Source organism: Ciconia boyciana, chromosome 11 (genome assembly GCF_034638445.1).
Source record: "Ciconia boyciana chromosome 11, ASM3463844v1, whole genome shotgun sequence".
Taxonomy (NCBI): Eukaryota; Metazoa; Chordata; class Aves; order Ciconiiformes; family Ciconiidae; genus Ciconia; species Ciconia boyciana.
Window position 1 is genome coordinate 10,669,987 of NC_132944.1, and position 72,089 is coordinate 10,742,075.

A 72,089-nucleotide genomic window follows, 5' to 3' on the forward strand; every position below is an offset into this window, starting at 1 on the left:
AACTTCTTTTTCTGTCTCATCTTCCCTCTTCCTTTGCTGCATGTCACTGATGGGGAAAAAAAATGAGGGAAGAGCACCCTCCAGGAGATCTGTGATTATCCCAGTGTCGTCTGGTGCTGAGTTTTGCAGCCTGTTCCAGAAGAAACAGATTTGTGGTCTTATAAGCTTCAGCCTTGAAGCTCATAGCTATGTATTTGTGAGGAGAGGTGTTTCGAAAGCAGACTGGGCCATGTAAGGCTGCTGTCTTTAAAACAATAGAAAAAAGGAAAGGGAGAGGCTGCTGCGCATGCACAGATCAGTGTGAATTTGCTAGGTAGGTCTAATGTGTCTGGGACCCATCCAGTAAAATTATCCAGGCTGTTTGCTGGGTGATTTCCAACCCTGATATCATGCTGTTGGAGGTTCTTTGGTGTGCCCGGGGTCTGTCCTTTTGCAGAATAAGCTTCCAACCCTTGAGTTTCTTGCAGCGTTCTGCAAGAAACTAGTTCAGTGATTAGAGCACCAAGTGATACATGATCTGCAGATGCTGCTGCTGGGCGTGTTAATGTAAGTTGTTTTATTTGATTGGACTATGCTTCAGTTGTCAGTAACTGGCTTTTTCTTCCCAATAAATTAGAAACTGTGCAATATTAAATATATTGATTGCATCTCCTGCTATATCAAAGTTCCCTTCTTACTAAAAAAGAGGTTGTATTTAAATTTAAAACTTCATTTATTTGGGCTTTAAAATAACTATTGTATACTTTGGTTATGATCATTTAAATGAATTTTGTATATAGAATAAGATTCTTACAAAAAGATACTTCTTAAAAAGAATTGATGCATGTGCCAGGCTTAACTTGGGTGAATGGGAGGGTGGATGGTAACCCGAGTTCAGGAGGTATAAAGTTGTTCTTCAACTTTATTGGCACACCAGAGAGAAGAATTTACCTTGCGTTCGGAAGTGCTGCATCGCTAAAGTTAGCAATGTCTCCTTAGATACTCAAGTAATGCATTTTATCTTACAGCTGATTATTATAACCCCTTGTATTTTTTTATACCTTGAAGAGTGCTTCTGACAGTTGCAGTTACGTGGGATACCCCAGAGAGCAGTGCAGACAGCTCATCTCTGCCCCTGCCTTGCACGCAGCCTTCGCAGCTCTTGCCCACCGCCTCCGCTTGTGGCAGTTGTGCGAGAGGGTGAGCTCTGCATCCTCCTGCTCCTCACCGCTCTTGCTGATCACAGGACCCCATTCCTGACTCCATCCTGAGTGAGAAAGTGTTTGCCCCACACATACATGTCCCAGTTACAGTCTCTCAACACTTGGTTCATTTCTGTAGCAGTCACATAGGCTCCAGAATACGGGGCCAGTAAACCAGCATATCTTGTCCAAAGTCTTGCTACTCTGTTATGAAGCTTTTTAATATTTTTTTTCCTTACCTTAAACCTACAAAGACTCATTAAATGTAAAATAACCTTTAGAGGCAGCAAGGGAGTATATCAGGCATCCAAAAACTGTACAATTATTCAGTTGGAGGCCAAATTTTCCAAATTATTACAGTCCATGCTAGTCAGTTTTATTCCCAATTACTGCCAAAAAAATATATTTATAGGATGGTTGCTCCCAATCAAGGAAGAGATGAAACGTCAGAGAATGTAGAGTGGAGGAGAACAGTCGAGATACACTGATAATTAATGCCTGAAGGGAAAGCTATTCACTTTGCATGGTATTCTCATTCAGTCAACTGCATTTCAACAAATTTAACAAATGTGTGCGCTATATACTGATTGCAACTACAAAGCAGAAGCAAATGTCATTTTGCAGTTACTTTTTTTAAAGCGAGATTGTACAAAGATTGTCCCACATAAATTCAGGCTGTTACTACAATATATGTCTTGTGAAAATACCATAAAAGATTTGGTATCATAGAGACTGCCTAACTAGTTGGCATAAGCTTTAAGGTATTATTAACTGTGAAAAAGAGAACACTAGGTTTCTACAGATAAAAGCACACGAAATAAGGAAATGCAATTGCTTATACACCAAAAGCAATATTGACTTGGCGGTGCTGAACACAGTGTGTATTTTATATTATGCACAACTTACGATGTAAGCTGCAGTATACTGAGAGAAAAATGGAAAAATAGTACTGGTGATTGTGCCTCCACGTTTATGCTTTCTGCCCTTCCGTGGTTTTATCTTAGCATCAGTAAGTTTCCTGACTCTATCTGTTTGCTTATTTACAAGAAATGAGGAAGATCTGTGCCATTTGCTCACACTTCTCTTATCCTGGTTAGATTCACTCTCTTTCATTTGAAGCTAATTAGTAATTTGAATTTCTTGAAGTCTGGAGATAGTTTTGCAGAACCGCAATTTGCAGGATACCACCTTATCTGTTCGTATTGTCCTGAAAACATTTTTCCCATACCAACTCCCACCCCCAAGATTAAATAAAAATACATATTTGAGCTAAGCAAGTACTATTTCCCATTTATATTCAATATAAAGTTTCATTTAGATGTTCAAAAATTATTCAGGGGAGATGGAAAATGTGTCAGCTTGACTGCAGAGAGCAGCAGGATTTTATTGTATTGTCCCAAGAGCAGCTCAGTGAAAGAGCCGTAAATTGCACCCAGGTTCACTTGCTGTTTTTCTTTCTCTGCATTAAAAAAAACCAACTCCAAGCCTCCCCAAACCACGGCGGTTCTTGTCTCCAGAAGCAAATTGTTTCCGTGTCTACTGCAGTAGATGCATTATGTGAAGCCCTTACGCTTTCCCCTGCCAGCTGCCTTTAGGGAGGGGTGCGGAGAGTCCCACCCTCCTGCAGGAGCACCGGCCATGCTGTGCGGGGAGTAGAGAGGCCAGAGTCCACCCATCTGTCCTGCCCGGCTGAATACAGGGTGGGACTTTTGTAAGCCATGGAAAAGATGGGAGACTTTTTTTCAGCACTTATTGCAGCAGACCTGTGATACCCTGGGCTCCTGAAACCAGGGCTGGGTGCTGGTGTGACGCCCATGGGGAACGCTGCAGCCGTCTCCTCCCAACGCAGTGTCTGCTGGAGCATTTACTGGTGCATCAGTGTGTCCAGGGACATTACGTGAGCTTTATGTCAACGACAGTGTACAAATGCATTACATAAAAGGTGGGGAGAAAGTAAATATTTCTCTTTTATTCAACCTTACTGGTTATCTTTAGTGACTTGGTAATGTAAGTTTCTATGCAGTTTTGTCTTTTATGTTCTTATTTTTGTGTTGACCCAGGTGCCATCATTTCCTCCCTCCTTTTTACTTCTCTTAGTCTGGGCTATGAAATGTGTTTTCAGATATTCATAAATAGTATCCTACTTTTATAAATCTGGGATATTTGAAAACTGTTAGAAAGCACCAGACAGACCTACGATTTCACCAGGGCTTGTACTATGCTGGAGTCTTTGTTTCCTTGATGAATCAGGTAACATAGCCACCCGAGTTTTATTTATGACTTTTAACTTGTATTTATTATGTTGCTCCTTAATGTGTGGAGCACTTAGATGTTCTACCTTACAGAAACTTCTTCCATTCAAGGCAGAGTCGGAAAAGGGGAGTTTATGCAATAGCAGCCAGCATTTTCTCGTACAGATGTGGCGCAGCAAACACACACACTTCCCACACCCCCTTTGGTATGTATAGAAAAGTGATATCTGGTGAAATTCGGTTTGTTTTAAGTACCCAAAAAAGCAGTCCTGTGTCCTGTGCAGTCTGCCCTGCTGGGTTTCAGAGCAGGCTCGCTCAGTCCCTGACGGTCCAGAGCCAGCGAGTGGCAGGCAGTCTGCAGGCTGGCGCTTGGGCAGCTCTGTTCTTTGGAGGCTGCAAACCCCGGCCAGCAGCGCAGCAGGGAAGGATGCAGAGAGTCCCCTGAGTTTTGAAGGAATTAGGAATAAATTGTTAAGATGCATGTGGAATGTTCTTTTCCCCTTATTTTCTGCGCGAAAACTCGTAAACCTGAAAAGAGACTAAATATATGTTTTTCATAGTGCGAATAGTGGACTAAGTGGCCCGGCCTGTTGTTCTGTGTGTTATCACTGAAACTAATGAACGTTGGTGTACAACTGCCTCTGAACTGATGCAGTTTTACATGCTGTTTGCCTTTGGCTTGGCATCACCATGTGCGACTTAAATCAGGTCTATATATTTGCAGGATTGAGGCCATGATGCTGAGGGTCTCCGAAGTAGCTCAGCTTGGTGGGAGCGGAGAGGCAGTAGTATCTTGTCGACCAGGTGGGCAGGACCTGCTCACAACCGGAGGCATCGGGGGGCTGGTTCCCCCTCCCTCCCAGCAGTGCCCTCCCCATCCTCGGGCTGACCCGCTGCTCCCAGCACCCCGGCACCACGTTGTGCAGCTCTATGGATTTATGTCTTCTGTCACAGAATAAACTTTACGTTTGCACATTAAATTGCAGTTGCACCTAGGGAGACCTGAAACTGTAATGCTTAACGTCGGTTGTTTGTGTCCTGTATCGTACCTTCATTCTTTATGGAAGAGATGAAAGCTTTTATCTCAACTTATGTGGAGCAGTAATAACAACCTGCAGTAAGCCTGCCTGACCTGAGTGCCACTGTTAGCTCAGGAAGGCGAGATAAAGGTATAAATCCGCCCCCCTGAGTTTTTACAGCAAGTGTTTCGGTTTCCTCCCTAACTTTCCTTCTCCTGCATGCTGGCATGCAGCAACTACATTTTTCTAATTAATGCCTAAATCTTTTATATTTTTAATCTAATTGATACAGTTTTGGTAGCTCTGGAGGCTTGTGGAAATTCTTATTTAGTTTAAAACCATGTCCTTTTGGAGCAGGGCAATGTAACTTCTGGTGCAGGTGTGTTGCCTTCAAATTCTGCATGTGTATAATCACAGAATTGCTAAGTATCTGGGTGATCATAGTAAATGCAAGTGGTTTTGTTCACGCTGTGACCAGTTTCCAAAAATAGGTCTGCTGGTTTGTGTGGTACCATGTCAGAAAAACAGCAATTCAAATAATTTTTACAATGTTATGATGCAATCACCGGTAATATAAAAACAAACAACAAAAAAGTCAAGAGTATTCAATAGTATTTTGTAATACCTAGACTAAAACCATGATCCAACAGAAGGACAAGAGCTTCTTATTTCATTATGAAGCCTTTATTATCCTTTTTTTGGAAGTAATTCCTGTAGTGTGTACTCATGAGCTGTGGGTTTTATAGGTCAGCATGGCTTGTCCCTCAGCTACATCAGGGTAATTAATTGCTATCTGAAACACAAAGTCTGTTCTGTCAACACTGCGCAGTACAGTCTCTGTGAATTTTCTGCAGACGTTGAGCAGTGCTGTTGGCACTCGGATGGCTCTACAATGTCAGAGTTGGTGTTCCCTGCCTTTCTCATCTCGTGATTTGTTTGCATCCTGTCTGCTTACGGTGCCTGTCGTACAGGCTTCCTCAGTTGGTTACGCTTTACATCCGGCAACATGGAAATGCAGTGGATCGCTGTACTGTCCTTTCACCAGTATGCACTGGGGTTTGCATTTTCTCGCTCACAACTAAGTGTAAATTTTGTTGTCCATTGAGTATATCTACGTTAAATCCCATCGATGGGCTTGAGGTGCCGGTGGCCAGCTTTGGACCACAGTGGGCAGCAGCTTTCGCCTTACTGGAGCTCAGCTGTACACCTGGAGGGTCAATATGTGGCATCGCCTACACAGCCGTTGCCAGCACTGTAGGAGAAAGCATATGGAAAATTGGGGTGGTTTATCATTAAAAAGCAGGAAGTATTTTGCTGAATTGTTCCTGACAGGGTGATGGTGCCGTGATGGTTCTAATGACAGCAGATATTTTTTCACTGAGACTCCCCCCAGGAGGGGATGCCAGGGGGTAGATAATTGGACTTACTGGAACCACTTAGAAACTTTTACATCGTTTTATATTTATTGAAAAGATAATGACTGTTTCTGTCTTGAAGTGACCTAAAAACTGTAGAAAAGCAATATGCAAAAGTACGTTGAAGTTGGGTCCTGTCTGCCTCCTGTGTGAGCTGATAGACATTTGTCAGGGGTTTCCATATAAATTTGGTATAAATTTAAACGTACTGCTTGCATACTAATTTTGTGTATTAATGCCTGTGACAGCCCAGATCTTATGCAGAATGAAAGCTTATTCTTTATATTCTGAACAGGAGCATTGCATTTCACCAAAAATGTAATTTTTTTTAAGATTTTAAAAAAAACAACCTTGAGATCTTGAGTGGCTCAAGAGCGAGCTGGAGCCTCAGTCACTGGCAAGACCTGCTCTCCCTGGGCACATGGACCTGTGATACGGGACAGTATTGAATATCCTGACTTTGTCACTGGACTGCATCAAAGCAGTCACCCCCTTTCTCTCAGCTGTGTTAATTTTAGACTTGTCTCCTCCTTTCTGGTTGCAGTTATTGAATTAAGAGTTATTTGCCATCTGGCACATTTTTAATTCACTTTCTCGTAGTGTTAATATTTTTAGCAGCCAGAAGCACGATAATTTTTCTTTTGTCAATGAGACATGAGAGGTAAGAAAAAGAACGTGCTGCAGAAGACAAGGACGCTGTGAAAGTGAGATCTGAGGAGATCTGAGTCGATCTGCTCCAACACATTTGATACAATTATTTGCTTTGCTTTGTCTGCAGATCTGTGGACAAATGCCATTTCAGGCAGAGACTGGTTTGCTGGCATTAACCTAGCCTCAAGTGAATATTTTTTCTGTATCTCTAAAATGTCATTTTCTTGGAAATGGCAAGGGCTGATTTGTGCAAGACTGTGGCTGAGATAGCGGACAGCTCTGCAAATCAAAATTCAGGCTCATTAGGCATAGGGTGCCCTTGAATTACGCCTGTTATTTTGGTAGCCAGGCACCGTAGCACTTGTGCCTCACGGCAGGTTGAGTTATTGTCCCGACTTCTATAAATGCAAGAAATCCACCAGATTGCAAATCTGTCGGTGAAATTTTCCTTGAAGATCCATCACGATCAAAATGTACTGGCTTCGTACCTCAGTCAATTGAAAAATCTTACTGTCAGTGTGTGTGTATAAATCCCAATTTAGGCTGTGTTTCCAGAACTGTGCAGCTCTGCTATTCCTTTGTGTAAGTGTGGTATTCCTATTACTGGTGTTCAGCAGGAATTTTTGTACATTTTTTATTTATCTCTAGGGGGTTTTTTTACTTATACATTTATAGGGACAAAAATGTTTTTCATTTATGGTGTAGTTAAATCTCTTGTAAGCGGTATAATGAAACTTTATAACTTCCTCCAGCTGGGGGGGTTTACTGGTTATTTGTCTTCAGGAGATGTTAATTGCTGATGTGATTTTCGGTTAGGTAAGATTGTGTCTATTATGTGTCTCGGTTCCAGTGTAGGCTCATTTTTGTTCCCCGTTTTCCTGTGTAATTGTAATGGATTTTTTTCATAAAAAGTCATTTTGTAGCTAGGGCACTGAAGCGTAATGATATTTATACATTCTAGCTCTTTTTTGAAAATGCCAACTCAATATATAATGTTTAGTTCTTTTTGTGATTTTTAGATGTAACTTAATAGAAAATCTGATAAAAATTTTGCCTAGAAAGCTTGTATAGAAACAGCAATATGTTCTTGATTTGTGTGTGTGTGTGTGATACTTAGTGTATATACACATACAGATAAATATACATATATAAAGAGTTGTTTGTATTCTCAGCTTGTGAATTTTTTTACCCATTGATCATTAAACATTTGAAGATACCATTACATTTGCTTGTCTCCTAGTATGTGCCTCTCCTTGTGACTGCTTTGTCTTTACCCAAGCTATCAATTAAATTAGACTTTAGTAATACCCCGATCATATATTCTGGAGCACTATGTACTATGTGTGATGTAATGTAAGTATATAGTGCTGTATATAGTACCAAGCTATATATATTATATATAAAAAATAAACATGTTATATCATCTATATTACTATGTTCTGCAGTGTGTATACCGTAGACTTTAGTAATGTCGTGCTCTCTTGTCACTCTGCACGCATATACAAATAACAGTGCACTGAACAGGAAATCTACCTGAGCCTCTTCAAAACCCTGTAGCTCTGAGAAGGCGGATGATACAATCACATGAAATAAAATGAGGTAATGGACTGAAGATGACGACCAGGAGTGTATCACAGGGTGTGGAGAGACTCCTTCTGCATAGACTAAGCTGAAAGTAGAGACCTTTGAGGCTGATGAAAAAGGCTATGACAAAGGTAATTTTTTTTCCTCTGGAGAGAGATTTAAAAGGAAAGAAATTTTATGGAAGATGTGTGAATAATGTCAGTGGATGTCTTTACAAAATGTTATGGAGCCCCTGTAAATAGTTCTGTCAGGGCTTCGCAGAAAAATGCGGCTCTCAACATTTCTAAAACACTTTATAGATTATAAGAACAAATGACTTTGCTATGGGAGAATTGGCTCATGATCCGTCCACCATCCTGTCTTTCACGGTGGTCAATCCCGATACAGCAGCTGCTTCAGTAACGGAGGGGTTTGGGCAGCTATTTAGAGGTCAGGGAACTCCACAAGCAACTGGGAGTGACTGGTGACAGTAAGTCCCCCCGCTTCTCTGATGTTGTTATTATTTCTTCCTCCTCCTCTATATTTGTATGCTTTAATATACAGGAAGGAGATTGTTAGAAATTGATTCAACTGGGTTTTTTGTAATTATTTTGTTAATAGTTTTTTTCTAACTTTGAATTCACCTTTGTTTTGGGATGTTGGTATCCAGTTTTGTTTCCGCCTTGGACTGTGCCATTATTTCCCTCTCCAGCTTTTTGGGGCATAGACCCTTTCTTTCTGTCCGTGCCTTGCTTAGCATATGGCAAATACAGGGCTGTGTCTCTTTGCTTAGGTTTCAGTCATTATGTGAATAGAAATGTAGGATGAATAAGTCTGCAAATGTGAAGGAATGAATGCTTATTAATTTCTGTATATCAGCTGGTGGCTAATGCAGTCATTCTCATTTCTGCAAGTGCTGTTTAATAAGCAAACATGCTAACTTTCTCCATTTTTCTCTTCCATTCTGTCATAGTGTAAGTGGCACATGCAAGAGAGGAGAGGAAGAAAGATATGCAAAGTCAAACCAGTATTATTGTACTGAGAGCACTTTTCCTCCTACCTCACGACAGGAATACGTATATGTGATTTATTGCTATTTTGCATGGAAGAACACCATCTTCCTGTGTAGAATTGCAATTAAAGTAGAAAGAATCTCATCAGTCATCCAGCCATGTTTCCATGACATGTACAGCTTGCAAGTCAAACACTGAAATCTTTATTTAAGCACAATTGTGCTTTGTCACAGTGCAAATTGTGTATGAGTAAGGAGTTAATTGCACAGTTGCTAATTCTAATGAGGTGCCATATTAGGGTAGAGGCTGCCAGAGTAGGACTGGCATCGGCATGATTTTACATTTTGGTGGGTGTTCAAGTTGTAGCAAACATGTTGGTATTCTGCACATACAGGTATGCAGCCCATTCCACCATGTGTTTGTCACAGTGAATTTAGTATTAATAAAAGTCTGAACATTGGAAAAACTTAGGAAAATTCAAATTACAAATGATATTTATTACTCATGGACATTAAAAAAAAATACATGACTGGAGCTGCTTCGCCAAGGACACCAGCATTCATCTATCACATGTACTTTCTAATTCAGGTTTTATGTCTTTCTGAAGCTTCTTCAAGCCTTGCTTAATTGCACTTATTTGAACTTAATACAGTGGCTGAAATTCATGGCTGCTGCTGTGTGGGAAGACAGACAAGAAGGTCCTAGCTCTTCTGGCACTAACTTCCATCTATATATTAATGTGTTCTTCAGTTTGCTGTTGATGTCCAGAATAAATGATACCTATTCCTCCTTTACGTTGTTACTCTTAGTACTGAACTATAGCTAACACAACCCCACTTGAATGTCTTTGGCCTGAATACGTTCCCTTTCCTTAGCCTTTCTTTCTAATCATATTCCCTACTCCTTTGCTTGTTTTGATTCCTTTTCTTTACAAGAAAGAGGTTCAGATTGGCTTATGGTTTTTTTGCTTAGGGGATCAAAACTGCAGAGGACTCCAGGTACATATGCAGGGATAGATACAGGTTGCTGAAATTTAACATCCTCCTGAGAGCTCATGCTGGCTTTTTTTATTCACTGTCACCTGCGGTTCTTTTTCCATGACTGCTTTTGTCTCTGAAGTTCCTTGTATCAAGTACACAGCATTTTGTAGCAGTCTTTCCCACATGCTCTGGTATTTTCAAGATATATCAGGGTGTCTGGGGATTATACCATATAGAACATTATGTTTTGTTTTACCTTAAATAATAGTAATATATGAGTGGGATTTGAAAAGCTTTTACATGTCTTAATTCTGTTGGCTATGAATGCAAGGGGACAGGAATTAGGCCAGTGGTTTGTTCTTAAGTTCACTCTTGTGAGACGCCCCATAATCCTCACGTGTGATAAATTCCAGGACCACAGGATCAGTAAACACAGTTTTGATAACTCCTGAGCTTTTTGTTGTTCCATTTGTCTTCATAGCCCTTACTGTGACATGCCAAGCCACCGGTGCAAGTGCTCTTTATTATGTACCTTAGTCACAGAAATGTGTCTTCCTCCCCTTGTTCTCTGTATAGACAGGTATCTACCGGCAAGTGTCAAGACTTGAGCTAGCATCTGTATTTAATTTTCTTTATGATTCCATCTCTAATAGATGTGGCATGTACTGAGTCTTCGAAGAGTTACACTGTTTAGAATTTAGAAATTACGCTCATCCAGAATTTAGCTACAGGAAATGTCTCATCAGTAGCCACATTATTCTTGAATGGTAAATGGTTCAGGCAGAAATACCCTCCTGCTTATGTATTCATTGGTAGATAAAGAAGGAGATTGTTTTCCTTGTGTATTGACCAATTTGGGTAGCATTACCAAACCCAGGGTCAGTATTAATTGGTTTTGCTGTAGAGCATGTCACGTCGTATAAACCTTGCCATGAAAAGACAATGTTTTCTTCCAAAACTCTGTCTGCATAGATGTGGCAAATCCTCAGTAGAAAACAACTGAAATCAGCTTTGTCTTTTTGTTTGTGTGCCAACTGCTTATCTGGAGAGATTAAAGAAAAGAAAGAGGGGAGGGCACTGAGTGTTGAAGAATACAATCTGTCTAATTTAACAAAAAGATGAAGATGCGATTTGATTGCAGTATACAACTGTCTGCACAGGAGAGTATTGGATACTAAAGGGCTCTTTAATCTAGAGGAGAAAAGTATAAATCAGTATACAGAGTGGCTGCAGTTAAAGCTGCTATAGTTTAACCAAGACACAAGTTTTAATGGTGGAATGATTAATAACTGAAACAAATTACCAAGGAATGTGGGAAATTCTCCATTTCTTGGTATCTTCTGGTCATGCCTGGATACTTTCAATGACATGGTTCAAACAAAAACGAGTTAGAGCTATTGGCACAGGGGAGATCAGTAGAAGGTTAAGTATGGTGCGACTGTATGTCAGGTTAGGTCTGAAGGTCTCTTTTTCCTTTCTGCTCATGGATCAGGGAATCTTCCCATAAATACTTCTCCAGGACATAGCCCACGGAAGTTCTCCATTCAGCCTAACGCCTCGTCCCGAACAACATGCTGTTCATTCAGCAAGCGTTGCCCAAACAGCCAAGTGTCTCTTGCCCAGCATCCTTGCAACCTGAGCCAGGGGCTGTGAGTCGCTGCTGAAGGCACCTGCAGAGAAGGAGGGAAGAAGACCCTGAAGGAGCTTGTCACACACCCTGGTGTTTTATACTTGAGGTATAAGATGGAAGAAAAGGGCACACCAGAGCCTGCTTTGGGATTTCAAGCACAGGGGAGCAGTGATGCAGTCGCTTTACATCCACAGGGACAGGGATAAAGCCTATTGTCCAAGATGCTTAAACAAAAGCACTGTCATTTTTCCATGTCACAGTGGTTATCGACTCTTTCCTATATTTAATCAATCTGGAAATTGTCGCTATTTTTTCATAAGAAGATGCAACTTTGCTCCCTAATAGCAGTTTGACTCCTCTGTTTTCATCCACACTGAGCCTGTTTGTGTTGTGTGCTTGGAAGGCTCAATTTCTACTAAATGGAAAGGTAGTCATTGTTACGGGACAGCCGTGGTTCTCCACCAGCAGAACTTTAGATCATTAATAATATAAGCTCTTGCCCCCCATCTATCAATCAGTTAGCTTTTCAAATAAAATTATAAGAAATCTGTTTAGCTCAATGTAGTTGGAGTAAATCAGGGATGTGTGTGACCTTGCTAAAGACTGAGAAGGTGGAGGTTTTCCAGACTTCATCTTTTGGATTAATTGAGGGTTTATTTGGTCTTTTATTTCTTGACAGCTATTGCTTTCATTCATGGCGGAGGTTAGAACAATTGCATAGAACTGTTTGAAAAATATTAATGATTTTATGTGTAAACTGGTTTTCCCCACTCAGAACATTAAGGGATAAGAAAATGAAGAAGGTCGTCTTTCTGAGGAAATGAGACCTCAGAGGTCTTGTCTGTCTCTCTTCAAAAGAAGAATGGAGATGGTTTCCAGAAGAACTGAGGGTCTGCATCAACTTGTGCTCAGACTTGTGCATCAGATTGTAAATGGTCATGGTTTAGGAGCTTCAGAAGGACAAGAAGCTTGCATGCTTGCCTCTGGGATCACAGAAAAGTACGTGCAGCAGAAGAAGGGGAAGAAACACTTTGGCTTAAAGGTGTTGGAGAATATTAGGGCTCTTTGGATGAGGAGACCTGAAATATTATTAACCCTTTAATACCATTGATTCAGTGGCTTCTGCCACTGAATGTTGATAGTTTCTATGCAGACTTCAATATATAGATAAGAAAACTTGATATTAAATACTAGAGTAGTCTTGTTTTGCATATGATTTGAATCATTAAATAGCTTTTTGATGATTCGCTCTAGGCAAAATAGTCAAAGTATGTATTTTTTCTGTGATGATTGTTCGACCTGTGCTATTGGGCTTCTGTTTGCTTACTGGATAAATGTGAGTGTAGAATCAAGTGAAAGATTTGCAAAGCTGGTCTGTTTTCAATGTGTCAGAAGAGAAGAAGGCTGCTTGCCTTTATTGACATACGGTCATGTTCTTTATGCCGGGATAACTAGAGTGTTTGTCTTGCTGCGGATCTTTAATAGAGACAAGGTACCAGTCCTTTTTACCACAACAGAGCGAGAAAGGACAGAGCTCTGCCTTTAGCCTGACGCTCACCAATACCGACTTTACTTTGAAGCAGTTATGTGCTGTCTTTTACAGGGAATCAGAGTTGATGTGCAGTAAGTGTCCAGTACTGAAAAAGTAAAAATATATTTTGATCAAACACAGGAAACAGGGCAATGAACAGAATTAGGGAATGATAAAAAAATTGTTCATACAACCTTTGTCTGAGACTTATATTTAGAATGCTTTTATAGAACTTCTTTGCTCAGACTGTGAATTTTTATTGTAATTACATTTTTAAAAAGGCTATCAGCATGAGTGAAGTATGGATAATGTTTTCATTTAGCTTTTTGTTTCTACTTGCTAGCCAAAGATCAGCTTAGGCCTAGGCAGGACAAAAATAGGCAGTGGTTCATCCCAGGAAAAACAGAATAAATAAAGTTTTCTTAAAATTTTGAAAAGGGAAGAAAGAAACAGGAGAGGAGAACAGGAAAGGATTGCAAGGAAATAATGTGCACTTGTACATGGTTTGTAATGTCTTTTTTTGTTACATTTTCTGCTGCATTTTTCCTAGTCTCTGTCTGTCAAGGCAGTCTCCTATATAAATTCTCAAAGACAGTTCAAGAAGGCTGTGGAAATTAACTGTTACCTATAGAAGTAGCACAGTTCTCATTGACTTTAAGAAGATAAGGATCTGAGACCTTGTGCAAGTTCAATTCATACAGTTACGTGAAGGAGAATGAATCACTGGGGAAAGCAAACTAACTGAAAACTCTTTCGAGATGGGATTTTCAAATTGTTCCAAAGGAAATTAGGTGTCCAGACTCCATTAAAATGTAACTGAAGCTGGAGCATAACTCTCCCAATCTTTTCTGATAAACTTAGTTCAGAAGAAGTTCATTGCGGGTGATAACCTTGAATGTTTATAGTTCCACTGTCAGCTTCAGCTTTGACATGAAAGAACTTGGAAGCCACGGAAACCACTTCTCTAACATTAGTCCCATGTGATGTGTGACAGCAAAACTTCACACTAGGGGAGGATAGGGAGCAGTACAATAACTGCTAACGACATCATTTTCCACAAAACCAATTTTAATCTGCTGTTTAGGGACTTGCAGATGGCCTTAAATAGCTCTTGCCATTGAAGAAGCTCATTGGAAGTGCGGTTCAGCAATGCACTTAAACATCTGCACCTTCGTTTAATTGTTCTCCAAGATATGTTTAGGTCAATCTTGAAAAGTTGCTGTGTCTCATGTTTCTGCTCCCCCCCTCAATAGTAGAGGAGGGGGAGGGGGAGGAACAGCTGTGTACTCTCCCGGGCTTCACTCTCAGACTAAGTGTTGTTCAGTAATTGTAGAAATACGAGGCTGTGCAGATGCTCATACTGTGATTTTCCTCCTTGTGTATTTTGATCAGCAGAATATTAGGCTATGGTTTAGTCTGCAGTTTATATAGATTATGACACAGTCTCCTGGAACATAGTACTGGGGTTCAACTACAAAAACTGGCAGAAGTTTGCAAAACTGATGATACGAGTCAAACCAGTGAGATGATATTGTCATCTATAGTAATAGATTTATTAATGCCTTTTTCTACAAAGCCTTGTCAAAACAACCACGTTTTTGTTTCAGCAAAGGAGAGAGAAGCAGTAAAATTGATGATGATCTGCTGTATGTACGTAATCCATTCTGGGGAGATAGAAACAGGTAAGGCAGAGTGGAAGCAGAGATGTACCCCCACTTGCTTTTTGTTTTTCCTGCCAGTGACTACATGTTGGAAGACATCCCTGTTGCCACTTTGTACATCTTTTAGTTTCTGCTTATTTCCATCAGAATGGATTCTTGCCTACACACACAGAGATATCCTCATAAATCCTAAGGGGCTTTATAAAGTAGTTAGTTACAGCCCAGTGTTACATCTGTGTGTCACAAATGGCTATGATGTACCAAGGTATTGCTGTAGATACTGTTTTAATTTAGGACCAGCTCCTTGAACAGAAGTTCATTCTTTCCCTTAACAAACCTACTGGGAATATCTACAGTATCTTTCTAGAAATTGGGGAAGATTTCTTCTAGAGACATTTTCTTCCTAGAAAACGGGCATTTTGTTATTCCATTTATGGAACGTTAAATGTTATGTCCAGTTTTGTGACCTTAATCTTCAGCTTATTCCCAGGCTTGCTAGCTTATTACTTGTGGTGCAGGAGCTACATCCTTCTGGCTAGCTCATCCACAGGGTAATGTTAGCAGTATTCCCATCCCACCCTCATTTAAACAAGAGAAATATTTCTGTTGCTATGGATCATCCTAGAGAGAGAGTGCCAAGCGTACAGGAGGGAGGACAGAGACGGGGAAACCGTGAATGGTGGTCTGAGAAGACTTGGATGAAAAGCAATGGGCTGGGTAAGGAGACCCACCTGGCTGCTGGGTGTGGTGGGCTGTGACTTGGAGTGTTATGAGAGAAGAACAGGAAGGGCCCAGAAGGGACAGGAGTGGACCATGGCCAGGGTGAGAGAGCATGTAAAAGTGGTCCCTAAAGCATACCTGTGAAGTCCAGAACCTAGCATTGCTGCATGTTGCTGGGTTTTCTGCTATTTTTGCCTGTGAAACCTGCTGACTAGTGCCCCATCTCTCTTCAGTGCTTCTCTGGTGTTAGCAGGGACTGCATCAGCTTTCGTACAAGCACGGATGTCTCGGTTCTGCTGTGATTCCTGTCAGTACTGATAGGGATGGAAAGTCTGTTGTGCAATTTTTTATAAGCCATTTTGTGTATATTATATATAAAGCATGTAGTACACAGAAATCAAACAAAAAAGGAGAATTATTAAATTATCAGAGTTGCACTGGAAGAAAATGCTAGTGGCAGTCTGTGTAAGCATCATTTCTCCACTGTTTGCTAATGCACGTGTGCTGTATGTGATCATCCCATTACAGCATTCCATCACAACTTTTTCAGATGGGTTCATTCCCAGTAGACCTGCCCAAGGTATAAATCAAGTCTGCATGGAAAAGGGGGCTGCTCTCATGTCAGCTGGGCCTCCACTTCGTGTCTCAAAGCTGAAAGGTGCGCAGGGAATGAGGCTGGAAAGCACAGGACAAGGATGTTGTGAAGTTTCAGGTGGGGGAATGCTGCTCTCTAGAAATGCATCCTGACCTCCCACCAACAAGAGCTCCTCTGGGATGTGAGGCAAGTCAGAAAAACTTGGTCTTTATTTATGAACAATATGAATTATATCCTCCTCATGGGCTACATAGAGGTGTCATGGCAGCTCGTTTGAACATAAAATACTCTGGAAAACTCAGGGTCCAGAGAAATGAAATTAGGCACCCAAACCTCTTGGCCTTAATCTACTTATATAGTTCTCCTTTTCCTGCAGTAGTATTTTGAAGCTGAATTCAGCTGCATATTTGCAGAGTGTTTTAACAGCATACACTGAAGAGCACCAGGCCCCCGAGGGATGGTTTGCTGCAAATGAGGCACTGGAGAGCTCTGCGGAGCAGCAAGGAGAGAACAAAATATTCAGCAGTTGACTCCTGAAGTGAACTGGAGCTCCCCAGCGTGCGGAGGGAGTGCTTGTCCTCTGGAAAATGTCAGCTAAGGACTGTGCTGGCGCATGGATGCGGCAGGTACATCCACATTTATTGAAGGCCAAGGGAATGCCACACCAAGGACATAAGTGAGCAGAGTCATGTGTGTGTCCCCCCCCACATCGTGTCGTATGTGGAGAGAGATGCTGTACAGCCTTTGCTGTTAGCAGCGTGGCTGCGTCCAGCCCTATTCACAGGGGACTGTCTGGCTGTATTAGTGTGCTCCTGATCAAATTCAGAGGAAATGGGGTAATTCTTCTGTTTTGGTGGTATGACAACAAAGGCGAAGGCTGAGGATGTTTGTGTTGCTCTGTTAGGAGCAAGGTCTCTTTCCTCCCGTGGGAATGCTCAGAGTTGAGGCACTGCTTTGCATGACTGCTTAATTTTAAGCCACTCTGATTTTTAGCAGTTACCAGAGTATTTGGCATCTGGGCACAGCAGGGATCTCTAAGAGCCAACCCAACAAAAACTGCTGTATCTTTTGACAGAAGTAGGTGACAACATGTTTATTTTTTAGCAAAAGGGTAACATACATCCATAATCTGTTACTGGGTATGGACTGTGACTTCCAGAGGTGCATGGCATGGCAGCCTCAATATCTAGGCATGTGAACGTGTCACCATTTAAACCTCTAACGCGTGGATTGGGGTTGTTTCTTCCTAGTCTCGCTGAAAGCATTCATTCCAGGCTGCAGCAGCTGGCTGTACGTCTTCTGTATTCTCTGGGTGTGCTTTGATTTGCAGTGAAAGACAAACATGTAACTGAGTATAGGATGTAGAATCCTTTTTTATTATTATTATAGAGAACTCTTCAAATGGACTATGAAGGGTAAAAGGGTAATTTCATACTTGAAACCAAAAAAATTAGTTACGAATGCTTTCTCTTGTTCATGTTTTAGAGCAATGGGTTTGTAAATGACCTGCATTATTAGGTTGCACATAGTCCTTAAACATACTGCAAAGTCTTTGGGGTTGTTCACATTAAATGATCTTGTTCAAAACTGAAAGTAGGCAATACTCCAGTGATCTTTCTTCTTTGTTCCCCACCCTGATCTTAGTTCTGATACATTAATTCTTGCTTGGAATCAAGTCCAGCAGAATAGGCTGCAGTAGGAGAAGCTACTGTTTAAAAAATCTGCCAAGAACTTTTACTCCAATTGTGAGCAGAAACCTGGAACTGCAGTTTTTAAAGACATAGACCTTATTTAGATCACTGCAAATCAGTAACTCCATGGAGGATAACAGGATTTAAATCCCATCCCCACCCCCATAACTGAGATCAAAATTATGGTTTCAAGTCATTTTTGAAAAAAATCCATCTTATAAGATTCCACAGAAAATGTTTCACAGCTGCTCAGAATTTAAGGAAAGTTAATACTTCCAGATGCACTTGAGAAAAATCTCATTTACCTGATTTTGCACCTAATGTACTACTGAAGTTAATGAGATGTAAGCTCTTAAGTCATTTAGTTGCTTCTGAAAATTTTACTTAATGATCAGTTCCAGCTTTTCCAAAGAATTTATTTCCATGTATTTCAAAAACTGTTGTTACGAGTCTTTTATTATGTTTCAGCATTCCTTTGGTCTACTTGACATAAATACACAATAGTACAAATTTTATGGTAAATCTCCTTTACCTTACTAGAAAGAAAAATTAGTCTTTTGTTGCTTTCATACCAGTAGAAAACAGAGGGTCATAATGTGCTCACAAATACGGACGGATAGAGAACTGGAGCAGAGAGACATGGGAAGACATTTAGGGTTTTTGCTAAGCGGAAGCGAAAGTTCTGTGCATTAGCAGTAAATGGGGAGGCGGCAGGGTAGCACTGAAACGCTGCCTGCCGGAATCGCATCCTTGATCTGACTCTTACTGACAGTCAACAGCAATTGAGGTCTCCAAACGGAAATGGCTGAAAGAAAAACAGGGTAAGAATTAGGTGAAGGGAGAAAGGCTGGCGGAGAAAACAGGTAGCTGCAAAGTTAAATACAAATTAGAAGTCCTTTAGAGTAATCTTTTGAGATCTTGTGATGACCAAGGCTGTGAAGGATTTGCCCTTGAATGGCAGAAGGGCATGGGGCAGGATGAGACCGGGGAAAGGCTGACTACAGAGCAAACATACGAGAGAGTGGGTGGATAAAAGTTCTCAAATGTAAAAAATTGCAGTAGTTGGAAAGAGCAGAAAAGGAGAAGATTAAAAGGTTGACGGTTCAGGGGAAACACAGAACATTCACTTCTGTATGACACTGCAAAGAAATGTTATCTAGGGGTTTTGGTAGCGGTAGTATCTTTTTTTGCAGGGATACAGTGCCAGTATTTTAACAAGGGCTATGTGTAACAGCATTTGGTATCTCCAGCTCAGGCACTCTGGGTTTTCCTGAAGAAAGTTCAATGGTAGCACGTTCACCTTGCCCTTCAGTCTTGGGGTTTCCGTAGCTGTGGGCACTGGGGCTGCAGCGGTTGTGCTGTCAGCACAGTGAGCGTGAGAAGGCAAATTCCAGTGGCAGCAGAAGTTCATGGCATTCATTTCGGTGGTGGGTCGCGGAACAGGATTACAGTGTAACAGACAGCTACTCCTAGTGTGTCGGGTGTATTGTGAAACAGCTCCTTCTGGCACTGGTCCCATATGCCCGTGTGCTTTTCCACCATGACTCGCCCATTTGTGCACATGTCCATCACGATGCTTTGCAGGATAGTGAGATGATTAGGAAGAGAAATACCCCGAGTGAATTGTCCTGTTCCCATACAGGGTGCATCAGCTGCGGTGGAGATGTTGCAGAAGTAGCCCCCAGCTGCTTATCCCACTGAATTTTGGGAATTTCATTGCAGTGGTTGGCCCTGTCTTGTTTTCAAGGTTGCCAGCACAAAGCAAAAGGAGTTGCCTAATTTGAATGCAAAAAGATGCTCCTTTTATCACTTACATCCCAGCTTGTCAGTGGCATTAGGGTAAGTTTATGCACTTCTCACTGGATCCCAGATTTGGTGACCTATTTCCAGTTTTAACCCATGTATGAAACCAGTGGTCCAAACTGTTGGCCTTTTCTCTTCATAACCTTCTTTTAGTAACTAAATGAGTACGTATTCGTGAGGCAGGGCTGGAGGGCAGATTGTAGCTCTATGAAAGTATCAGTGTATTTGTGCCCTTCATTCCAAGACCACGTCCAGTATGAGTCTTGGTTCATGGGTGAAAATATCCTCTCTCAATCCAATAGGATATTATGATTTAGGTGAGGAAATGAAAAGTGGATTTAGCTGGAATACTGCACACCACACTTGAGTGAGCTATTTACTCTTCAGGGGACTGAAATATTTTATTATTGGGCAACCAAGTGGAATTAACACTGCAGAAGTTTAGTTGGGTATGAAATATCTACTCTTACACAGCATTTCTAAACTGTTAGCCAAATGAAAGATAACAATGTTTTTTCCCATACTGTTTTTAAAGTGGCCAGTCTTAATCTCTGATTCTGAGCAAACTGGGGGTGTTTTTTTGTCTTCGGTGAACAGTAGATGCAAATACATTTTGAAGGCAATTAGGCACAGTATTTTTATTTTTGCTCACAATAAACTGCAAGCACAAAATTGCTAGCACAAGATTGAAGGTTATTTATTAAGATTATATGCCACATTTGATTAATCTCTTACCCACTTTTTTCTTTTATTAGCAAAATTTTAAATTTCCAGGGGATCTGTACAGAATTCTAAGGGGTCAGATTACAAGGCTGAAAATACTTATGACTAGTGGCTGTGTGTGCAGAATATACTGTATTCACTAGGTGCTTCTTGCTGCTCAGCTGCTCTCAGGTAACCTGCATCTCTCTCCTGGAGTCCCAGCAACATCAGCTACCCTGAAATACTGCAGACCAGCACATCCTGGAGAAGTGTATGGCTGTCATAAGGCCATTTTCTCCTGCTATTCTTCAACAGCATTGCTCTAAGATGATAACAAATGACATAAAACTGCCAAATAGGTCTGCAGGGAACAAAAGGCCCATTATTTCCCCAGTGGAAAGGAACATGTTAAACATTGCTTTACTTCCCATACCCCCCCCAGCTACTGTTGGTGATTGCTGATCAAACTGTTGAGTGCTGCTTTGTCCTGCTCTGTGGCCATGTGTCCCTGCCACCTACCTTTTTGCCAGTCATTGTGTTTCTGAAACTGCCCAAACTGCAGCGATAGCCAAGTGAAAACAAATCCGGCCACACATATGCACACAGAGCAAAGTTCTCAGTGTGGTCTGTCTTCACCAGCAGGGACTGGTCAATATGAGCATGTTCAGAAGGCAAGCAGATCTCCAAGTTGTGTGTAATTGAGGATGGGAGGTGGGGACAGGGAGGAGGAAGAGCAGGATCGCTGTTTTGGAGGGCAGCCCCATGCCTAGGTTAGCTTACAGTGACTGGTGAACCAACACCTTGGACCCAAAGTGATGTATTCTTCCGCAGGTTCGATAGGAGGTTCAGGTAGAGCACCATGGTCTTTGCGTGATCTTTGTTAATATTTATGGTATAGCTGTTCAAGTGCTGCTGGAAGCTGAGGAGATGATGGAGAAAGGGGCTTGCTCTGCGCTATCTGACATGTGTTCAATTAATTCTTTTCTAAAGACAATTTTATGATGTCATGCAAGTTGGAAGCCATAATTTTGCTGTCAACCTTGTCCTCACTGTGTCCTTTTCTCTGGAAAAAGTAGAGTGAATCTTCACTGCCAAAAAGATCTCAGTTTTAATTCATCATGCCTGCTATAATAATAGAGGCAGTTTTAAGGTTAGAATAGCATATAGACAAGATGATAATTATTGCTCTGAAGCTTTTCTGGAGAAGAAGGCAAGAGACAGGCATTAACATTAGAAACAAATACAGCAGAAGGTGACGAATAAATGCTTCCACCATGCTACTTCTGCATGATCAGAAGACACTTGCCTAATCCCAACATCTAATTGTCACATGATTAAAAATGTATGAGATCTCATGAACATATAAAAGATTGTGTATAGCAGCGTAAGTGCTTGATTTAAATGCGTAATTAATAGCTTCACTCAGCTTTATGTTGAAATGCAAGATCAACAAGGCATGTATCCAAGAGACGTACTGAAGTTTTTGCACCAAAGCAGCTTATTAGTGAAACTATGCTGATAACTTTTTCATTTTTAGACAGTTGGCTGAAGGGGAAAAAGAAGTTTTAAGCTATTTGTAAATTTTGGGAGGGGTCTTTGATATACTTAAGAAGCTAGTGAGTTAAAAAACGCCAAACAACCTCAAAACCCAGGCACATCCATTATTTTAACAATTAACTTTTACTTACCAATAACGTATTTGGTATGTAAAAACATGTAAAAAGTTGCACATTGATACTGGTCATAAAGTGTAGAAAATTCTGTGCTTGCTGATTAGGTATGTATTATAACTGTAACCACGTACTTCACCAGAAGGCCACCCTGCTTGTGGCTCGTGTGCAGTCCCTGCGGAGAACTTTCATGGATTCAGAAAAGACAACGTACAAAGCTTCTGTAGGTTCAACTGTAAATTATGCATTTATATTATACCCAGTGCACACATAGAAACACCACTGCTTTCTGAGTTTTTGCACTTTAACATACTAATTCAGTAAAATACTTAAGAGTACTGGTTAATTTTAAGTCTGTAAAAAATACAGTTCAGTATTGGACCCAAACATATTACTGTCTTGTTAGTTTTAGCTATCTTAATTTCTGCTTTTGAAGGAACGTTAATCCAATTCACTTCTTTTATTTTTTTAAAGTATATGCCAGGATTCAACTGTTTTATTTCAGTTTGGTAGCACTGAGTTGGGGTTTTTTTTGTCCTAACTGATCATAATGACAGCTAAATGTCAGCTTCATTTGTATCTTAGCTCAAACTATAAACAGAAAAGTATACAAAAAGGAAGATGCTTTTTTACACACTCGGTGAATTATTTTTGCTGTGTACCTTATGCCAAACAGTTTTGATTCTGCATGTGACTTACAGTCCAAAAGCCGTACCCATACATTTTTCTGATTAAATTATTTTCAATATTTTGCATCTAGTGCAGAGAAAACACTGCTATTAAAATAAATGCATTTAAAAGAATTGGAACTTTGTTGAAACATAATTCCATCGAGAAAAAACCCACAATATTTTTATATATAACATTTTTGATATATTTTACGTCAAAACATGATCACCAGTCAAACTGGTGACATCTAAACCCAATACATTATTGTGACTTCTAAAATAAAAAATCAGAACAAAACTAAATCACCATGTGTTGGTGATTTAAACACAACAAAACTCTAGTATTCTTCAAAAGTGTCTACTAAATATAATAAAAAGAATAAGAGAACAATTAACATTTAGTCTGTTACATTAAAAAATTGGATGTACATATTTCTATTTCCTGTTAGCTTTACCTAAGCCTTCTCAACTACTACAAAAATAAAAAGAAAAAAGAAAACTCATTGTTCAAAGTCAAAAACATTCAAATCAGTTGATACAACATTACAGTACAGTCAACTAACATCATTCAAGGTCTCCTTTTCTCAGTGTATGAGTCCTTAGACCAGTGTTACAAACCTTGTTCAATGCAGTTTCAAAACTGTATGTTAGCTTTGCAGGATACTGTACTCTACTGATGGCTTCAGAAGAATGGGGTTGTGCTACTTTTGAATCACAGGGTAACCCCAGCCTCTCATTAATTTTATTCAGCACTGTAGTTAGAACAGCATTAAGTTTAGCACAATAACTAAAAAAAAGGAAAAAAAAAAAAAAGAATTGGAAGCTAGGTGAAGCTGCCATTTGTGTCAAACAATTGCGATACGCTATACTAAAAAATTCTGAAATATCCACCTGTCCTCACCACTCTGCCACAAACTAGCAAAGTCAAAAATACAAAAGTCTTCAACTTCTCATTTTTGCAGAATAAAGCAAAAAAGTCTTTGTGCTCCTTACTACCAGAAGCAAAATATCCTCTGAGTTACCACATGTAATAGCTTCTGGATGTGTCGACTTGGGTTGGCTTGGTCTCTGCAGAACCATCCTTGTCTTTTTCACTGTCACCTTCCCAGAGATTAATAAGTGGAGGGTAGAGCTCATTCAGTGGGATTGAAGAGGTCTTTTGCATATATTTTTTCAATGAGTGGTGGTAGTTTTTTCTCTTAAATCTTTTCGCAATATAAACAGAAATGGAGGCGAGGCTAATGACAGCAAACATGGATCCCATTACTGCTGCGAGGGCAGTGCTGGTTTCTTGGTCTGAAATATCTAGCGCAAAAGCTGCATTTTTTGTTGTAACATTAACGCAGGACTTCTGTGTTTGCTGATGGATATTTGACACCGTTAGACACACTTCATAATCTGTAGATGGTTGTAAATGCGTGAGGTTATATTCATGTACATCAACTGGGACCCTAGCAGTGTACGTAATGTGAGGGTTGTCAATCTTCATAGTGGCCGATGACCATTTTAAATTGGAAGTCATGACATTGGAATTAACTTTCCAAGACACTAAGATTGAATGCGATTCAGCTTGCTTAACGTAGATTTTCAGAACCTGGGTACCATCCAAAAGTGTTCCGTTCACCCGGATAGTAGCGACCCTCGTGTCAGCCCCTTCTATGTTTTGAGCAACACAGGTGTACCTCCCAGAGTCTTCAACCTGGATGTTAGAGATTTCCAAGGTGCCTTCACTACTCAGCTTGTATTTGTCAGAGAGACTTTCGACAGTTACTTTATTGCCGAGAGGAGTGACCCAGTAAATTTCTGGCTCAGGTTCTGCCATGGCCCGACAATCTAAAAAAACTGTCATGCCAATGTCCAAGTTTAAGTGATTTGGAAAAGTCTCATGAGAGATCATTGGAAGACATTGTTCGTTTGAATCCTGTATTAACACTTCCTTCACCTGCTGTCCTCTGTATTCTGGAGGCATGGCGCAAAACATGGATAGAGGTTCCATGAAACGGATATTGGTTTTGTTTGAGTTGATCCAGTGAATGACACAGTCGCACCTGAGCGGGTTACTGTGGATACTGATCTCACGCAGATTTGGAAGGGATTCCACCGTCTTTTGGTAGACTGCGTTCAAGGCATTATTGTTCAGCATCAAGCTCTCCAGGGCAGGAACGTTGCGAAATGCCAAACGATGTATGTAAGACAGCTTTGGATTGTTGGTGGCTTCAAGCTTTGTAAGTTCAGGCAGGTTGTCCAGCGCATACCTATCAACAGAAACGAGTTCTCCCATATTATTGATTCCAAGCTCTTTCAATCTGAGCATGTTTTTAAAATCACCTTCTTGAATTTTATGAATTGGATTTTTGTTGAGATCCAGGAATTTTAAATTTGGAACTTTCTCAAGCGCAAGCTGAGGAACTTTTACCAATTTGTTGTCATAGAAGGAAAGACTTTCAAGGCTATCCAAGCCTACCAAGGCATTGCCAGGAATGTCTGTGAGATACATACCTGCCAAAACTAGACTCCTTAAATTTGAGAGTGGTTTGAAATTCATATCTAATATTCCAATCACTGGATTTTCTCCAATCATGAGAATCTCTAAGTTAGGAGTGGAATCAAACCAACGGCTGTCAATAACCTTTAACTTGTTGGAGTTGAGATGTAATCTCAAAAGATTCTTCAGGCCAGAGAATGCATTTGCAGAAATGCTGCTGATCTGGTTGTGATTTATATACAGCTCCTGAAGATTGCAAAGGTCTTGCAAGCAGTAGTCGGTCATCTCCGTTATCTGATTTTCCTCCAGGTGCAAAGTAGTAAGTTGAGTGAGATTTGAGAGCCCCACGTCTTTGATACTTGTGAAGTTATTTTGTGAAAAATCCAATTCTGTTAAATTAAATAGCTGTTGGAGTTCATCTGTGGTCTTTGCAATGTTGTTGCTTTGTAACAGAAGGACTTGAGTGTCACTGGAAAGATTGCTGGGGATTTTTGTTAATCGAAGGTCATTGCAGTCAACTGTTGTGGCTTCCCTGTACGTTGACTGTGGTGTAAACCATGGCCTGATTTCACATACACAAAGCTGTGGACATTCGTTACTCTGTATGGAAGACTCAGTTAATGAATTCATTAACAATTCTAGCACCAACTGGCAAACAGTTAAAACAACTCTAACCTTCGCCATGCTGGTCAGCTAGTGAGTTCAGCTCCCCAGCCCCTTAAAATAACAGATTGAGAGGCTAATTTGTTATCAGGCAGAAAATGTAAAGCTTGAAGTTTAAGGTGAAAGGCTTGGACATCCAGAAGGTGAAAGATGATTTTCTGAGTTTAGAGAAGACAAGAAATGGTCTGAAGACTCCTAGCTGCTCCTCTGTGTTCCAGAATCTTCTGCAAATCAGTGTCTGAAGATGTTCCTGAAAACAGATTAGGGTATATGTTATGGTCATCTCATATACAGTTCATATATTATTTAATTTCTTCATCCTTTAAAGAAAAATATCTGAAAACATCATTATTTTAACATTCATGTCTCTTATGAAAATCCTGATCTGGTGTAGTTAAGTTATGTAGGGTTTGGAACTCTCTTCTACTTGGGATTTACATGAGAAAACTCTCTGATAGTTCCCAAGTGAGTGACTGGAACAATGTATGCAATCGTCTGAAAATAAAACTTTCGAATACCTTTCAGTTTTACTCTGCAATATCTGTTTGAATGGCTTGAGAAATGCTAAAGATCGCAGACGTGCTTGTGAGCGCAGCTACGTCTCAAACGAGTGTTCAGAGCATAATCCCGATGGGAGTCAGGGTACCAGATCTGTCCCCAAAGCTTGGATTTCAGGTGTGTGGAATTAAGGCTCAGGAAGATGCTGGTTTATAAGTTTCAAGCTAAATGCATACGAACTTTGCCAGAATTCTTCAGAGTTAATCAAATTGGTTCCAGATAACAGCTTAGATTTAATCCAGCTAAGCACCAAACAATAGCAGTAAATTTGATTAAATGAATGTACTGTCCTTATTTTAGCTGTTTGTACTGCATTGTGCATCATACATGAACTGTGTATCACAATTCCAAATTACTGTGTAAACCACACAATTTATCTCTTTTTAGCCTGAAGTTATTCATGCAAGAGTAAGTTTAAATTAACCCAACAGTGTCCAACGTACCTCAGAAAATCTGTTGCGTCGTGGGTCTTTAAACACATATTCAAGGAAAATGTAAGCTCTTAGTAAAATCTTTCTCATTTTCACTTTATTGAAAAAGTAAGCTCCAGGAAACAGTTTGTTACCTGCAAACCTATCTATTACTGCTGCTGTAAAAAGCATGGATACAGTTTTGAGAGTTCTGTATGTGTATGTGTAAAAATGTGCAATTTGGCACCTGTGGTGTTAAATACAACAGCTGCCTATCTTCCAGTTCAGAAGTATGTTGCTTCGGTGATGGTGATGCTGCATGAACTGATTTTCTCCAACTAGTGCTTGTGGTGGTGATTTCACATGCTTAGCAGTATTCCTCTTGGCTCGTTGTGCACGTCAGTATTGGCAGATAAAGTATACCTTTACAGTATTTCACAGTGAAGGTTAAACAGGTTAGTGCCTGTGTTCAACAAGCTTTGAATTAAATGCAAAGCATATGCGAGCAAGGCACGTAACAAATCTGAATAAGGATTTAAAGAGCAGATCTCTTGAAATTCAAGGCGACACTGTAAATCTCATGCTCTAATGATTGCAGTTGAGACTTCTCAAACAAATGTTTTGTCTTTTTGTGTAACTAAAATAGTCAAGTTGTGCTATATCTGAGACAGCGTACCTAACAATGATAAAATGTAGTAGCAGAAAGCAGGAAATAGCATCTTTTTCAATTAGAACGTAGTGAAGTCAACCTAGTCAAAACCCACAAAAGATATTACTATATAAAATAATAAAACTAAATACAGCTTTTAAAAATAGTTTTAAAATAGTAATCTAGATAGTGGTGACAGGAATACAATTTATACAACACTTTTACTTCAAAACCTGGTCAGCATATTAAATAATGAAATTACAGTATTTTATTTCAGATTCTGATATAATGCTCTAAGTAGAACACACCAAATAGAATTTTTATTTTGGCATGCTGTTATTTGTTCTGTGGTTGTATTTTGGAGGAAGGGAAACAGGAATGTTAGCCAGAAAGCATTTGACCCTGTTGAGTTAGATTTTCTCTCTGGTAGCTGAGACTGAAATGAGAGCTGAGAAGAGCATGCTGGAGGGGGAAAAGCCAGATGTAGAACAAACATTCCTTCTCAAATAACTTTCAACTGATGGAAGAATTGAATAAGACATTAACTGCATTAACAAAAATAAATCCTAATGGCACTGTAATAGTAAGGAATATATTAACATAGAGTGATGAGGAGGCTGGCATAAACTGAGTTATGCTGACTTTAATGGATGCTTCTCTCAATTACAATCCATTTGTAGGTGACGCAAACTAGACAGTTCTAGGAATATTGACGAAGTCCGAAGTTTAATTGATTTAATACCAGATTTCTCAAATTATAGTATTTGCCAGTTAGTAATGCAGGCAGTGATTTCCTCTGGTAACAATTTCAGACAGGTACTGGAGGTGCTTTGAGCTGCCATTACCCGTGGGCTGTTCCCTTGCGCAGGGAGATGTCTCTGGTCCAGCTCTGCAGCCTTGGCTCAGTGAGGCACGAAAGGGAGCAGCACGACTGGGGGCAACAGCCTGCACCAAACCAGATGCCACTACAAGAGGTAATATTGCTCCAAACATTCCTGCCTTCAGAGTCTCTCCTGTAACTTTTTTCTAAGTAGACGAAGAGAAAGAAGTCCATGCCTTATAAAGCTGTGGGCCCTAATGATTTTTTAGTACTGATTTAGCTCTGATGTAGTTATATGAATCATCTAATACTTTAAAAACGAAACTGCCTGAAAAAGACTTCAAAGCTTCTTTTAAAATATGTTGGAGCACATCTAGATTTTGAAAAAAAACCCTCTAATTCGATCCTTCCTTTGTTGAATATTTATATCCTCTTACTTGCACATTACATTTATTGTTCATCCTTGGTAAAAAAGCATTTCTGGTTTTATTGAATAGAGTTCTGGGTTTATAATCATTGTAGACATATGATTTTACAAGTTACTAGTGACACTTTCTCTTCTCTAGCTATTTTCTACTGCAAATGGATTTAATTTTCTTTAACTGGAAAATGTTCTTTAGAAATGACCTGCACATTACTGTCTCCAATCTCTCCCAGCCCAGGGCAGCTTGAATGAAGCTGTAAATGAAAATCCAGTGTAATCAAAAAGTAAATTCCAATCGGCTCCGCATGCCCCAGTCCATTTTAGTGCTGTGCTTCCGTGAATGGCAGCCCAGAGGCCACAGCATGAGGGAAAAGCAAAGTCATGGACTTTTGCTTTATCTGCTGCTTATGCTATAAAACCCCATCCGTCGCTCTGATAAAAACTAAAGAGGCAGCTGTTATCAGTGAAAAAGTGCACTGCAGCTTTTTGTATAACTAAATAGCAATGGCTGCTTTTGTTCTGCTGTTTATATATGATGTGCTTGGCCATCTCAGCTCTCATGTTTGTAAGAAGCTGCCAGCTCTCTGAGCGGTCACTGGCAGCCATCCCTTTGTCCCTGGATGTCTCAGCTTTCCAGTCTTCGCAGTGTTGGCAGGACTGGTCCCAGACACCTCTGTGACACTTAGTGTCCAAAGGAATAAAATAACACGATGTTTTTCGCTGGAAGACTATGTTTCCCGTTGTTAGACTCTTCTCAGGTTCTGAAGTCCTATCTAGAATTATAATCACATCTTTCCAAATAAAAACTAGACAAGATACGTATGTCAGAAATATTTATTTTTTTGGTGGATAAGCTGGAGGACAACCAGGTTTTGAAAACAAAGTCTGTGACAGTATGCAGTTCCAAATAGCCACCAATCACCAAGCCCATGTGGGTAAACCAGGGATTGCTCCTGGAAAAGTTCCCAACTCTCACTGGAAGCAGTGAGACTGAATTGAGAAGAATTTGAGTGTTAGCGTGTGCCCCTTTCCTGCTAGACATCTCAGCATTTTGCCCAGCGAGATCCTTTTTGTATTAACTTGTTCTTTTTTTCATATAGAACAAATACAGTATGTCCCTAGTAGCCGAGTGCAGTCCAAGCCAAAGACAAGTCAGGGGATCAGTTCAGAAGATTTTGGCTTTTGAAGGCCAGGGAATGTTTCTGAAAGAAACACCAGTTCCAGAGCAGGCCCAGAGCAGTGGCTCCTGGCTTTTTGGATTAAGGGAGAGTATCAGTCCTCAAAACCTCCCTTAGGACAGAGTCATATCACAAAATCTCCCCCCCCCCCCCCCCCAAATGGTATTTAATACGGGTCATGTGATTGATGGCACTTCTTTTAATTCTGTGTTTAAAATTTATTTTAAAAACACTGCGTGGGGAAGCTTCCCCTAAACAGTAAGAGGGTATTATACCTTTCTTTCGGGAGATACTGAGCTTGTAAGGGACTGCTTTTAGCATTCTCTGCCTTCCCCCTCATTTAATAAATTCGTATTTTCTAGTGTACTAAACCACTACAACAGTCATAACAGCTGGTAACTTGATATCAACAGAAATAATGGTTAATTTATTAACCATCCCCATTAGGGAGAGCTCCATGGGGAGCTCTCAGTCCCCAGATGTAGGAAATCAGGCAAGGAAGGGACGAGACCAGCATGGCTGAGTCGAGACCTGCTGGTCAAACTAAAGAGCAAGAGGGAACTGCACAGGCAGTGGAAGCAGGGACAGGCAACCTGGGAAGAGTATAGGGACGCTGCCCGCTTGTGTAGGGATGGGGTCAGGAAGGCCAAGGCGCAGCTGGAGCTGAACTTGGCAAGGAATGCAAAGAATAGCAAGAAGGGCTTCTACAGGTATATCAACCAGAACGGGAAAGTTAAAGAAAGCGTACCTTCACTGATGAACAAGAATGGTGACCCAGTATCAACAGACGAGGAGAAGGCTGAGGTACTCAACAACTTTTTTGCTTCAGTCTTCTCTGGCAACCGCTCTCCTCACCCCTCCCGAGTCAGTGGACAACCTGTTGGGGACCAGGGGGGTAAAGCTCCTCCCACTGTAAGGGAAGATCAGGTTCATGACCGCCTGAGGAACCTGAACATACATAAGTCTATGGGACCCGATGAGGTGCATCCCAGAGTCCTGAGGGGATTGGCTGATGTAGCTGCCAAGCCACTCTCCATGAGATTTGAAAAGTCATGGCAGTCAGGTGAAGTCCCTGGTGACTGGAAGAAGGGAAACATTGTGCCCATCTTTAAAAAGGGTAGAAAGGATGACCCTGGGAACTACCGACCTGTCAGCCTCACCTCTGTGCCTGGGAAGATCATGGAACAGATCCTCCTAGAAGCTATGCTAAAGCACATGGAGGACAGGGAGGTGATTCGAGACAGCCAACATGGCTTTACCAAGGGCAAGTCCTGCCTGACCAACCTAGTGGCTTTCTACGATGGAGTTACCACATCAGTGGACAAGGGAAAAGCAATGGATGTCATCTGTCTGGACTTCTGTAAAGCCTTTGACACGATCCCACACAACATCCTTCTCTCTAAATTGGGGAGATATGGATTTGATGGGTGGACTGTTCAGTGGATAAGGAACTGGTTGGATGGTCGCATCCAGAGGGTAGCGGTCAACGGCTCAATGTCCAGATGGAGATCGGTGACAAGTGGTGTCCCTCAGGGGTCCATACTGGGACCAGTGCTGTTCAATATTTTCATCAATGACATTGACAGCGAGATCGAGTGCACCCTCAGCAAGTTTGCAGATGACACCAAGCTGACACGCCAGAAGGACGGGATGTCATCCAGAGGGACCTGGACAGGCTGGAGAAGTGGGCCTGTGTGAACCTCATGAGGTTCAACAAGGCCAAGTGCAGGGTCCTACACCTGGGTCGGGGCAATCCTCGGTTTCAATACAGGCTGGGGGATGATGTGATTGAGAGCAGCCCTGCGGAAAAGGACTTGGGGGTACCGATGGACAAAAAGCTGGACATGAGCCCACAATGTGCGCTCGCAGCCCAGAAGGCCAACCGTACCCTGGGCTGCATCAAAAGCAGCGTGGCCAGCAGGTCGAGGGAGGTGGTTCTGCCCCCCTGCTCTGCTCTGGTGAGACCTCACCTGCAGTGCTGCGTCCAGCTCTGGGGTCCTCAGCACAAGGAGGACGTGGAGCTGTTGGAGCGGGTCCAGAGGAGGGCCACAAACATGATCCGAGGGCTGGAGCACCTCTGCTACGAGGACAGGCTGAGAGAGTTGGGGTGGTTCAGCCTGGAGGAGAGAAGGCTGCGGGGAGACCTTATAGCAGCTTTCTGGTACTTAAAGGGGGCCTATAGGAAAGATGGGGACAGGCTTTTTAGCAAGGCCTGTTGTGACAGGACAAGGAGCAATGGTTTTAAACTAAGGGAGGGCAGATTTAGACTGGATTTAAGAAAGAATTTTTTACAATGAGGGTGGTGAGGCACCGGAACAGGTTGCCCAGAGAGGTAGTGGAGGCCCCATCCCTGGGAACATTCAAGGTCAGGTTGGATGGGGCTCTGAGCAACCTGATCTAGTTAAAGATGTCCCTGTTCTTGCAGGGGGGTTGGACCAGATGACCTGTAAAGGTCCCTTCCAATCCAAAGCATTCTATGATTCTATGGGAGAGATACGGAGGGAAATATTTTACTAGGGGCTAAATAAATGCATTTTCCATAGCACCTCTCAGTACCCAGTACATTAAGAAACCACACTTCTGTCAGCAAGCAAACCCACAGCAGCTGTCTGGGATATTAGCTTATTCATGTTTCTTGTGAGCAGAAAAGGTGAGCATCATTCCTGTGTCTCCCATGCTGGAAATGCAGTGGGGAGAGTTTGTGCAGGGCTTTCTCTGTCCAGCTAGGTTGCAAAAACTGCTTAATGGTGAGAATTTGTTTGGCCCAAGAAATCATAATGGGGGAGTATTTGGTTATGGAGCAAAAGATTCTTCATTTCAGCATTCCTGTGGGGTGGAGAGAGGTGTGTGCTGGCAGCTGTAGCCTTGCTGATGAGAGTTTGTCTAGTAGTTGAGGCAATCCAAAGAAAAAGTACGTTTAAGACCACAGTGCAGTAAGAGGAGACTATGAAGGGACAATCATGAAATAAACTGTTCATAAAAAGTGTTCATAACTTGCTAACTAGAAAAAATAGATGTTAAACATTTTTTCTTGGTAATAGGAAGACAAAGTGTTGTCACTTCCATGACAACTGTATTAATGGTCACTATTAAAAATTGCTGAAAAAAGAAACTATTTGCACAGGGATATTTGGATGTCTGTTTTGAAACAACAATACTACCACAGAAAATCTTCTCTTTCCAGCATTCAGTGGTTCATTCTTGCAAAATTTCTTTTATATTGCAAGTAGCATCAGCATAGATGTTGGTTGGCAGCCACATATACTAAATATGCCTAGGTAAAAGTCTGAGGGATCAGATACATGAAGAAAATTACCTTGGGCTAAGACAAGCAATTTATTTTGCACTTGCTGTGAGCCAGAAGCACATACAGATCCACAGTACCTACCCATCTCTCCACAGAAACATTTTCATATATTGAGCCTAAGTAATGTAGTTAGTCTTTTGGAAAATTGTCTGTTATGCTAATGTTCTGCTAATGACTCGTGCAGCTTTCTTGTTTCCTCATCATCATCATTTGTGAAACTACTGCCATATAAACACCCTCCATCATCAGTCAGTTCGGGAAAACTTGTCCTGGGCTGCTGCATCCTGGATTCAGGTGGGTCATTAGGAAAATGCATGTTAGACAGCCCAGCATCCATGCCCAGGGATCTAGAGTGTACTGCAACGACTGAGTATTAGTGCCAAGGCATAAGAACTGGTGAGGCTTCAGCTAGAACATGGTGATCAAGAAAACCAAATTCAGACTGGGATCAATACAAAGTCCATAGTCAGGGAAAGGAAGAGCCTGTTCAGACAGGCGACACAAAGAGGTTGGCTTGGTTGGTCTGGCAAAGATACAGCCTGAAGATCTACTTATGCTAGAAGCAACGCTGGAGATGAACTGGCCCATAATGAGCTCAGGTTGAGTTCATTATGGTCAGATTAAGACAGTTTGACAAGTTTAAGGAGAGGGTATTGTGTGTGTGTTGGAGGTAAAAAGTGACTTGTCTTGCTTTGAGCTGCAGTAGGGCCTTTGCAGTTCTATATCCACCCATTTTCTGTAGAGAAAAACTGAGCTGTTGGTGCCACACTACAGGTGAACAATAACCTTTGATAGTGCTTTAGGAGAGAGGCAGGCATTTAAGTACTGCCGCATGAATATGTATGTGCGCCCACTAAAGCACACAAGCACGCACAACACAAAACCTGGTCTAAAATGTTGTGTTACTAACATCAGGGCTTACTCCAGTCAAGAACATCAGTGACCTTGTACATCCTAGAGAAAGAGGCCAGACTTGGACTTGGAGTTTACTAACCAGGATATTTACAGCTCGCCTACGGAATGGGCTCCTTTCCCAGGAATCAAATTCACAAGTGCAATCCTGTCTCTTTAGAAGAATATTGAGGAATCATGCCTGATAGTAAGCCTTTTATATTGAGGTTTTTAAAGTGTCTGATGTCATCAGGAAATAAGCTATTTACAAGCCTGAATTGTGTAAAATACAGAAGAGTCAAGCTAAAAATGATACAAGTCAGTTGAAATAGCATACCAAAATCTGAAAATGCGAGCTTGTTATTCAAAGCAAAGACAAAAACAAGGGCCTATAGGACATGTAATAATGGTAGAAAGCTTCAAAAGACATCCTCAGGGATTTATAATACTTAAGGTTTGGGGTTTTTTTCCCTGCAAATAATGCCTCCTTTTTCTTCTTGTCTGTACACACATTCCATCAAAATAAAGTCAGTGTTTAATTTTAGGGAAAGCTCTGGTGAGAAGGCAATTTGCTGTATTTCAGGACAACCTTAGCATGCTTTATCTGTGTTCTTTTGAAAAATACTAGTCTTATCTCCACAGAAGAAATGCGAAGAGCATCCTATTCATAATGCCTGCACTGCAGAAACAGCGTATTAAATCTTTAAAATTTGTAATTTATGGGGGTTTATTCTTAAGACTTGTATCTGATACAATGTTTTTCATTAAAATATTGAAGTAAATTTGCAGGAGAGAGAAAAATTATTTTCATTCATATACTGATCTTGAGTACAAGGGGCTAGATACCATACAGAGTACAGCTACTGTATATTGATGGCCCATCAAATCAACCATGGAATTGCAACCCAGCTTCTGTCATCTGTTTGAAAATCTCTTACAAATTACCATTAACAAGTCATATTAGAAACATCAGGAATAATAAGTGCTTTCCAAACAGTGGGTTGTCAAATTATATAGTCTGTTTGTTTCTTCTTTAGGAAAGAAAAACACTCATAAAACCATTTAAAAGCCTTGAAAACCTGAACGGCAAGATATGTTTGTGCAGTAGTAATATTCTTACATTAGAAACCCAACTTATCTACTTTTTTACTCTGTTTATTTTCATAAAATAGATTACTCTTGGGACAATATGGGCTGTTCTTTTATTGCCCATGACTCTAGTTTTCATGTCCTGCTACACAGGGTCTGCCCGTGTTCAATATGAAAGCAGTAGTAAAGCTTTTATTTCATTTGATGGAGAAGAATCATGTCTGTGATCATTATCCTCACTCCACATAATTACCAGATAAAATTATTTGACTGGATCAGCTTTCCTGACAGCCAACCAAGTAACGTCCACTGTCAGGTTAAAAGCCAGTTTCATGAGACCTTCCTTGCAGCTCTTCCCTTCTGCACTGAAATGCAGGACAACTACCTGCAGTTGATGGAGGACAAACCGCTGGGGAAATTCTTTCATTTCCACCTGCACATGCTGTAATGCATTCATAGCCTTCTGTATATTTTAAATACGAGGGAGAATTTAAACCTAATTGGTTTTAGCTTGTACAGTGTCTAAAATTTACGGAGCATAACTAATTTTGAAAGACCTGTTCCAACTATTTTTTGCAATTAGTGTATCTGCTGGCTGAAGAATGAAAGAGGACCAAGACTAGAGAAATACTGCTTCATCTTCTAATCATATTTAAAGAACAGAAATGGAATTCAGTCTTGGCATACTCGGGATCTCAGAACCACATGGAAGGATCTGAACATCTTGTTACCCATGGGGGCACCTGCCTCCCGAGGATTTCATACTAGAACAACTCAGATAATCTCTGCTTCTTACTATCTATCAAAATCAGTACAGTACAAACAAATTTTTTTTTTAAAAGTGAAATAACTCTAAAAGAGGAACAAGGGCATTAAGAGATTGGGTTGGATTTTGGAGTAGAATTTCCTTTTTGGTTTCTGACTACTCTGAGAGCCAAGGCAGCTTGGCTAGTGGAAGTGAAGTGTTAATAATAATGAAATAAGGAGCACACGAGAAGTATTTTTAACCACGAGAAATATGGATGCCAGAACTCCACAGGATTTTCACAAAGCAACAGAAAATCCTCTTCCTCTCTTTTTGCTGACTGGCTTTCTGGCAGTGTGATTATTTTGCTTCCTACACAGTTCTAGATCAAACTCCAGTTTTATGAGTCATTTAGGATCCCCCACAGTTGGGAAAGACCCCGGCGTGTAAGTAGTTGTTACTACCATAAAGGATGCCAAAAAATCCTGTGCTAGAAATGGTAGCCAATAAATAAAAACTGAAATGAGGCAGTATCTCAGTATGTATTTATAAAATCAACATAATAGTACTGGCTGTAGGAAATGCATAAAACTTCTTATTAAAAAGTTGTATGTACGCATGTATATGTAATAAGCCAGCCATCTATAGCTTCAATTGTTTATCCTCAAGCAAGGAAAAAAGAGAGTTCTTTTTCTAGTCCTTGTTACACTCTACTTTGATAATTCTATTTCCTGTGGCTGTACTATGTATTTAGTTTTCAATTATTAGTGATTAAGTATTAAACTGTGTTTTACTGTTAGCCTACATCTATATGTATGCATTTTATACATGTAGTGTGCTTACACAGACTTAAGCCCTTAGAATAAAATAGACTTATTGATTTTTTTTTCTAGGAGTTATATGCTCACAAGATCAAATTCTCTATTTGAGCTGTATTTACATATAAATGTTAATAAAACCATATATTGAATTGACTGATATGGAGACACCTTACTGTTCACTCAAGACTGTGAACATTCCAATAACAAAATAAAAGGATTTATCATGGGAGGTGCTGAGCTCTAATATAAAGGCTATTAGCACCAAGGCAAAGATTTGGAACTCAACCAAGTCAAGACAGGATAGAAATAATTCCATTAAGTGGCCACAGATCTGGGTTTGGTACTACTCTGATCTAAGAAGAGAGTTACTTTCTCTCCAGTTAGATAGCTGTATTACATGACCCTCCCCTACGCCTTTTCACAAGTCTTGCCACACTTTTGAATGGGCTTCTACATGAAGTTTTTTTTCATTTTTCTGAAGACCTCCTTCTTCCATTCACAACTTATAACCCAACGTACCATTACACCATACTGAGAAAATACATGTTTTATGGAGTATATGTTTTCCATCATTATTTCATTCCAAAATTGTTTAAGTAGTATTGCTTGGAATGTAGAGCAGGTTGTCTGCCACATCATCAGGAAAGCAAGGCTCATTCAACCAAGAATGGTAAAAATACTAATAGCCTATATTTAGCTATTTCTCTTTATCTCAAGTATCACCTAAATTCTGAGACTAACTTTCATGCAGAAAACAGATCACAGTCTTGCTTTGAGAGGTTCATGAAATGAAGAGAGAGAGAGAAAAAATACTTCATATTTAATGTATTTGTATGTTTAAGAATAGACCTATAAGTTGCTCCTGTAGCTTCAGTCCTCAGTCTTATCACAGCAAAGTCAGCAGCTTTTCCACAGATGGGTTTATTTCATAAGCACTCGCAAAATATAGAGGTACTAAAATTGCTGCCTATTGCAGAAAACATAGGAGAAGTTATTTCTCTCAAAATTTTAAGTTATTGATGCTTTCTAGATAAAGTCTTTACCTAATTAAGGTGATTCATTCAGGCACAGTAATGTTTAATTTGTATATACTAGACTTGTTTCACTTAAAGGGCGGCAGAAAGATAAAGGAAAAATATTTGCCAATGAATTTATAAAGAACACTTACCAGGTTTTACTCAGTGCCTTATACTATGATGAAACCATTTTAAAGACCTGTTTTCAAGCAGCTATTTAAAAACTTTTATTTTTGCAACTGGTTCACTTAACTGGTTGTTCATCTATGGTAAAATAAGTTATTTTTGCAATGCATTTACAAGTCACTGCAATGCCTATTATGAGTGGTGGATCTCCTATCAATATTTACTCTATTTGTTACAGTGATGGATCATTTGTAATTTAAAAGTTTAGCAAGGCCAATCAGTAGCTCATCTGCAGCCTAGTAATTATATGCACCACATTAGCAAGGTATGCATTTACTAGGTATTTTTGGACTTGCTTAATCAAATAAATCATACGATGCATGAAATAACAGAAAATGTAGGATTCATTGTATCAATGATAAACACTTTCAAATTACAAAAAGACAATCCAAGCCTTGATTGATATTTTATAAACAAATAAAATGCTATTCTACCAAATTTTGGACAGGCTCAATAAGTCTCTCCAAATAACTTTTGTGTGTTTCTTAGAAGTTACTTAGTCTGATTCTTCACCATGTTGCTGACCAACCGCTGAAAATTACAGAAGACCTGGGCTTGGTTTGAGTGGATCAAGTCTTTTGGACCATACGCAAACACGGGTGTTTTGGCTGCCTGGGGAGCTGAGCTAGCATCGCAGTGCATGTCCTGGAAGCGCAGGTACCCTGTGCAGTGCTCATCGTGCTGCTGCAGTTGGGGGTTAGCGAGGACTTTAGTGTAAATCCAGTTTTTACATAAAGACAAACTCCAAAGATTTCATTTTGCTTGATGACTCAAGTTACATTGACTGTACAAAAGTAGTTATAAATCAATTAAAATTAGGCATTGAGGAGTAGATGATATATCAGACTCCAGTATGGAGGAGAAACCCAGGGAACATTTCCCATGAACCGAAACAGCCCCTAGTCTTCTCCAAACTATTAATGTTATCTTTAAAACCTGCCTCTGATAAAATAAGGACTAGTGACCTCTGGTGAAATACTCCAGTGAAAGAGACAAAGACGGTAGTTACAGAGATGGAGATCTGGGTTAACTGCATTGTCAGTGGTGGAGTTTCTCCAGTTTTGAAGGGTATGCATTGAACACAGGGGAATCCGGTTTTGGTCTCAGCCGTAACTGTATAACATCTTTGGTATTGAATATGTCTATATCAAACCAGAACTTCATATTTCTGGAAGATAATATTCAGTAAAGCACAAGGAGTGTCAAATGGACGTACCAGACACATCCTTACAAAAGTCTCCTCTCTCCCAGTATCAGCTGTGCCATTTTTCAGTCCTGCACTTGACTTTCAGACCTCCTGCTTGTCTACAAAAGCAACTCTTTTGAGATGAAGCAAGTGACTCCCAGTTGACAGCGGTGGTCTCAGAAGTGGGACATGCCCAGCCAGGTGGTCCCCAAGGAAATGGGGCTGCCAGCGGGATGGGGCAGTGATGGCTCCCACCCACAGAGGTGGAGAAACAAGCTGGTGGGTAGATCCTACTCTAGTCCTGCTCCTGGAGCATCGTGGCATGAAGACTACCACCCACCCTGACACCTGCCTGGGGTTTTGCTCCCTTCCAATGCAAGAAGAGCCCTCTTCGCACAAGTCACCCGCACGTACCCACCCCTGCCTCCTGCCCTGCCTTGTGGGACATTGCTGGATATCACTGGATGCAGGTGAGGGGCCGCACCTCACCGAGACTCGCAGAGCCATCGGTGGGAGCAGCCGCACGGGCCCCCGCAGAGGTGAGCGCTGCCACCCTGGCGTTTGCTAATGCTGGAGGAACCAGCAAGAGGCAAACCCTGCCAAATACCTTGAGGGGGGCTTGGCTTCAAAAAGCGGTTGGGACTCCTGCTCTAATCAAAGCTGACAGACACATAAATTGCTGGAATCGCCAGAGTTTAAATTAAATACCTGGAAATGAGATGCTGACAACCTCTAAAGTTTCTAAATAAAACCCATAAGTATTCTTTGCCTCCAGTGTTAAATGGACCGCTTCGGTTTGTGAAGTGGCCGGGAAAAATACTGTCCTGTGTTACCACGGAGGACTAAAGGGCAGCACCTTAAGAGAAAGAATTATGGAGCAAGACCATTGTACCAAATAAAATACAGGAAAGACCTGTTTCTCTATGGCACTTTTATAACTTCTGTGCATTCTCAGTACAGCATCCTGTTAAATATTTCAAGACCGTTACTTACAAGTGCTTTGCCCCATTGTTCTTAAGTTAAAAAGAAAAGAAAAAAGCAATAGGTATCTACTCCATCTCAAATACTTGATCTTCAGAAACTATGCTCCAGGTAAAAACCAGGTCCCGTTCTTTTGATAATTCAGCCAGCTGGAAAGTCAAGAAAATACTGGCTTGTATCACCAAATTAAGATCTTATGAATTAGAAGGTGAAGTTATAAAAACATTTTGCAGTAGAATTTAAGAGCAGAGACTAACTCTCTTCCCACTGATGCCAAAGACTTCTGCTGTCTTCAACAGAAGGAGAATCAGGCCAATACAAAATAGGCCAGTCCAGTATTTTCTTTCAGTGCCATATGTAGAAAAGTGAAAGACAACATCTAAATAGAAAAACAAAATTTGAATAAAGTTGCAGGGCTTTAAGCAGCAATGAATAAGAGAATGGGTTTGAGAAGAACTTTAATCTGGGTACCTCTTAAACCTGTATGGAGGCATGTTCTGTTCCTGACCTTATGAAGTCCATTAGTGGAGGACTTAATTTCTCAACTACAGGAAAAGAATGAGACTGGAAAAATCATTGACTACTTCAAGCACATCCTCAGTAGACTGCTTCTTATCAAAGTAGTCCTTCGATTTCTCTTTGCAGAATTTCAGCACTCCATTCTTAGAGAAACACCACTATTTACTAGTTTTGTGACATATCAACAAAATCAGTTTCTAAGCCAACTCCATGGTTTTCTTGCCCATCTTTCTTCCCGTAGTGAGTACATGTTAGTTGCAGAGACAAAACTGAGTATGGGAATATTTTTCAGTGTGCTTTCTTGGATTTCTGCAGATGCTCCTGAGGGAGCCGGCATGGGGGGGGCTGGCTCCTTCCTGCCTCTCTGCTCCCCCGGGAACCCGACAGGCATTGCCAACCTGCGTAACACAAGGGGGAGAAAAGCTCTTTCACCTCCAAAGTTGGCTTTTGTGTAGACCTCGCTGTGCTGCAAGTTATTTTTAAGAAAGATGTGTTTTGTATTTGCCATAGCATTTAAGGCCTGATCCTGCTACTTACTTAACTGCTCTTGACTGGAACCTGGAATTTAGGATTCCTGGGAGCACCATGCGTCTCCCATGATGGCATTTCCAACTGGGAGAAGATGCAAAAATCAGCTGTCGCGAGGCTGAAACACAGGTTCCCTGTCAATTAGCATTACATAAACAGATAGGAGGAGAAACGGATTTATGTGCTTCCAAAAACTTTACATAGATTTTCTTCAGTTCTGTGTCTACAAAATGTCTGCCAGGAAAAAATCTGGAGCTTGGCAGGATGAAGCCTCACACGTGTATTGTTCGTGTAACTATGGTAACCTACAAATGCCACCAGTGTTTCCATTTCATACACAAATGAGGGGACAGCTGTGGCGACCACATGTCTGCCAATGGAATAATATATGTGAACTAGGATGGCTTGGTCAGAAAATTACAACTCATTTATATTAATCAGGGCTTCAAAGAACAGTCACCTCCGTAGTTAAAGTGCGCAGTAAAAGAAAGTGGGTTTTATTTCTGAAAATGTTTGGGTCTTCAGTAAGCATTTTCAGTGTCTTGCTAGTTTGCTGGTTGAAAAAAAATTAAAATAAATGCTGTTAACAACGAGTGCTCTTCTGTAAATGTCACTTAACATTTTTTCTTTGGTTTTGTCTTTTGCTGATGCCTGATCCTAGTCTGAGCCTGACACAAAGCCCAACCTGGGACCAGGCGTGCTCCAAGGCGTTCGGCTGGGGAAGCAGCAGATCCAAAAGAGGCAGAAATAATGTGGCCTAGAGCTCTAACCCATCTACCAAAGCAAAAAACCCTTTTTTTACTAATCGATATCATTAACAGAAATAAAAGCTTCAAAACAATTCATACAAGAAATTTTAAAAAACCCAAAAAATTATTGTTTAAATGAACTTGGATTTTATATCATCCCTAACAACAGCAAAACTCTGTAGCTTCAGTAATGCAAGTAAGTACCTTCAGTAAATACTAAACTATGCAAGCTGCAGTACCAGTAATACTTGACTGGGGTTATGATTCATCCAAGGTGCTTTAAGTGTCCCTACAAAAAAAATAATCAAGAGCTGGTAGCTGCCGCCTGCCTTGGCAGCAGCAGCCTCCTGACAGGCGGATGCAGCAGGAATACAGCACGCCGATTAGCAAAAGTTTTCCCTGGCTTCTGCAGTGCCACGATACTGTATCGAAGTAAAACAAAAGGCCGCAGCATTACCTCCGCCTGGGCTGCCTCCTCTGCCACTGAGGCACCGCGCTCCCCGTCCCAGCGGCAATTAGTATTTCTTCAAAGACCGAGGGGTACTTACTGTTTATTTCTGATATGATGAGGAAAGTTTTAACTAATGCTTATTTAAATGATCACGTTTTCTCCACGAGTTGGAATCAGATGCACATATGACTGGTTTTAAACCAAGGCTTCCTAGTCTCCGAGCTGGATCTGTGCCTACACAGTTGTCTGAGCCCTGGTAAGTCAGACTGAACAGAAGTTTCTTTTTGCAGCATACATTTGGATGCGCTTGGCATTATTCATGTCAATAAAAAAAAAAAAGGTCTTTCACAGCTAACATTAAAAAGTTTTTATCCTTTTATAATCTATACAATTTGATGCAAGACCCTATTTCCTTTAATAATCAGTAGTATTATTCATGTCTGTTCTAGATAAATGGAAAATACTTCACAGTCATCACAGTAACTGGTCTGTTAAAGTCCAAAATGCCTACTAGGATATATAATTTTATAGGGACTACGCAAAATTTTATTCAGATAACTTCTTAGCTGTCAAGGCGAAAGTTTCAAAGCCCAGGTTTCACTCTTTTCGGGCCACAGTACGACACACTGCTGCAGCGCTGTGGGACAGGGAGGACGTCCCGGCACCGCGCGCTCGCCCTGGCTGAGGAGGTACACCCGGTGAAAGAGCCCGTAGCCCGATCAGACATACCAAATCCTGTACTCTTAACTACTTTGTCATCTAGGAAGCTTCGTGCGTTGCTTTTTCTTTCTCTCGGCATGTCTATCTTTAAATTCCAACTTGCAAGACTTTTGGACGTACTTTGGTAGGACCCTTCAGACAACAGTGGGACTGATGTGGTATGTGACTTCGGTCGTTTGAAGCATCTGTGAGATCACCTCACGTACATCGAAATTATTCTCCATAAAAGGTTTATAGTCTTGTTCAGAAATACCAAGATCTTTTTATAAGGATCCTCTAAGTCTGTAAGGAAAAAAGACTTAAAGGTCCACAAACTACTTTTTACTGAAGAGATTCATTACTTGGGGACTATCACGCAGCGCCAGCACAACAATATAAGCATCGTGTGCGTGATCGCTCGCCTTTGGACAGCGTTATTTCCTACTTTGAGTGCGATCCTGTTACTTCTCCTTCCATCGCCTAGTGGGAGAAACGCACCGAACCAGCACTAAATAACTTCGGGGAAGATCTAAAATAGCAGGCCAACATCTGTCGTGTTTCTCCCGGTAAGACAGAGCCCGCCGGCACAATGCGCGCTCTCTCCCCGCTCTCAAAGGGGCTCTGCGAGGCGGGGGCGAGCCCCCGGCGCTCAATGGCCCCTTTGACAGCCGGCAGCCCCCAACAAAGGCGCGGCGAGCGGGGCCGGCCGGGCCGGCCGCCCTTTGTCCCGCTGCGCGGCCGCGCAGGGAGGGCCCCGCCGCTGCGCCGGGCTGCGCGCCCAGAGCGCGGCCGCCCCTCCGCCTTTCCCCGCGCATCGTTAGGCAACCGACTTCCAAAAACCAACAAAGCCCCAAGCCCGCTCCCGGTGCGGCAGGGAGCCGGCGGAGCCGCGGCTGGAGGCGGCTTCAGCTGGGGCAGAGATCCTGGCCCCGCCGTGCAGCAGCCCGGCCACACGCCGAGTTGGAAACGCCACCGAACCGCAGTAACACAGGTGCGAAGCGGCCGTTCCGCCCGCGAACAATGCGCTCGGCCCTCGGAGGAAGGTGGCGGAGCCGCCGGTCCCGGGCAGCCCCGCTCACACTGCGCCTTTATGCCGTTTTCTTAAGGGCTATTGTTACACTGAGGACTCCTTGTCTTTTCGCATTCCTCCGTGTGAATGGATGAGGCAAGACATCTGCCAGGATACACTCCCATTTGCATGCAAATCGGAGGTCGGGGACGCTGGCAGCCCTGCCGCACAGGCGGCACCAGCTCCGCTCCCCGCCCGCGCTCCCCCCGCGCCCCGGCGCAGGTACGCGGCCGCCGCCGGGAACCGGGGCCACGCGGTCAGGAAGAAGCGGCGACGAACCGCGAAACTGAAGCGGGGGAAAGCGGGGCGCCCGGCGGGGAGGAGGGCGATGCTGCAGCCCCCGCTGTTCCGCGGAAACACCGCATCCGCCGTCCCCGTCGCCCGCAGGTCCGAGGAGAAGCGGCCCGCAGCCCCGGGGTGGTCCCGGTGCGGTACGAAATCGCCGTCCGCACGGCAAACCTTGCTGCCCGCTGGAACTTTCCCGGCAGAGGCAGGCGGCGGCCGGGGGGCGCCGGCTCCCCCGGGGGCGCGGCCGCTACCGCAAACTTTCCTCCCTCACGGCCCCGTGCGGGCCGGGCCCCCGGGGACCTCCGCCGGGGCGGGCCGGGCCGGGCCGGGCCGCGCCGCACAGCACCGCACCGCGGCGGCCCGGAGCGGAGCGCCCCGCGGGCACCGCGCTCCCCGCGGCGCTCCCCCGCAGGCCCGGCTCCCTCCCTCCCCCCAGCTCGGCGGAGGCACTTACCGGCTGCCGGAGGTCGTTGCCGGCTCACCCGCGGCTCTCCCCCGGGGCTGCCCGCGGCGGCCGCTGCGCGGGGGACGGCACATCCGCGGTCCCACCGCGCCGAGCTGCGGAGCGGAGCGGTTTAGAAAACGGGGTAGGGGGGCGGGATTGCGGGATTCCTTCGTCCCTCCCTCCCTCCCTCCTGGAGGAAGGGCGGAGCGGCAGCGGGGGGATGCGGATGCGGAGCCGGTGCCGGTGCCGGTGCCCGCCGCCCGCTCTGTGGTGCCGCCGCCGGCGCGCACCTGGGTAGGCGCCGCCGGTCAGCTGATGGGCTGCGCCCCCATTGGCCGCCCCGGCGCGGCGGCACCATCTGCGCGGGGCGGGGCGGGGGCGGGGCGAGGGAGGGCGGGGCGGGGGCGGGGACCGCCTTCGCCCCGCCCTCCCTCGCCCCGCCCCGCGGAGGGCGGGGCAGGTAGCGCGGTGCGGTGGCGGCTTTGTGGGTGAGCCATGCTTCCTCGCCTCGGCGGGGGGGGCCTGTGTTGCTAATTAGTTCATCGTTAGGTTTCAGAGTTAACAGCTCCCGGAAGAAGATGGACTCACAGCCCCCTCCCAGCGGCTGGTGAAAGTTATGCGCTCCAGAAGGTGTGGCATCACTGATAGTCATGCTGCGGGCCGTTTCGGCTGACCTAACGAGGAAAAACGTCACCGTCATTTACGTAACGCTAAGGCAGAGCGTGGACCCATTGGGGAACGCTGCCAGGTGACTTTCCACCTCCTATTTGAATCCTGTTTTTCATTTTTTTACAAACTTCATTGAAAGTGACACAAAGGATCGAGGTGTAATGCCAAAGCACCATGTGTCGTAGCGGCCTTCCAGGATTCAAACGTGTGATTTTCTGTCCTCTGTAGGGAGGCGAACCTCCAGCCGTGGAGACGTGGCAGTGCGGCGCTGCTCGCAATGGTAACTGCTGTACTGCAGCCGCTGGCGGTGCCCGAGGCTCAGCGTAGGGCGTTGCCAGCTGAGGCGTTTAAAGACAGGGGACATTTTCCTGTAGGTGAGTAAAGCAGCATCACTCGCTGAAATTACATTTGCGTATCCTCTATGGCTGCTTGATTAAGAGATTGATGAATTAGCTAGGAGAAAAATAGGCTACGACTTCAACCCTAAGAGTCATTTGAGCCTGAAATTCAAGGATTTAAAGCTGTCCATGTAAGCCCTTGGATACGTGCAGCTTCCCGGTCACTCCTGGTTTTCCATCTTGTCTCTTTTTTCAGTTATCTTAGTCTGGAATTACTGACTTGCACATTTCCCTACATTCTCTTGTCCTGACCTCGGTCTTTACCCGCTTCGCTGGCCGAGCTCCCTGTGTGTGCTGGCAGGGGTTTCTGCAGCTGGGCATCAGAGTGCCGTGTCTCCAGCCTAGAGCCTTCGGTGGTGATACAAGAAGTGATTCACTGTATTCAGTCAGTCAAAACCCTGCTCTTCTCCACTATCCTGGTGTAGAGATCATATATAGACGGGGCTGAGCGAGCAGGTCTCAGAGAGGTAGGCTTAACTCGGGTCTTAGAGTTGAATTTGCAATTCCTTATGAACAGGATGTGAAGCAGTTGTTTCTGTCTCTGGGAGAAAGCTCGGAGTCTCATTGTCTAAGTCAAGGACCTGAACAGGTTGACATTTCACCTTATGCAGTCTCAAGCATGTTTGAGATACAGTTCTCCTTTACCAGGTTAATAAAATGATTACAAAAGGACTTGCATAGAAAAACCTATTATGGCACTCTGCAGAAATACCAAAATGAAGAGCTGCCTTAGATTTTATATGCAGCAGAGGACTGGTGTGGAAGAGGAGTGCTCTGACCATGTGTCGTGCACAGCTCTGCTGCTACATCGGCAGGTGACCGTCATTTCTAAAGAGGGGGTGGCAGTGACCGAGCTCAGGGGACTGGACAGAGGGACACTGTGTTTGAATCCCAGACTAGCAGGTGAGGCATTAAAGGCCTTGTAACATTACCCGTGCTGTAAATACACGCAGGGCTGATGTTATTCTTTGACTCCGCTTACTGCAACGGAGCCTGAGTTGCCTCTGGTTTACACACATGAGAACACATGCAACCCCTGTGCTCGTTCCAGCTCCCGTTAATGCCACTGGCTTGGGTTTGCCAGGCCCGTCTGCAGCACCACCATAGCAGAAATAACGTCTGGGTCCATTTCAGAACCGCTTGCAATACCAAATGACATAATTAACTATTCCTTCCCACCTAGTTCAGCTGCTGCTTTCGGTGTGCCCAGCTTAAAAACCATCTTGTTTGCCCCTTTTCTCCCCCCTAGTTCTCTATTGAGAATATTTTGGCCATGTCAAAGAATTCAGTATTTCTTTTTAAGTGGGTTTTTTTCTGTGGCTCCTTTGTTGAAAACCTTCTTGGTGTGAAATTAACTTTGAAACTCATGGACCTGGTAAGGTATTGAACTGACATGTGTTGATCTAAAGACCTGCTCTATTAGAGAGGTTCCCCAACAGGGGATGTTACTTGGCCAAAACTAAGATCTTTTTTGCTCAATATTTCTGTGTATTACTGTCTGAATATAGCACCTCGATTATTGGTGGGGGGAGTGTGTTCCGATTCTGTGTGAAATAAATAAAAATACTCTGCAGTATGTAAACTGTAGGGGAACTTTCAAGTGGGTAGTGATATCAAATCTTGACTGTATGTTTGCTGCATAGTGGTGTATTAAAAAAAAATGAAAAACACCCTTTATGGCTTTTCATCTAGCTCTGAGACAAAGGTTTCTATTCAGCAGAAGGGAGTTATTTGTGGTTGGTGCCCACGCTGGTGCCCTGGGCAGAGGGTGGAGCTGGCGTGACGGCAGGTGAGCCGGTGCCCACGGGATGGAGCCGCAGCGAGGAGCTGGGTCTGGGCAGGTTGTGTGGGGAAGACTGAGCCCCGTGCCGCCTTCGCGTCCCGCGGGGAGAAGTTGCACGTGTCTGTCTGGCACTTTTTAGTAAGACCGAGCACTCAGTCTGCTTGGAAAGCGTGAAGGTAAAGCAGGTCGCTTTATCCTTCCCACGTGTGGGGAAGGATCTGAAGCTGCTGTAAATGACAGGCTGCATTTTACTCGATGAATCAGTGATCCACAACAAAAATCTTGTACTCACGATCAACTAATACAGTGGGAATTCTGGGACCTATACACTATACTAATGAATTATGCTCTTATGTGTGTGTTTGGGGGGTGGGCAGCATTCTTTTATAGCAGATACAGTGATATTTCTACTTTTAATAGAAATAATCTTAATTTTAAATTCAAATATCATCTGGTTTTAATGTTAAAAGACCTGATTGCAAGTATGGTGTAAGACTGTATGTTCTTTATGATGAAAGGAGAGGAGAAAGATAGGTAGAAATAAAGACACTGCATTGTTTTTGGTTAAGCATATGTTGACTAAACTAACTAAATCCTGGAGATTCAGCTTCCCCCAAAGCCAGACTGTGATTCTGAGGTGCCTGCAGAGATCACTTATGTTTCAACCTTGCATGTCAAGATGAAAAGAGTGCTCCTGAGATGATGCTGGCCAAGGTGCTGTGGTTGCATCACTACTCTGGAAAAGATGCACAGGAAAGGTGTATAGGTATGAAGTATAAAGCATATAAGGTATAAAAAAGGCCAGTAACAGCATTTCATAGAAAATCTGCTGTCCCTTTGTAGGTGATAGATTTCCATTGCCATCGCTGTGCTGCTTCCGTCTCCACGGCAGAGTATTCCCGTGTGAATACAGATGGGCGACAGTTTCTGGTGCTCACGGGAGTGCAGCGATGGATGCTGCACCACGGGTCCCACATGGCCGCCTCGTGCTCAGACAACGCAGTGGCTGGTGTCTCAGGCTCCTGGGTTTGGTAACTGGGCAAAGGATGGACTCAGAGGAAGATGACAGAGGAGTGACCTTGCAGTCTGCCTCTAGCGTTGATTCAGGAGGAGTCGGTTCAATTGCTGGGTCTGTTACGGACATCTGCATGGCCTCGGCCGAGCTGTTAAACTGTTACTCTTCTGTGAAATGAGGATTTGCAAACTTCAAATTTCCCTCTCTCATCTGCTGTGGTTGTAGTCCCCACAGACTGGGAGGAAACACAGAGAGCGGTCTGAGAACTGTATTTCGCATGGCTTAGCCTGAACTATAGCTCTATTAATACTAAGATAAATATAATTTAAATTCAGTTTGACCTTAAGTGGCAGCTGTGACAAAGCATGGCATGTTTGAGGTCTGGATACAATTATTTGGAATTACTAAACACCATACTTCAATCATGACCTTTAGATTGCACCGACACCAGAGGAGGTCCCTGATTTTAACTTCTAAACTGCAAATCACCCCATTGGAAAGAGACTTCAGAAGCTATCATAATCATAGAGAATATTTTAAAGTGTGTAGAAGCTATAACCAAAATATTTATTTTACACACTTGTCTGCATTTAATCCATAAATCTGTCTACTACGATAGTGTTTTACTGGTGTAGATGAGGCAAGTAAGCTGAGATCATAGCAGACATGTCCTATAAAGCTTTACAGAAAATCATTGCTTTTTAATCCCTTTATCCCTGTTATTTCCTACCACTGTGAAAATCCAGTGGCAGGGAAAGCTGGCACAGTGTCGGACAGATGCATAATATATCATGCTAAGCAGGCAAAAATCCTTCTGTTTGTATAATACTCCAAACACATTATAAATGTCAATGTTAGTGCTATATGTCCTACATAAATAAAAATAACTTATCAATACTTGACCGGGTATTATACATCTTTGGGCTAACCTTGTTACACGTGCTGTCTTGATATCAATGACTAATCTTCTAATTAGAGATAGCCAGAAAAGTTGAACTGGACTAGTTTATGAAAAGCAGGTACCAGCCAAGTGGCTACCTGGGTATAAAAATGAGTTGTGTACTGCATGTTATATAGCACCTGATCTCAAGCCTTTAGGGGGTTTTTTTGCATTATTTTTTCCCTGCATAAACACTGAAAACATGCTTAGACAGTAGAACTGAGCTCGAATGTCCAGAAGGCATCTAGACATTTTCAGGTGCATGATTGCTTCCTTGATCTTCACATTAAAGCATCCTCCTGTCCGTAGTACAAATTTAATCAGCTGAGCTACATCCTCTTACGCTGAAAGGTCCGTGAGCCCTGCAAGTTGGCTGATCATGGCACGGTTTGAGACTATTTGTACTACAAGGGTGAGAATGGATTTAGTTAAAATGCACAAGAAGAGCTTACGGTAGCTGTCATGAAAGCGAGACATTGCAATGTGCCTAGTGTTTGGGGAAGGGGGAATACTTAATAAAAATATCTTATACGTATCTTACACGTGCATTTTGAAAGGGAACATTTAAAGATGAACTTGGCAGTAAGTGCAGTGCTGTCTATGACGGATTTGCGTGAGTAGCAACAGCAACAGTTTTCTCCCAAAGTAAATCTTACTGATTTCAGGCCGTCCTGCCTGGCTGACACCGAGCAAGGACAGAACCTCTGCAAAACACCCAACCACCTTTTCATTGCTTTAGGATCTATGCAGAGCACACTGATTAGAACACCCCCAATCCTTTGAATTATAAAGACCAAAAGTCGTGTGTTTCTCTCCTGCTTTCTCACAAGGGAGGAAATTGGACTGATGGGATTTTCTGACATGCTGAGCATAATTCAATTCCTGTTGGAATCAGAAGTTTTATCATCTACTCAGTACAAGTACCACGAGGCCTGAGCTTTGCTTGACTTGATACCTCACGGCCCATGACATTTGCAGCGGCACAGCCTGGTCCTTGCACGCTCGCCCCAGCACCCCCCGTCCATCCCCCTCTCTGCTGCAGGACACCGGCACGCCGCGGGCGCCCTGCCCTCCTGCTCCCACCGCTCCTCCTTCTCACGATAAGGTTGTTGCTATTTATTTATGCACTTGAGGGCTGCAAATTTTAGCTAATTAATGCAGGCATGACCTCTTCCCCATGTTATTAACCACGGAGGAACAAAGCATTCTGAACCTCATTCTTCCTTTCTCACCCTGTTAAAATGCCGTCTGACTTTCATGGCAGTTTGCCAGAGCAGCTCACAAACTGGTCGCAGGCTGGAGCACGGGTCTTCCAAAATGCCAGCTGTAGGGACATCATAACCCCAAATGGATAGATTAGAATATATGTGATCTTTTAATCTAGGGCAAGAGAACATATGGAGCATCAAGGCAGAGTCAATTTAAGATTTTGACAACAAAAATATGTGTTCTTTCAGCCATAATAATTTAAAAAAATGGTTCATTTTTCTGCTGTTCCTGACATTCAGTAGAAATTGCGGGAGAGTGACAGGTTCTCGGGCTGTTCTCATCCGACTTTAAAAACATCTGCCTTAGGAAATTACTTTGTACCTAACCTATGAGCAGTTTTCCAATTATTTTACTAAATAAATACAAGTATTCTGTTAAAACAGCTGCTACTCTTAGGAGATATTTTTCCATAAGGTAAAGTCAATCAAAGAGAATGTGCTGCTTTTAGATAAGTGTTCCAGGAATAAATGCAAAGAGCAGAGCTGAAGAGCTGCGATGCTGAAACCCGGAGCAGGAGGAGCCCTCCGAACCGCGGGTTGCTGCCGCGGGCCCCGGCTCTCCCGCTGTCCCCTGGCCAGCCGCGGCTCCGGCAGCGTCCTATAGCCCCTCCAGCTGCTGCCGTTCTTGAAGTTTCATTTAAGATTTTATTTTTTTATTTAAAGGGGTAGAGACAGTTTACACTCCATTGGTGACTTTGTCGTTTGCATTTCAGCATCCCACCATGCACTTTAGCGATAGAGGCTGTGATATCACCTCTGTTTGGTTTATGGAGAACAAACACATCCAGAACAGAGCACGTATTTGGCCAGCTTCAGATAAGAAGTTTGTGGCAGGGCTGAGAGTTGAACCCAAAGTTTTTGAGTGCCAATCCAGGACTGGTTAATCACCAAACCCTGCTAGTCTTAAAAATACGTTTAAAGGGTTATTTAGGTCTAAGATGGCACCGTGGAAGCGTGCTGTTAACGCTCGTGGTGATACACGAACAGAGCTTCCTCCCTCTAGGCTGTCTGTCTGTCCATGGCTTCCACGTGGAAAAACCAGCAGACAGGGCTGCTGGCCAAACCCCGGGCTGCCTGTAAGCAGGCTGCTGTTTTTACGTGCTGTGCCGTAGGGGTGGGAGTGCCTGTCGGCCGGGGAGAGGGGTCAGGTACCCGCACCCCAGGTGCTTGTGTACGTGTCAAAGTCTAGCCAAGTGCTGCACCAAAACCCCACACCTTTGCTTTGAAAATCCATGCAAGGGCCCCGACAGCCTCCTGGAGACCTGCTTGCCCATGAGGAATGCCGGAGCACAGGCCAAGGTGAAATCCAATAGAAGAGTAAAATATAAGTGAAAAAGCTGACTTTCCTGTGGATTTTTTAAGCATTTAACAGAACTTAATAGAGCATTATCTCTCTCGCTAAGGAATGATAAGGTGGCTGTAAGAGCGGCTTCGACAGACCCTGCTCCTATAAAATCTAATTGGTTTCATATCTATTAAATTCTAAAGGCCTTTCTTTAAAGTTGTGGGGTTTTTTTTAAAATCAAATAATAGATTTATTCTTGATGTCTTGGGCACATTATTGCAGTAACCTCATCCTTGGACCACAGCTTTGGCAGAACACACACATCTGTAATGAGGGACTACGTGTTCTGTGGAGTTTTTATTACAAAAGAAAATGAACAAGTATATTAGGAAGAAAGGGGGAAAACAGAGAAGGCTACTTTTTTGGCAAAGCTTTGTATTACAGATCTCATTTCTCTGGTTGCAGCTGCCTTTAGGCACCCATTTGAGTGAGCTGCTATATTATGCTTAACTGTAGATGCTTCCCAAATTTGCTCTTTGGTGAAACAGGCATTTGTGCAGGTTCCCCATAAAAATGACTGATGTGAGTTTTACCAAGAGCTCTGGCACTTCTCCATTATAAGAAAGGATTACATTTTTAGCGAGATTTATCAAGATGGGCGTAGTGAAACAAACATTTTAAATGTCCAGTTTAATCCTCTCTCTTCCCCCAAACAAACCTATGTGGGCAGGATTTTTAGCCGTTCTGAAATGAAAGCTTCCTGAAAGAAAGATATTTCCCTGTGGGACTACCCAGCTTTCAGTCCTGCTTCTGTGGGAAGGTAAGAGAGCTCTGTTTTCATTTACTATTTATGAGATGTGCATTCATATTGCCAAGTGACCATAGGATTCTGTGCTCTTAAGAATCTGCAAATGAGATGAAGCTCATTACTTTTTAATGCAAAAAGGATTATTGCGATCTTAGTGCAGGGGTATGTAACCTCAGATATGTGTCTTGCTGTGGGATATATATTGAGGCTTTTGCTTTAGGAAGCCAATAAAGTACACGCAGTATTTTCCAGTCATTCTGTTCAGCATACAAAAGCAGTATTTATTAGAAATAACACTAAAGGGGATTTTGTTTTTTAATTGCAGACCATGACTTGCAGGAAGTTGCCCTCCTCTTTGCGTGCACTTTACTTTACAGTGTTGAGATAAATGCAGGGGCACATTTTCAAACATAAAGCTGCTCCTTAATAAGAGACGATTCATTATTACCCACTCCCATCTCCACGCACAGGAGTTAGTCTCACGGTCCTGAGGGAGAGCAAAGTCTGATAATCAAGTAATCCCTTGTTAATTTTTCCCTCAGTAAATTAGGGTTTACTTTATAGAATCACGTTATGGGGTGTCAAGCTCTCGTGGCCCTGCTCTAACAGTGACAGGCACTTCAGTGTTTCTGCAGATGAAAGCGTTTGCGTGCGTGTCTGGCTGCCTGGGAGTGGGAGTCCCTGATCTGGGAGGTGGGGCGTAGTATCTTAGGAGGAAAACCAAGCAGTGAGAGAGCTGCAAAACAGACATTAAATCTGCTTATTGCACCCACAGTTACAATATGCAACACCAAAAGGAAACCCGTTCGCTATGCCTTTGGTGTTTGCCTGGCACCGAAGCCGTCAGCTGGGGTGCCCTGGGTTGCTCCCTCTGACGATGGCAGGTCTGGTGCTCGTCCCATGCTGGCCGGACGCTGTGCGAGCACGTTCCTCCGCCCGCGGGACGTTTATACTGCCGGTGCCGTTGTCCTTACGTCCCGCAGATGGGACGCGCTCTAATTCTTGTGGTCACCGCGTAGGTTGCTCTGAAGCAGGTTCATCGCGTGGAGTTGTACAAAGAGTTGTTGGTGGAGGGCAGCTCAAATACACCCTTAAGTGCCTGCGCTCTTCTGTGCCACGCGTGTGTGGTCCCCTTCAGTATTTCCGCCTGCTGTATTAAAATAGTGCAGAAATGGGCAGGAGCGAGGAGGTTTAAGAGGGAAGACACTTCGGATGTGTTTATTAACCAGAAAAGCTGGATTTTCACTGCTGCCTATTACTCTACAGAAACTACACGTTGGTTTTGCACACGCGTATGGCCCCTGTTTAAAATACCTTGTTAACAATTAATGTATTCTCGCAGCAGTTCACAGAATAACTGGAGAAATGGCACACGAGCTTTCTGGTTTTATTTCTGTCTTCCAGGTGTGCTCAGCCCCACACGTTCACCCCTGGGTCTGGGCCGGGCAGGGAGCCGGGGTGAGCTCCGGGACCGCACGCCTGCACGTTCCCCACCTTCCCCGAGCAGGGCGACCCTCACAAATCCCGCCATTCTCCACTCGTCCCCTGTAGCCTCACCTTTACAGGACCGGTCCCACTGCTGCCTGGCTGTGCTTCAAACACAAATTCAACTCTCTCCTCTGATTTCTGGCTACTTTGCCGATGCCAGCTGTGCTCTGAGCCTGGCCGCTGCCACACAGCCCTGCATGTCCCACGCAGGGTTTATGCACAACTTGAACGTTTTCAAGCCTATCGATCTGAAACAGAAGTGTCAACCGGTAGAAAAGGCGTTACGCTTTCAGCTGAAGGTACCTGATTTAGCAACACGCCAAAGACAAGTCCAAGCTACTCCAGAAAATAGTAAATTAAAAGGAAAATATCACAGCTTTGCTGTACGGGAGAAGCATCAGAGGGCTTTAAGCAAGTACCCAACTGCCGAGCGCTTTGCGGAGCCCTGGGGACCGACATCCCTGCTCCCAGGAGCAGCCTGGGACCTGCAGGGAGGGGCACAGGCCAGCCGAGATCCCCCTGTACATCACAGTCCCTGCGTCCTCCCCGGGACAGAACAGGATGAAGTAAGGCAGCGTTGATCAAAATGCCCTCAGGGACTGAGGTGACCAGCTCCCAGGGAAGAGGCACTTACAGCCCTTAGGCGCCTTTTAAGACCCCAGCCTAATTTCCTTCACTGTGTGCTTGCTCTCTTGAGCTCGTGCTCCACACATGCAGTAATTGCAAGCATTTGTTTTGAACCGTGGAAGCCTGCGCTCCAGAGCAAGTTTTATTTACTACAATTATATCTGGCAGGTAATTTCTAATAAACTCGGGAAAATTATAAACCTCTCACTAAATTCATGAACAGAAAAATAGGGCAAATTGATCAAATAAGCTGTTTCCTACATAATAAAAAAATGATTATGTGCATAACATCCTGGAACAGAAATAGCTCTGGTGAAGCCATAAAGACAAGCAGGAACTTGCTAGAGGCATCTGTGCAGAGTTTTTAAATTTGGGCTCACTCCTAGCAAAGAGCCGAAGAATCTGCTTAACTGCGAGCCATCAGCTCTGCCCCATGGCCGGTGGCGGAGCTGCTTGCTCACCGCCCCTACCATGGCCCTCTCTGTCAGAAGAGTGCTGGGCCATTTTGAGATGCAGCCTTGGAAAGCTGGAGCCCCATTTTTGCCCTTCTCGTTGTTGACTGAAGAGCAGTCTTCGTACGGGAGCAGAGAGAGCCTCGCTTCCTTCCCACATTTATTGAAAATGAAACCAGACAAAATGTTCAAAATCTAATATGTGAGATTTGTTCCACATCTCGTGTAACCGAATGTATGTGTGATGTCACTGAATCTAAATTTCAAATAGCTGAATTCAGGTATTGGGTTTTTCTAAAATGAGCTTTTAATAATTATTGAGCTTTTTCATCTCTGCTATGTAGCTTAATTTACATTAAAAATTTGAATTTCATCTTAAATTCTCAATCTAGCAGTGTTAACACCTCTCTGAGATAAGTAAACGATTGCTACAAATTAGGTCTGGGCTTGGATGCCGCAGCTGATTAACATCACATAAGGACAATTAACAGCATTTTTAGGAGTGGATAGGAAGAAATTATCATATGCAGTTGAAACTATAAAGAGAATTTTAGGGAGGTATGTAATTAGGCAAATTAGGCTAGGGTAGTGGCTTTAGCATACCTATCCTGATGAAAAGCATTTATGGATTCCTTAAGGACCATATAGGTTCTTTAAAGACTATAGTCTTACATCTCTTCTAAAACATATATTTACAAAACAATTTAAATGTCAAATCCATTCCATATTAACATCATACCAGTTCTAAATGGTCTGACATCGCCAAGAAAATTAATGAGAGTTTCCCTGCCTGAACTCTGAATTTCTTTCTCATTTGAGTTTGAATAAGGGGAAAAGATAGCTTAGGAAATGAGAGCGTACATTTAGACAGGTTAAAGAAGGCTTACAGCAGAACTGGATCTTTTTGATTTCTGCAGTAATGTCTATCTGCAGCCCCTTCTGATGCCATTTTTTAAAACCATTCACGGGGCAGGGGCAATGGTTGAAGGAGCTGCCATAGGGCTAGGAAGGCCATGTAAAATAATACGAACATAGCTTTCCCATTTTCCAACTTAAAGCATCATTATGTATGACCTCATGTCACTTTATGCTTCATTATCAATCATCATCTGAGGGCTGAGGAAAGCTTTATCTGCAGCCTGGGTTGTGGAGAATGGCAACAAATGGAAAATTAGAAAGGTTTCCTTATCGCTTGTGGGAAATGCTCTCCTTTGAAACCTCCGCTGTGCTCCCCAGACTCCGTGCGTAAGCCTAGATAGAGAACAATGTTACTCAGAGGCTCGTATTTTCCTCATCATCTGGAATAACGGTAACCAGGAGTGACAAGCTGTGAGCTGGAAATTATCCATCATGTGGCATCTCCATCCTCCTCCCAGTGCACCGCTGGGTGGCTGTGATTCCAGGTGTTGTGGCACTGGTTTCTGCTTGCATGGAAGCGGGGAAAATCAGGAGGTACTTTGTTCTGGAAGGGCTCGCCCATCCTCCAGGACTGTTGGCTTTGCTCTACCCACCCAGCGTCAGCCTGGCTGCGGAGCGGCTCTTCGTGCCCACGCGGCGTTGGTGGGTACGTGGCAGCAAGCGCCGCTTTGCCAGGCTGGCTGTGTGCAGGTTTGAGGGTTTCTCACTCCTTTTTGTCGTCTCTCCAGCATGGTTTCCTCTCTGAGCTTGACTGATACTTGATCCCAGTGAGTTTCCCAAACAAAGAAGAGCAATTACGGTCTCTGATTAAAAAGCCTGGGCAGCGTGGTGTGTGCAAATCAAGATAACCATTTATCTGCAACTCTTCCCTGTCTGCCTGCGGGGGCTTAGGCTCAGCCTGCATTCAGGTTGCAGAAGTATTTGCTTTTGCTGCGATTGCAGCGTGGAATGGTGAGAGGGGGCGAGGGGGCGGCAAGGGCAGGGGACGGCTGCGGGTCTGCGGAGGGAGATAAGGGCCGAGGCACCGGGAGGGAAAGCTGCGGCGCTGGCCCATCACCTGCACATGATGTGCTTTTGCAGAGTGTCAGTGCAAAAGCACAGTGACAGCCAAAGTGACCATTTCTCTCTGACGCATTGTTCGGCTTCAGGCTGAGGGCAGCCCACGTGCTGGACTGCCCTTCCCTGCGCCCCATCCCGCAGGACACCTGCCACCGCTCCTGATCGCACTGGAAGGATAAGACAGATGTATGTGCTCTATTTCAAGGGGAGCACTCAACACAATACTGCTAGGGCTATCAACATTGCTATCAGACGCTGAAGTACTCCTTCCTAGGACACTAAAATAAATTAGCAAGCACACTTGGCTAGAAGAAAAATATCTTCAGTGTCACCCTTAAAAAATGCTGCTCTCCTCTGCCCCTGTGAGAAGGTTTGGAAGGTAATGTATATTTGTTTAACTCACATATATACTTCATAGCATTTATATGCCTCAGGAAAGACGTCCTTGATTAACATAAAGTGCAAGAATGAATGGATCAGAATATGAAACCCATCTGTTCTCAAGCAAGACCGAACTCTTGGAGGTGAACATTGGGGTTCGTAGCGGGAACCCAACAGTGAATGTGCTGTCGGTGCCCCATCCTGAGGACAGCATGGTGCTGTTCAGCGTGGCAGAGGGCAGTTTTGTGCTCGCTGCTTTCATCTTCCTCATGTCTGGAGAAGCGATGCTGCTGCTGAGCCTCTGGGGAGGACAAAATGAATGTCTGACAAACTCCTCCACTTCTTCACACCTTCTGGGATCTTAGAGAGGACTGTGCTGTCTGTGTTGCAGCAGCCCAGAAGGCCACAGGGTTGGCCAGGTCCCTGCTGGTTGGACAGGAACCAGTTAGTCCCAGTCAGATGCTTTCATGGTTTTGTCCATCACTTTGAGATTATAATGCCCAAGATGTATGGGCTGTATGTCAGCATGGGTCCAGAGGCGGTTGCGGTTCTCCTGGTACTCAAATCAAAGCAGCTGTCTCCCATCAAAACAGCAGCCCTTTGGGTCTTTAACTCACCTCAGCAGAACGTCACGGCCTTGGGTGATAAATATCATACTGGAGGAAGCCTCCAGAACCACCACCTTAAATCTGTCTTTTATGACTTTTAGGTACTTTACCTATTTTCCAGTATTTCTACACCATACTGAATAGCGTTATACAGTGTTAAATGTCTCTCTTACCAGGTTACTACAAGCTCTGTCCTTTTAAATGCTTGACCAAATTAATTTTGAAATAAATTCCATATATATTGCTGAAGTTTATTCTGCTGTTGAAACATTGTACAGAAATCCTTTATCTGTCCTGAAACTTCAAATAAATCTTTGCTTCTTTTAAAATAACCTTTGAAATGTTTTTGATCAAAATGAGTGAAATAGCAAGAACAATAGATGTTGTAGGATTTGTATCCAGTATAGTTTCCTGCTTCTCCAAATGCTTTTGGAAATGCTGATTGATTTGTAACAAAGCTTGAAATGTCACCAGGAGGAATGAATGAAAAATACACTGCTCTAATGTATGTTGAAGTCAAAATTGGCTCAAAGTTTTAACCTTTAGAGATGCTTTTTCCTTTTTTTTGCTTCTTTAACTTTTCACAGCACTTACATAGTTGGAAAGATAACTGGGAACAAAACGCATGTAGAGGAAATTAATAAATTGTGCTTTTATTTTTGGCACATTTACAGGAGAGATGCGTTAAAACTCCAATTCAATGACCAAAGAGAGGATTGCTCTACTTAAAATAAAGCCTGCTTGTTTTGGTAAAGAGGGATGCTGCACTGGTGGATTCTGATGGATACATGGCCTGGCTGCATTTTGCGGGTCGCGACTGGGGGGACCAACCCGCGACTGCGCCCACAAGCAGGGTGCCCTGCGCCCAGGGAGTGTGCAGCAAAGGCCTCTGCTTCTTGCTGGAGCCTCTACTTTTAATACAGGCAGGATGGTGGGGTGGTGCGGGGACTTTTTAGCAGGATGGGATCGTTCGGGTCTTGGTCAGTGGTTGAAACCTGGCTGGGAGAGCGAGAGCAAAGTCCTGGCGGTGTTCCCTACCCAGCTGGTTTTGTTGGTTCAACTGTAAGTGCAGTATATCAGTGAACTGCATATATGTTTGTGGATGAATAATAACACGGGCTTTGCCTGCTCTAGAATTTGTAGTAATTGCAACTGCAAAATTAGGTAAACATTGTTTGAAATCTGGCCAATTTCTGATACAGCAAGAAGACCCTTCAGTGACATTAGGGCTGCTCCCAGGCTGCCAGCTCGTCTGCCTCTTGTCCTTGCACCCTTTGCTCGCTGGCTGTATTCCAGTCTTCAGAGCGCTCAACATTTTTCACTCCTCAGGTTAGAAATGTGTGGTGCCTTCTAGGATTTGCTGCTTTTTTTTTCCTGATGAATTTACTCGCTGGAGTATAAAAAATAATAAAAAAAGCCTCAGGACCTACCTCACTGAAATTAGTCTGTGATTGCTTCTGGCTGGGGGAAGATTTACAGCATCTGGAGCTGCGGCGTTGGGGAGACTATTTGTGACTCTCTGGGCCTCGCTCTCCCCTGTCTCCTTCCTTCAGTAACCGCTGATACTTGGGCAGTGCAGAAGCAAAACGGGAACCAAGCAGTAAGCTGTACCTGAGTGCATTTTACAGTCGCTAAGAAATAACATTGCACAAGCATACATAGGTGTATCATCCTCCCTGCGCCGGCAGTAGCCATGAGGATCCCACCTGGCACATTCTCAGCGCTGACCGCAGAATAGTGTAAAAATGCTGTCAAATGTGGTGTTACATCTTTTGCATGGGATTCTGTGGGAGGAAACCAGGGCCCTCTTCTTCATCCAGCTCCCTCTCCTGCTGTACCAAGGGCTGTTCCCTGTGCCGTGATGATGGCGAGGAGAAGAGGGAAAGCAAGAGGTACTGAGCAAAACCACATCCTCACGTTCATGTGATGGCTTACAGGTAACATAAAAAAACCCAGCAGGTTCTCAAGTTCCAGTTCATGCCTGTGTTGAAACTTGCTGCCCCATCAGAGATGGACTAACCAAACCCCTTCCAGCAGTGCGTCTGTGAATGCTGAGGGAGCTGCATTGCAAATGTGCAAGTGGTCTGGCTTAATCCTGGGTCTGTAATTATAGGGCTCTCTCACCTTGTTTCTAGAATTTTTTTTAGCAGAAGAAGGCTCAAAAAGAATCCACCTATCTCATTTCAGCCTCATGATATGTTTGTTCAACATGAAAAAATCAATGTTGAACTAGAATTTTGTGGGGAAGGAGAAGATCCATGGAGATTACATTTCTATTTCAGTGCAATTTCATGTTTTACTGCTGCACAGACTAGCTAGTTAATAAGGTATACGTGAATATGAGGTCCATATTATATTCATTGCTGTGCTGGTATGTAAAAATCGATCCTTGTAATTTTTATTGGTGACCACATGCTCTTTGGTATCATTATAATTGTGTCTGTAATTGATTGACAGCAGCGAATAATCAAAAGCATTTCTGTAATTCTGATCCCTCGTCAAAATACAGAGAGCAGGGAGTGTCCTTGTGCCTAATGCTCTTCCTTGGCACTCGGATGATTCCTCAGAGCCGTTGTCCGCTGGTTTACTTCGATGGAGAAACTTGCTTGGCATTGAGCAGGGATGCAGCCAGGATGGCAATGGAAGGGCTGTGCAGTGGCAGCGCATCGCCTTTGTCTGAGACTCCTTCTCCACCGCTTTAAGCATCCCTTTGGTTTTAATGAAATCCTTTCTCCCATGAGCCCATTCAAGCACCTGACAGTAATTCTTCCCCTGACTTTGTATTGGGATAATGGGCAGTTAATGATAGTTTTGTGCTTGGCTGGGGAAAGGTGATAAGGAGAGGGAAAAAAATGCATCCCTTGGAGAAGCAGCACATACGTACCCTGGATCTCTGTCTAGGCCTTTTATCTGATCTGGAGAATGAAAAGGAGGTGATTTAAATGAAATCTGAGTGTGATAATCTTCTTGAAAATCTGAGTGGGGTGGAAGCAGACTGCTGGAAGGAGATCAGTCCTGGGCTTCCCCGGACGCTTGGCTGAGAGATTTCAGGAAAAGCCAGGGAGCTCCTCCGTAAGACACCAGAGTGCCTGCCAGGGCTCGATCCTTCATTTTTTGAAGTATCTATGAGTTAAGTTAGTTATAACACTTGATTACCGATTTAGCTTTCAGATCTGATTAAAAAGGTTTGATTACTGAATTTGAACTCAGATTAATTTAGTTAGGGCACCAAAACTAACGACATTTACATAAATTAGCTTTAGATAGCCAAATCTAAGTATGACATATAATCTCCACCATGCCTGCAATAAGAAATGCCTACTCTGTATTAGACCTATAGAAACTCAATTTAGTACGTAGTGCTCATGAAAAAAAAATTGCTTTTACCCGCATACATTACATTTCTCTTCCCTTGGCTGATAATCCTCTGCATGTTAGTCTCATGACTGCTTTAAAAATTTTTGAATTAATGTTGAAATTATTCATTTGGGTAGTGGAAGCATCTGTTTCAGTATTATATTCTTGTCTGGTATTTCTTGATTATATACGGGACAATGCACTAGAAAGGCACTTGAGATGCAGGTTATAAAAATACCACAAAGGCACAGAAAACATTTGTTGGAAGAGTGCTCTGTGAATTCGTATGCATTTCTTTTAGAAAAGATCACACATATAGATGGGTAATGTTTATTACTGCTTCTTTCCAGGGCCACAGGGATTAAGTGACGAATGGCTGCAAAGGGAGCGGTTGCCAGTAGCTGGTTCTGACATGGTTGTGGGTCAGAGGATTACAGCTTTGCTCAGCGGGAGTCTGGGTTCAGAAGATGGGGAGCAGGAAAGCTTGATTCCTTGGGGACCACAGAGCTGGGCTAAGTAAGCTTGGGCTGTCCAGAGGAGGAAGGTCTTAAATCAGCTGTAAGACGTGCAGGGCTCACTGGCGAGCGGTGGCAGCGGTGGAGGGGGTCAGGGTGAGGTACCAGGAGGAGACGGTGGATGCCTTCAGCTCCCAGTGAGCCCTTGCAGGGCTGTGGGGCACGGCGAGGACTGCTGATGGATAAACCTCTGCTATAAGGGAATCCCGCAGTTCGATGGGACTGGACTTCTGGTTACGAAATCAGGTGGCTGGAGATGGAGGATTTTGGGTGCAGGTTCAGCCATGTAGGACGAGGGCTGATACCCACATGGGCGAGTGGGTTATGCTCAGTTGTGTGGGGTGGCTGCGTTAGGGACAATACGATCATCACGGCTCTAGGCTTAGAAACCAGCTTCTTGGCTGACAACGGAAAGCCTTCAGTTAAGATTAAATCTTGTGTCCCTAAAGACAAAAGGCTTATACAGAATTTTATGTGAGCTGTAAATCACTGGGCTATCGTTAGGGCTAAGGTTAGGTTTTGGGTTAGGGTTCAGACTAGCATCCTCAGGAACCCATTTTACTCTTGATCCTCTAAATCGCTGCCAGGGATAAAAGGCTTATAGTTAGTTATCAAATGATAGTGATGGCTCCCTCGGCTGTTTTTAAGCCCAGGTTTGGTGCAGATGTTAGATGCATTTTCAGAGGAACAAAACGCTCAAGAACTTGATTCATGGGTGGATCATGGCCCACATTTTATAGGTCTTCAAGGAACCACCAGAAAACCATTTTTTCCTGCTCTTTGTTTTGAAGCCTAACCCTATGGTACGTGAGCTGTTGGCATAAACTCAACTCAGAAAGAAATATGAACCATTTGTCAAGGAAAGTAGCTGCACATATTTTAGCCTTACAGACCTGCAGGCTTTCAGGTATTACCCAATAAAACAAGCTAGTCCACTCTTGCCTTTTGAAACCCCAAACCCAACTTTAAGTCTGTTTTCTCTTTGGAGTTCACCCTATACCGTTTTTCCCTCTGGAAGACATCCTAGCCCCAGGACCCTTGTCTGGCTGGGTGATAATCCTGCCTGTATTGCCCCTTTCTGAAGTGGAGCCCTAAGCCAAGCCCGTGGTTCCTGCGGTTCAAGCCTGCCAAGCTCCCCACCGAGAACGTCCTTCTGCCCACTCCCCCATGGCTCCTCCTGTGCTGCAGCTTCGCTCCTGCTCATCCTCAGTGCCTCAAAGTAATTACAGGCTTTGCATGTGTTCGAGGAGAGGCAGTTGGGTGCAGGAAATGGGGAAGAGAAGAAGAAAGAGGGAGGAAACAGAAGCGTGAGAACGAAGGCTGCAAGGAATTTCTGGGGGGTTTCTCATGTTTCCCAACCTCCTGCAGTTGCTCCACGTCTCCTCAAGGATACACGCTTCACACCTGAGAGCCACTGGTCTCCACAGCCTGAGGTTTTCTTGGCTTGAAATTCTGATCTGGGCCAAATTCCAAGCGTTTACTCATTTAGATTAGTAAATCTAAGAGAAATTAAAGATGAAGATGTATTATCAGAGTCTTTAGCTTCTGTGTAATATTGGTGCATGCCTATGATTTTGTCATTACATGAGTTCTTGAGAAGTAGAAATTGCTTTCAGTAATTTAATCCTTACGCTCTTTTATTGCATTCTTGTGTGCTTCCTTGACCCCACATCTCTTCGCTGAGTTATAATAGGTTTTTACAAATTTTCCTTGCGTATCTATGTCTTCAGGAATATCAAATAACTGAATAGCATATCCATTCTCTTTCACTCGTAACCGAACGTGAAAACTGGGTTTATATATACAGTTCATAGAGCCTACGGCTGGACAGGACCATCTCATCGTCTGTTCTGACCTTGCCTGTGTCACAGGATATACATTTCTGCCTTCTGCCCTTGTATTGACTGCAGTAGCTTATATTTGACTAAAACAAACCTTAAGCGAAGGCATCCGGCTTTCATTTGGAGTCTGCAAAAGATGGACAACACTCTGCTTTCCAAAGAGATTGGTTAATTACTAGCATTGACAAGTATTTATGCTTTATTTTTGGTTTGAGTTTATCCATCTTATAGTACCTTCAGATGTTGTTTCCTGTTACTCCTTCATTCGGTGTTTTCTCCAGGGAGACACTAACTTCGGTAATGGAGACCTCTCATTCTCTCCACGCAGAGCCAGGCTACCCACGCCCGGGCTTTTCTGTCCTCACCTGGAAGATGCTCTCTCCAGCCACGCTGGCAACACGTGCCAGATTTCTACACTTCCTCTAGTTTTCTCATTTGTTTTGAAACACGTGGGCAGGAGAACCGTAAAAAGCGTGCCAGTGCTTCAGGGGTACGTCCTGGGACAGTGCCTGGGGTGACGGGGGGGGGAGGGGGGGGCTTTTAAAGCATCTTTTAAAGTAAATGGGATTTTTTAGCCAGCAAGCACTAACTTTCATTCATTTGGTTTATCCCAAGCCAGTCTGGTTTGGTTCAAAGCAAAATACTCTCACCAATTTTTTTTTTGGGGGGGTGATGTTTTAATGATCTTGAAAGTTGGTTTCTGTGTCAGGTATGGATGACAGAAAAGGGCCTGACTGACATGCTGCCCTTAAATAGCTTCTTCTGTTGCCACCATCAAAAGCAGAATAGTGTGCTGTATGGGCCACTGGTCAAATCCAGAAGAACATTTCTTACATTCTTATTTTAGGATCTAAAACTTGCATTCTAATAACTTTCCGGTGACTCTTCACAAAGTGCTGTGGTTTCCTCCGCAACAGCTTGTTCCAGTTTGCTCAAGGACTATGACTCTCATTTTGGCTGGGGGTTGCTCAAGGCCTGCTTTGCACACTGCCTTTCATCAAGCGTAACGTAGCACCGCACTTAATTAAAAATATACACTCCACTGCCAATGTTCGAGCAGAGCTGAGTTCATATCCCGAGTTCCGCTTCAAAGGAAATCATCGTGGGAAATAATGTATTTTGTATCACTGTCCTTTATGTAATGGTTAATACCAGTGATTATTATAGAGCAGCAAAACATCTCTTATATTCTTTCCTTTAAACAAAAGGATTTAAAAATTACCAGCCCATTAAAAATCATCCTCCCTTTTAGAAAATAAATAAAGGCTCATACTTCTTGCTGTGCAATTCAGAATGGAATATTTGATGCTTCAAAGTTTTTGAAGAAATTATACTGTAACGTGTCATTAAGCACTTCTCCATCATGAGTAAGAGTATCATCAACGTGAATGTTACCCAGGATTACCCTGTAATCCCCATGGGCAGACTGCTATACCTGCACAAATCCCAGTGCTGCATCGAGTCTTAAAGGTATTGATTCAGTGAAGGCAATTGTGATTGTGTTTAATACACTGTGCATGTGTGTGCTAGGGTGTCCTTTGTAGCGTGGAACTAAATCCCAGCTGTTTGTGGTAAGACTGCCCCAGCTCATGCTCTTCTTCAACCCAGGCAGCGTCCATGTTCCTGCAGAACCAGACCCACTTCCTGCCCCCAAAGTCCCCGTCAGCCTGAGAGTCACCAGGGCTTTCCCTCTGTACTGGATAGGTGCGATGCCCGTGTCTGGCAGGGAGGCTGATGGTCAGTAACACTTGCATTTCCCATTTTTGTACCTGAAGACTACATGGGCAACGTCACACCTGGCAGCTGGCACTGCAGCCAGTCACGTAGTAAAAAGGATTATGCATTTGCATTTGTTTCTGAAAGGTATCTGATTCTCTGCGACGCAGCTTTGCAGGGTGGATGTCCCTCAGCTGAGCAGCTGGCATCTTCTGCTGCCACTAACGCTGCCTCTTCTTCGGCTGCACATGGAAACAACTCACCTGCGGCAAGGACATGGGAGTGACTTTACCTGGAAACGTAATAGCATCCCTGAGCAACTCAGAATGCAGGATTCTCAGGGGTTTTTTAATGGCCATGTTTCTTGTGAAAAGTAACTTTTTTCTGACTGTTCCCAAATGATTTTTAGACAATAGGAAGCCTAGGTGTGTTTAAATGCAGTTTGTAAAAATGGTCCTGCTGGCATCTACGTTTATGAAGTCTGTGAGGTTTCCTCCCAAGTGCTGAGATTGCAGTCCTGGTGGTGTATTTTTTAGCCTGAAACCCCAAGCAATCTGAGGGCTGGCCTAGATCCTTTACTTCTCACATCTGGTCCACATTAAGCAAACCCTCAATGCTGCCGGCTGCGGCACAGGGGCAGCACCTGCCCACACCCTTACAGCTGCAGCAGCAGGGCAGCTCTGTGGCCCAGCAGAGCAGACCCACAGCTGGGGTGAATTAAAACCCCAGCAGCTTTTTCTTCATCCTCAGCTTCAGCTGGGTGTGGGCAGGTGTTTGACCTTGATATATGCTGGTGTCTGGCCAAGCAATGACGTAGTTGAGAGATATTATGGAGCTCCTTTGTCCTTCTCCGTGTGTGCTGAGGTGCTGGCTCTTCAAAAGCAGCTAGCTGATCATGCACTTAGGTAAGACTTGAAGCAGCTGAAGGTTACTGTAATTTCACTGTGTGATCTTGCTGATAATAAGCAAAACAAGTTTGTTTTTTTTCTGGCAGTGAAAGGGATGCCTAGAAAAAACAAGAGCATGGCATTAAAAATAGCTACTGGGAATCTGCTGTGCTCCTTGGAGCCTCTGCATTGTTATGCTGTTAATAATGTGCTTTGGACATCCATAGAGCTTCTGCTCCTTCCTCCAGCAGGTGCCAAGAAGCAATAAGTAGATAACCCAGTGTCATCAAACTTGTGCTGCCATGCAAAACTTCAGTAGGGACCCACGCATTTATATGCCAACAGATAAATACATTACTACCAAGCATTTCATGCAAATGAGGGGTTATTCTACTGTAACATTGTCAGATCAGTACAATTTTCTGTTTTAATAACTCCTTAAAGGGGCTTTAAAATCCTAGGTTGAATTTCAGGTGAAAGCCCTACGTTACAGGTGCCTGTTCTTCTTTGGTCTGTATTTGCACCCCTCGCTGACAAACTGCTGTTGGGAAAGGTGCAGTTGTGCCCTGCTAGGCTGCGCCTTTAAAGTCTGCAGCAATCATTCTGGAGATGTCTTGACGAGCTGTCCCCAAGTGTAAAATCCAAGTCTACTCTGTGCAGTGCTGTTCTTCGTCTGTGTGTACGTAATCATTTTGGTTAAGTAGAAAAAGTAATATTCTATTCATTTAAATATTGTAACACCTGACATAGCTGCAACGCTCCAATATTAATGGCTCACTTGAGGCCAATTCTTTTACTCAAAGGGCTTTTTCCATTGCAAATTCATCATGCAGGCATCAGGCAAAGAGTTATCATTCACTTCTTTTTCCTGAAGGACAGATATTGATATTCTCCCAAGATGTGAAAATAGATCCCCTTATCAGCACTGCTTAGCATTACAGGCTGTGTGCAGAGGCTCGTTTTGGTGGCAATACCGTACGATTGAGGGGCCCCGCGTAGCATCAGAGAGCTCCGCTTTCCCTAGAGCAGCCATAGGAATGCTTGGATGTTACATCTTCAGACTAAAAAGCTGGATTTTTGTTGAGTTTTGTGTTCTTCATTCCCTGTGTCTAGCAAGATACATATTTTGGTCTGGGTAATGTGAGCTTCCATGCTTTGAAATTGCTTGAATGTTAATTGGAAACAAGGACAGATGTCTTTGAATAGCCCAAGGCATTGCTTGTGGGGTGAGGAGGACCAGAACAAGGGCTGCTCCTGGGCCACAGAGCTGGGCTTAACTTACAGCTCTTCTCCAGTCTCCCAGTGAGACTTTGAGCAAAGTTGCTGAGGCTTGTTGTGCTTCCATTTTTCATTGCTGAAATGCATTTTCCTTTCATGTGCAATTCTCTCATGTGCTAACAATGACTGCTGTGGGACAGAAATCCTTTTTAGCTCATATTTACATGTGTAGCACAACAGGCACTTCCCCTTGGTTGAGGTCTCGGCTGCAGCACAGCAGCAGTGAGGTCCTGCAGCCCCGCTGCCGGCCTCCGAGGACTTGCCAAACAGCACAGATGCGAATGAAAACGCAGACTGAAATGCTGTTGTTCCTGCTCAGCTGTGTGCTGAAACTGTATATGGAATGTGAAAACTTCCTAGGCTGACAGCTTCTTGCAGGTTGTGAGCGGGGCTTCCAGCCCCCCAGCTTTGGGAGCCAGATGTGGCAGAGGCAATGCTCTCCTGAAGCCTGCACCCCAGCCTTGTAGGCAAGTTATCATTAAAAACCCAAGCCTGTATGGTTTTTGAGAAGTCCAAGAACATTCTCCTATGGTAGCGTCCCGGGTTTGCTTAAGAAAGTATCTAGTAGATGCCAGTAAAATTAATGAACTGCTTTTGGCTGGTGGGTCTCCAGCGATGGGTGATTTGGAGTAGCAATGAACACACGGTCTTGGTGCTGCTGGCTGAGGCCTGAGTGTTATTATGTAGGGCAAAATTGATTGATTTCCTTGTCTAAATTATTCGCAAGCTTAGTCATTACTTTTGTAGCTGATAATTTCATTGGAGCTTGGGACCTGCCATATTATGGCTTATAAAATTTTAACCGTCAGTGAACTCTTAGGCAATAAATCACTGTGGTGCTGTATTGCTCTTAAAACTTCACTGAAACACATGGTTGAAACACCAAGAGAAGGGTGGAGGATTGCAGGGTACAGCATTTAACGCTGAGACATCACAGCAAGTTTCAGGATTTGCATCCTGATCCAGTACAACCCTTATGCATGGGTCTGATTTTAAACTTTCCCTCTTAAAGTCGCATCCTGCTGCACTCTGTGAGGTTCAAATACTACTTTGCAGATGATCTGGTGGTTACTTTTCTCCAGATGTTCTTCTGCTTGTCTCAAGCATTTACGAGGCCCCTGTTGACTTTCTTGGATGAGAGCATTTGACTCGATGGTGATTGCCCAAGGGTTGCGTGGTTGCCCTCAACAAGCATGAGCCCCGTCAGGGACCATCTCCTCAGGGGCACAGATGGGTTTCAGGTTGGGTTTCAACAGAGCTGTACCAAGGTAAGCCTTCAGTGTGGTTTGGTTTTTTTTTCTTTAATTTATACTTGGCTACTTTTTCCTTTTCACTTCAGAAAGCTATGTAGCTATCTGCAGAGAGCGCTGTGAAATTATTTGAAACGTCTGAGACAACAGAGCCTGGACTGGTCCATAGGTGATACATTTATTTAATAATACATGTATATTTGTAATTCCAGCGACTGCAGTTTTGTACTGAGCACTGTACTGCGAAGCACATGCCTGCTGTGCTGGGGTTTGGATCGGTTTTTGGGGGGGCCTGTTTAGGTTTGATTTTTGGTTTTAGTATCTTAGCTAGGCTTTAATCAGTGGTGGGTAAGGTTACGCGTTCGTTTAAACACAAGGCATGCTTAAGTCTAGAATTACCCGAAATAGCTTTCATCTGGTGTGACTGTAAGCTGATTAGATCACATTTGATTTCTGCAGTTTTAAGAAGCTCACTTTAAATGTAATTAAACTACTTGGCAGAAAAATGGAAATTTAAAAATTCAGTGAACAATGTAACTAGGTTCCCTAACTTAGTAGGGCACTTAATATGTCCAGTACCTTGTTGTGACCTGCCTTCTCGTTGATGGAAGTGCTCATAATAGTGCACATTTCATCTTGGGAAAATGCAGGTTTTCTACTCGCAGAGCGGTCCAGGGCCCCTCGTCACACAGCCCCTGCAAAACTCTCCTGACCCTCTTACTGTGGTCAACAGATATTTTCTGTTAGTTTTAGTTGTTGAGAAGAAGGAGCAGAAATAAAATGCAACTAAAGCATATTCTGTAGTCTGATAAATAGCTTTTGTGCTTAGGTTGGTAATTTTTGGTTACGGTTTTACAAACCTACGTTTCAGAGGTGCTTACCTACGTAGATAGCACAAGAAAGCATCATTACTTTTAAGAAATCGGTTTCCTTCTGACAGCCGATCTGGAATCGGCGCCTCACAGGCTGATAGGAGCAAAGGGAAGATGCCATTCATTTCTTCAGAAGTTATTGCAGTGTGTCAAAAAAAATGCTATTTTTTCATAGCATGCAGAGTGGTACGTGCCTTCCTTTATATCATGACCTATATAAAGACAGTGTCACAGCTGTCATTGTTACATGCTGGAGATTCTGTGTTTCTGGGCTTATTCAGAAAAAAAATCCAATTTTTTAATAGCAGACTTGCATGAACATGGAGCGCAGAATCTGGCCCCATCAGCCTTCCTTGCTCTGTGAGGACGCAGATCAGCTCCTCTCAGTAATGCCCTGCAAATGAGATTCCATGCCATGATAATTGTAAGAGCTGAGCTAATTTTCTCATAGCAAAAATAATAATAATTTTTAAAAAGACTAAAAAAAAAAATAGTAGCTGTTAAAATTCTGCCATTCCTGTCCATTTATCGTCTCTGCACTGTCTCCCCTACCCATCTCTCCTATTTCTCCATTCTGGTTAGAGCTCTAAGACCCAATTTATTAAACCACCAAGTCCATAGTAAACATCTTGATAATTGTGTCCTGCCAACGCCAGCGGAAAGCTGCTAATGGTTCAAAACCTCCTGACTTTATAGAGCAATTTTCCATATATAGTACATTCTGCCTGCTCCTTAAGGAGAGTGCAGATCTATACCAGCATATGGTCATCTGGAAAGCAGCTTTTTGATCATAAGAGTCTGAAATGGGAACCTGGTGGTAGCGTTTCTGCAGGGTTTTCTCTGACACAGGCGCTTAATTGCCAAGGGGCTTGAGTCCGAGGTGCGCTGGAGGTGGACATGGCACAGGAGTCTCGTTTGGGATGTTGCTTCAGCACATGCTTCACCTCCAGCTCTTCCATGCGTAAAGTGGGTCTGCTCCGAGGGCCAGGACGGGCTGGAGGACAGGAATGGCACTTCGGGTTGGTGAAGTGGCCGTTAATTGTGCGTGTGCTTGTGCGCACCCACTCACCTAGCGCACACAGGCAACGGGTGGTTAAACGTGGCTTTCTATTATCGCCAAATTCATCAAGTAAGTGAAATTTCTGTGTGGTAGCACTTGTGAATGCGATACGCCACGGAGCGGTCGGAGGGACGGCGATGGTGGAAAGGTGACGGTGGGCTCGAGGGGCCAGCCTGAACGCCGAAAGGGAGAGAGGAGGAGGAATCACAACAGCGGTGCGTGAAGGCAGCAATAAAACAGCATCAGCTGCAGGTTGCAGAACAGCCTTCCCACCTCTTCTGGGGACGGGGCATCTGTCCTGCTTGCGATGCCGTCCTTCCTCGGCACTGCTGGGTGAAGGGCATCTGCCCGTGCTTTGGTCTGGTGAGACACGCTGCTCTGCGCCGCTGCAGGCCTGTCGCTTTGGGCGTTGGGCACCGCTTAATTTGCAGCTTACAACTGCACCTTCCCAATTGCAATATATTTATTAGCATAGGGGCTTTCTCCTGACGATAATGATGCTGATTCAGCCCTGTAGTCTAGAGGAAGCCTGTCTCTTCTCTGTCCAGAGTAGATCTACTCACTGGGATATGGGGACAAGTTTTGGTGGACAAAGACTACTTCTGGTCAGGAACCGATTTCCAGAGAGCTTTGCCGGGTCTGCCAAAGCACTGGGAAATGCGCTAGAAATGTGAAGGGTATTTTCTGGTGTTTATTTCTGTGTGTTCAAAGG

General features: G+C 43.3%; 1 protein-coding gene across 2 annotated transcripts; it reads right to left on the reverse strand.

The window, feature by feature from the left end:
* Nucleotides 1-18,190: 18,190 nt before the first annotated feature.
* LRRN1 (leucine rich repeat neuronal 1) lies at nucleotides 18,191-45,262 on the reverse strand. 2 transcript variants are annotated; one of them, XR_012044608.1, is made up of 3 exons: nucleotides 44,912-45,262; nucleotides 23,364-26,143; nucleotides 18,202-18,707 (listed from the first exon to the last, which is right to left on the reverse strand). XR_012044608.1 is itself a non-coding variant. In XM_072876088.1 (2 exons), the coding sequence occupies exon 2, from the start codon at nucleotides 25,912-25,914 to the stop codon at nucleotides 23,764-23,766; it is 2,151 nt and encodes a 716-aa protein (XP_072732189.1). In that variant the 5' UTR covers nucleotides 25,915-26,143; nucleotides 44,912-45,262; the 3' UTR covers nucleotides 18,191-23,763. The 2 variants fall into 2 exon arrangements, 1 of the variants encoding a protein (XP_072732189.1); XM_072876088.1 differs by having other exon boundaries at nucleotides 18,191-26,143.
* Between the last annotated feature and the right edge of the window lie 26,827 nt (nucleotides 45,263-72,089).

Coding starts and splice junctions, on each gene's coding strand:
- LRRN1 (XM_072876088.1), bottom strand. CDS start 25,914: ATGGCGAAGGTTAGAGTTGTTTTAACTGTTTGCCAGTTGGTGCTAGAA.